The sequence below is a fragment of the Micromys minutus genome (genome assembly GCF_963924665.1).
Source record: "Micromys minutus genome assembly, chromosome: X".
NCBI lineage: Eukaryota > Metazoa > Chordata > Mammalia > Rodentia > Muridae > Micromys > Micromys minutus.
Window position 1 is genome coordinate 86,888,429 of NC_137970.1, and position 67,569 is coordinate 86,955,997.

At 43.2% G+C, this 67,569-nt stretch overlaps 2 pseudogenes across 2 annotated transcripts; both read left to right on the plus strand.

Moving 5' to 3' along the window:
* The first annotated feature begins 18,757 nt into the window (after positions 1 to 18,757).
* On the plus strand, positions 18,758 to 29,015 carry LOC308415085 (testis-specific Y-encoded-like protein 1; annotated as a pseudogene). The gene is made up of 4 exons: positions 18,758 to 18,955; positions 27,406 to 27,440; positions 28,107 to 28,316; positions 28,392 to 29,015. The product of its transcript is annotated as a testis-specific Y-encoded-like protein 1 (transcript).
* A 12,719-nt stretch (positions 29,016 to 41,734) lies between these two features.
* LOC308415086 (testis-specific Y-encoded-like protein 1) lies at positions 41,735 to 42,925 on the plus strand (annotated as a pseudogene). Its single transcript has one exon. The product of its transcript is annotated as a testis-specific Y-encoded-like protein 1 (transcript).
* The last annotated feature ends 24,644 nt before the right edge of the window (positions 42,926 to 67,569 follow it).

The following is a 67,569-nucleotide window of genomic DNA, read 5'->3' on the forward strand; positions in this document are numbered from 1 at the left end:
ATACATGCTGAGACAAGGACGAAAAACAGCACCCTGTCCCAGAGGAGGGGCCAAGGCCACCCTTTCCGAAGAACTTGAGGCTTGTCCCCAGTTCACCCTGGTTTCATTTAAACTAACCAATTAAAACCCTGTTGCTATGCTTCTGCTTCTGTACCTTGCTTCTGCCCCCTAAGCCCTATAAAAAGGGGACTGCCCCTTTGTCCGGTGCACAAGTCCTCTGAGAGACTGTGTGCCCACAGGTACCTGTGTAAATAAACCTCTTGCTACTTGCATCCGAAGTGAGTGGTCTCGCTGCTCCTTGGGAGGGGTCTCTTCAGACGGAAGATACCCTCTGGGGTCTTTCATTTGGTGCATTGGCCGGGAAACTGAGACCCCCTACCCAGGGACCACCGACCCACTATCGGGAGGTAAGCTGGCCAGCCCTTGTTTGTGTTTGTGTCTGATTGTTTGTCTAACTGTCTGCCGCGCAGGGAACTCTGTATTTTCGGTACTTGGCGCCAAGTAATCAGGTAATCAGTATTAGTATCTGAATCAGTATCTGTATCTGGCGGACTTGGAAGGAGCTGACGAGCTTGGACTTCCCCTCAGCAGCCCTGGAAGACGTTCCATGGGCATCTGTCTGGTTCCACTGTACGTGGAACTTCTGGGAGAGGAGGGATCCAGATCTGGACCCTCATCTGTATGGTCTCCGTCTGATGCTGTGCGCTCTGTGTTGATCTGTCTTTGTCTCTTATTCGTTTGTTCTGTGTTTGCCGTTGCCTTGTTTAAAGCCATAGGACAACTCGCCCTTGCCTTACCCTCCCAGTCCTCCCTTTATCCCGCTGTAACCCGAGGTCCCCAAACAGGAACAAAAGAGAAGCCACCCAGAGATAATTTATTGATTGACCTCCTGACAGAAAAACCCCCGCCCTATCCAGAGGAGGGGGCACCCGGGGAGGCTGACCCAGCACCTGTGGCACTTCCGCTGGCGGCCCCGGCCGAACTGGCTCCATCCCCAGTGGCCGGACGCCTCTGTGGAAGAATAGAGCCAGCCCTAGACCCTACGTCTCAGGCTTTCCCCTTACGACCGGGGCCAAACGGTCGCCTGCAATACTGGCCCTTCTCGGCTTCTGATCTGTACAACTAAAAAAAAAACAACAACCCCCCCTTTCTCTAAAGACTTCTGTATGCTAACCTCTTTGATTGAGTCTATTCTAGTTACCCATCAGCCCACCTGGGAAGATTGCCAACAGCTGCTGCAGGCACTCCTAACCTCTGATGAGAGCCTACCTAGAAGCCCGGAAAAACGTTCCTAGAGAAGATGGGTGCCCCACTCAGCTACCCAATAAAATTGATGCTGCCTTTCCCCTTACCAGACCAGACTGGGACTTCACCACGGTTAGAGGGCAGTAAAGGCCTTTGTCTTACAGGAAGGACCTGGATCGCACCCTGGAGGAGTTCAGCGGGAGGAGGCTTGCATGCAGAGCAGAGGCTGCACGGGGAGGGAATGAGTGCAGGGAGCGGTAAGACCGGCCTGGGGCAGAGACAGAGCCCGAAAAGGTTGGTGGCTGTAGCAAAAAAAAAAAAAAAAAAAAAAAAAAAAAAAAAAAAAAAATTGCACAGTGAGACGGTGGGGAGTCTGCCGGCAGTTGCTAAGCTGCAGTGACCATATATGTAGTGATGGTGTAGCTGAGACAGCAGGCGGGAAAAGAGGCCAGCATGGCCCATGCCTCCGGAGCAGCTAGGTGCTATGGCTCACTGAGGGGCGTCACCACTGGCCCCCAACACCCCGAGAGGCCACTCCCACCAGGGCGGCCTGAGTAGTGCTAAATGAGTTCAGGGCACCCGCCAAAAAGGTGGCGCTGCTAGAGCAGAGCCGCGGGTACATTGAGGAGCTGGAGCTGAAGGCAAAAGAGCGACTGCCCGTTAAGCCAGAGACTCCTCGGATTGCAGGCTGGGGTGCACGGAGGTGGCAATGGTAGTGGGGGAGGGCTACGTGGCTGGCAGGCTTGGGGCTGGTCCAATTGAGTCCGCTTGGAGGCAGGAGGAAGGGAGTGACTGACAGTCTGTTGCTGGGCTCTCTGGCAGCAGGTCTTAAAGGGACCGAGATTTGGCTTAAATAAGAAAAACTGGGAGAGAGAGAAAAAAAAATACGTGTCTGGTCATAGAGATAAAAAAAAAAAGACTTAGTGTACAAAGAAAAATAGACAAATAAGAGGGGCAGAGAAAGTGATTAGACAGCAGCAGTCAGGTAGGGAGAGGGACTGAGAAAAGTGACATAAGCAAAGGAGAGAGAGATAGACAGAGACAAAGAGAAAAAAAAGCGAGAAGCAGAGAAAAGAAAAGATAGAGAGATCATAGACAAGAGAGAAATTTGACTGAGATTCTGGGCACAGTGATAAAAATTAAGTCTGGCACTAAGAGGGAGCCTCTTGACAAAGATCATTCTGCTTACTGTAAATTGTCCCAACAAGAAGAAAAGGGGACACCAGCAACAGGAGCCCTGGACATGTGGCTCCAAAGTTTTAAATATTTATAGACTACCCGAAGATCTGTGGATCTCGGAGTGGGCTGGGTATCCCACTTATTCATAGTAATGCCAGACTGTCCCTGCCCCCTGTTGAGGAGAGACCTCCTGACTAAGATGGGGCACAGATTCACTTCCACTCTGATAGACCACAGGTTAGAAGACCAGAAGGGGAGCCTGTGCAGGTTCTAACCATCCAGTTAAAAGACGAGTACCACCTCTAAACAGCCTGCCTCAGATCAGACTGACTGGTGGCTGCAGGCATATCCACAGGCCGGGTCAGAGACTGCAGAAATGAGAGAGGCTAAGAACCAGCCCCCACCCAAATGGAGCTGAAAGTCCAGGCCAGCAGTGCGTTAGTACCCCATGTCAAAAAAGGCACGAGACGGGATCAAGACACTCATCATTCGGTTACTCCAACAACTTCGTAAGTGTCCATCAGCTTAAAGTGTGCCTCTCCTACTGGTGCGGAAACATGGAACCAATGACTGCTAGACAGTTCAAGATCTCTGAGAGGTAAACAAATTGGTGGCAGAACTCCACCTCACAGTACTTAACCCTATAACCTGTTGAGCTCATTGCCCTATCCAGGACCTGGTGTACAGTACTGGACTTAAAAAAATGCATCAATGGACTCATCTAGAGGTAGACAAACTTGTAAAGACTGTCTTGAGGTCAAATTCTTTTGTGCCAGATTTAAATAGATAACTGTGTGCCATGCCAGAAAGCAAATATATGTAAAAGGCCGAGAAGAAAAAAAAAAGATAAAACTGAGGTTTACTAGAAAGTAGATTTTACAGAAACTGAGCCAAGAAAATATAGATATAAATATCAGTCTTTTTAGATACCTTTTCTGGGCGGGTAAATCCTCCCCACAAAGAGAAACAGCAGTGTTCATAGCTAAGAAGATTCCAGCAAAAATTTTCCTTAGGTTTGGCACCCCTAAGATAATTAGATCAGATGATGGGCCATCTGTGTTGCCCAGGTAAGTTAGATATTAGCTTATTTATTAGAGACCAATTAAAAATTACATTGTGCTTACCCTAAAAGAGACCAAAATTGGCCTTAGAGACCAGCAAGAGTAACTGGACAGCCCTCTTTATCCTCCACTGCCTTCAATCATAAAAAGGTTCAAAAAAAAAAACTGGTTTCTTTAACTCTAGCCCTACTTCTTAGAGAGATAACTATGAGAGGCATTGCTGCCGGGGTAGGCACAGGAACCACTGACCTAATCAATCTAAATCATATAGGGCAACTACAGGCAGCCATACATAATGATATTAAAGCTCTTAAAAAAAAAAAATCAGTGACAGCACTAGAACAGAGTCTTACTTCCTTGTCAGAGGTAGTCTTGCAGAATAAAAAAAGACTAGAGATATTTTGTTCCTCCAAGAGAGAGGTTTGTGTGCCGCTCTAAAAAAATGTTGTTTTTATGCAGACAAGACAGGATTGGTCCTAGATAACATGGCCAAACTCAGGGAACGACTAGCCCAGAGGCAAAAACTGTTTAAGAGCAATCAGGGGTGGTTCAAAAGTTGGTTTTCTAAGTCTCCCTGGTTGACCACCCTGCTCTCCTCCCCGATGAGACCCATAGAGATCTTACTCATGATTCTGACATTTGGGCCCTGCATCATCAACAGACTCCTGCAATTTGTCAGAGAAAAAATTTCTGTTGTCCAGGCACTGGCCCTGACTGAATAGCACTACCAAAGATTACAACAGCAGGATACAGAGGTACCCTGATGCAAATAAGTGAAAGATTTCCCTTAATGCAGAAGAGAAAATGGGGGAATGAAAGACCCCCGCTTAGCAACAGTAAATGCCATTTCTGTAAGGCTGTGCACACACGGGGCAGGCTAGGTCAGGGTCCCAGGTGGCCAAGCAAGATACCGGTGGGCAGCCAGCTTGCAATAGACAAAGAAAGGGAGACACTCAGACAAGCCCAGCTTTCAGATAAGCTGCAGCCCCCGACTGGTACCAAGAGTTGTGTCCTTGGAGCCATATTTCTGCCACAGTCCCTGCCAAACAAGATGTCTGTAGTTGACCACCTGGACCTGGGTAAAGACACAATATTTTGTCATACATGCTGAGACAAGGACGAAAAACAGCACCCTGTCCCAGAGGAGGGGCCAAGGCCACCCTTTCCGAAGAACTTGAGGCTTGTCCCCAGTTCACCCTGGTTTCATTTAAACTAACCAATTAAAACCCTGTTGCTATGCTTCTGCTTCTGTACCTTGCTTCTGCCCCCTAAGCCCTATAAAAAGGGGACTGCCCCTTTGTCCGGTGCACAAGTCCTCTGAGAGACTGTGTGCCCACAGGTACCTGTGTAAATAAACCTCTTGCTACTTGCATCCGAAGTGAGTGGTCTCGCTGCTCCTTGGGAGGGGTCTCTTCAGACGGAAGATACCCTCTGGGGTCTTTCAAGCCAAACCACAAGTGGTCAAACATCAGAATTACAACAGAGAAATAGTCCTGATTAATATAGGGTTTGGCATACCTCCATTCGTTAATTCTTAAATTCCTTGAAAAGTGTTTTCCTAATTTGTTTTCCTTCCTGATTTCTGATTTCAAAATATCTTTTGAAACCAGATGCACCATAGAAAATAAAAGAGTAAATGAACTTAAATACCAGAGCCTCAGACAAGCCTAGAGGTGAACTATTTATCTATTGAATCAGGAGTCTTTGAAATTCAGGTCCCAAGACCTCTCATAAAATCTCCATTGCATTCCTGCAGAAGAACCCTAGAGGGAGATCAAAAGGCTAGGGCCATAGTTACATCTCTTTGCAGGTGGGAAGATTAAGGAAGTGTCACAAATGAAATTTGTTCAGGAAGACTGCTGGGCTGGGATTTCAGCTCTTCCTAGCACTTTGGAAGCCCTTTCCCTATTCCTCTTTGTTTTTCTGCTCTTTCACTGTAGGGTGTAATGGGCATTCAAAAGTCCAAAGTCTATTTTCTTTTGGGTGGTTGGTTTGGGAGAGGTTGTAAGAAGCCTTCAATGTTCTCAGCATTATTCAACACCTCCAGACACCTTAGAGAGACTGACATAAACTGAATGATTTTGTCAAAGTGAATGTTTAAAACGCATCCACTGTGGTATTAGTGTGGCCCTGCCTCAGCAATTTAAAAATCAAAACATTGAAAACAAAACTAAACTAAACTATAAAGTTAAGTTATTCTCTACCAGTGCATCCAACCAGGTGGAAGAATTCCCTCTGAAGGCTGCCAAATTCTGTATAACCCTAAGTCTCAAAATGTGGAAAAGGCAAAACCACTGAAGCAGCTGCCTGGCATCAGTGCGAAGCAATCGCAGAGAGCTCAGGGGATTTCACAACACTGACCCTACTCTCTCCTACTTAATAATACTGAGAATTTCATGAGGTGTTTGTCTAAACCTATAGACTGTACTTCTATAGAGTGAGGCCTGAGGGTGGTGCTCAGTGGTAAAGCTTTGACCTGCATGCCTGTGGGGGCGGGGTGGGTCTGACATCCTTCTCAGGAATAGCAAAAAGGCAAAACAAAATAAACCAACGCTAATGTAATCTATAGGAATTGAAAATGGAAATAGAAAGATTAAAGAAATCACAAAAAAGAGACAACCCTGGAAGTCACAATTATGCTCATACCTAAACCACACAGACTCTACAAATAAAGAAAACTTCAGTCCAATCTCTTTCATGAACGTCGATGCAAGAATACTCAATAAAAGTTTTGCAAACTGAATGCAAGAACACATCAAAACAAACATTCATCATGATCAAGTAGGCTTCATCCCAGGGCTGTGGGATTGGTTCAATATACAGAAATCCATTAATGTAATCCACCATATAAACAAAGTCAAAGAGAAAAACCACATGGTCATCTCACTAGATGCTGAGAAAGCAGTTGACAAAATTCAACATGCCTTTATGTTAAAAGTCTTGGAAAGAACAGGAATCCAGGCCCTATACATAAACATAATAAAAGAATATACAGCAAACCAATAGCCACCATCAAACTTGAAGGTAAGAAACTTGAAACAATCCCACTAAAATCAGGGACTGGACAAGGCTGCACACTCTCCAGCTACCTATTCAATATAGTCCTAGAAGTCCTGGCGAGAGCAATTACACAACAAAAGGAGATCAAAGGGATACAAATCAGAAAGAAAGGTGTCAAAATATTACTATTTGCTAATGACATAATAGTATATCTAAGTAACCACAAAGTTCCCACCAGACATCCTACAGTTGATAATTTCAGCAAAGTGGCTGGTTATAAAGTTAATTATTTCAAACAAATCATAAACCTTCCTGTATTCAAAAGATAAACATGCTGAGAAAGAAATTAGGTCAAATAGAGAAGCAGAAAAGATCATTCAGCAACTGCTCACCTGAGGATCCAATCCGTATGCAGCCACCAAACCCAAGCACTATTGCTAATGCCAAGAAGTTCTTAATGGCAGGAACCAGATAGAGATGCCTCATCAGGGGCTCTGCCAGAGTCATACAGATACAGTGAGTATGCTTACAACTAATTATCGGACTGAATATGGGGACCCAACTGAAGATAGTAAAGAAAGGACTGAAGGAGCTGAAAGTGTTTGCAACCTCATGGGAAGAACAAGATTATCAACCAACATAACCCACCACAACTCCCAGGGACTGAAAACTTACCCTTTGAGGACACATTGAGACAACAACTCATGGCTCCAGTTGCATATGCAGCAGAAGATAGCAGTGTCTGGCATCAGTGTCAGAAGAGGCCTTTGGTCCAGGGAGGGCATGTTTTCCCAATGTAGGGGAATGCCAGGCTAATGAGGTGGAGAGGGTGATTAGGAGGGAGTGCACCTTTGTGAAGACAAGTGGAGGTAGTGGGGGATGGAAGCAATGTGGGGGAAGGGGGTTGCATTTCAAATGTAAATACAGAGAGTATCTAAAAAAAACATTAATAATAAAACAGATTGGTCACCCCACATGGTCCATCCTTCGATAAGATATTTTTCCATCCTAATGGTTATCTCTAGGCTGATCTTTGGATGGGGGTTTTTATCGTCTAATTTCATGGAACTACTGGCTTAGGAGGGGCAGGATGTTTTGGTCAGTTCCTGGAATGAATAATTTTTCTTCAGGTCAGGCCTGGTCCTGAAATGGAGTGTATGTTGTCCTCTCTGTAGTGTGTAGCTTTTCTACCCTGTTTAAGCTCTGCATAGACTGCACTTCCAGCCCCTGCCCAGAGAATATTGAATCCACAGATGAAAGACACACAATCACTGACACACACTGACACACACTTATTTTTATATTGCTTTAGCTCAATGGTTGGGCTCATGTAGGCCTTCCTCAACTAGTGTGTCCTTCATTTCACCCCCAACTTTCTCTATGGAAGATGGAGATATCTTTCTTCTCCCCTCTGTCTACTCACCTACTTAGGGCATACTAGAAGTCCCACATTTCTTTCCAGTTCATTGGCTACTATCATCTTTACTGATAGATCAAGAACCAGAGAACAGGATCTTTGGGGTTCATATGCTGATTTCCAATCTAAACATCAGAAGCAACCTAATACACTGTGCAATATTGATAAGAGGAGGGTTGTATGTGTGGTGTCAGAAATATATGGAAAATTTTGTCTTACTTATATTTCCTTTGCTGTGATAAATATCGAGACTAAAGTCATCCTGAAGAGAAAGGTGTTTACTTGAGTTTATATTTCTATGATTATAGTTTATCACTGAAAAAAGTCAGGGTGGGAATTCAAGGCTTGAACCTGGTTGAGCAAAGCCAGCAGGAGCTGATGCTGAGGCCATGGAGGAGTGCTGCTTGCTCTCTTCCTCCTCCAGGCTTGCTCAGTGGGACTTCTTACAGCACTCAGGACCACCTAGGGTTCATTTTGTATCCTATGGGACAAGAGGCCATGGCTGTACATCCTTTTGTTGAATACAATGAGAGGCATGAGCTTCACATCCAGCAGACAGAGGCTACATGGTGCTTCTGTATCCCCAACGTGCTCACAGAGAAATATCCAGTCCCAATTGACAACTGTTAAGAGGTTAAGCATTTCTCATCACTGACCAGTTGGACTTTCCCATATCAGGGTCTGCACATTAAATAGAACTAAAGAAAAATTAAAGATGAAGAAAAAAAGAAAGAAAAAGAGGAGGCAGTGGATAATATGCTTTTTGGAGGAAACACCTTTTGAACATTATGTTCTACTTACTGAGCTACATACTCTCATTCAAGGAGATCTGGTGAACTAGAGTGAATAATTACACTTAACATTTATTTGTACTTGAGTTTGTGAGTTAGTCCCACACTCCAATTCAGCCCTCAAAGTTCAAACCCAGTACAAATGATTTTATATGCTATTAGAGAAAATGTAGGAAATGCAGGTCACTGTTGGAAGCTGTTTGCACTGCACCCAAAGATGGCGCCGGCTTCCCAGCAATAACTGAGCAAACAGAGCCATTGCCCAGCCCGAGAGACATACTGTGCATGTACCACAGATGTCACAGCCCACTCTGGGGGCATACTATGGAGACTCTGGTAGGCACACCAATCAGGTAGTAACACGAGTGTCCTGGGCATATATAAGCAGTGCATTTTTCTTCCATGTGGTCCCCTGCTCAGAATACTGTACAATAAAGGTTGTTTGCAGAAGAATCCTGTTGTTGCATATTGTTCCTGCTGGCAGGATTTGGGGCTCGGGACAGGTCACCATTGGCTTATCAGTCTGTGTAAGAAGCACAAAGGAGACTCAGGGCAGGCACGGGGAAACCGAAGTGGAGACAGTTAAGTTTAAGACCATTCCTGAGCTACAGAGAGAGATCCATCTCAAAAGCAAAACAATGTGCTGGAGAGATGTTCAGCCATTAAGACTATTTTCAAGGGCTGGAGAGATGGCTCAGAGGTTAAGAGCACTGACTGAGCTTCTAGATGTCCTGAATTAAATTCCCAGCAACCACATGGTGGCTCATACCATCTGTCATGACATCTGGTGCCTTTGTGTGTATTACTCACATGAAGACCCCCTTATAAAAGTAGCAAATCAGCAGACATGTTGGATGTAATCAAAATATTCTTAAATGTACAAAAAATAATCATGTAGAAAGAAAACTGTAAAAAGATACTGATTTTAAGAATACAAGAATGGGAAAAGCTTCTAGTACATTCTGCACAGCCAGTTACTTGAGCAGATTTTCAGCACTACAATGTAAGCAAAGAACACTCTTTTCCCTAAGCATCAGAGTACAATTCTTCAGAAAGAACTGCTAGAACTTGGAAAGCAAAATGACGAGCTGATAGTATTTCTATCTATACATCTAAGCAAGTCTCAAGAGGTGGATATCTCAGGAGGGAAAAGATACATACATAATGCAAAGCAAGCCGACATGTTTAGGGCAGCATTCTGGGGGGAGAGAGCAAAAGGTAGGCTGTGAGCATGTTCCGGGGTGCTGAAGAGATCCAGAGCTAGGGGAAAGAGGAGATGCTTGTTTACTAAAATGCTTTCTCCAGAGGCTGTCATGAATAATTAGTGTCAATAATCAAAACTTAAAGTGCTTTGAATGACCAAGACTTCTGAAACCATGTGCACTTCACCTGGGACTAGCTGACTTGCTAATCATGCAACTCTGAGGAAGGTTGGTTCTATTCACATGGGTTATTTTACACCCTCTTCATGCCTCTGCCCATCAACCAGGAAAACATGGTCATGACCATTTTGGGTTTGACTTCCACGAGGTTTTCAGGGAGAGCATATACTCTGGCTCCAATTCTTCTATCCATTGACACTGCATATCTAGTTTTAGAGAAAACAAAAATACAGATGAGTTTTTTTTCCCCATGAAAACATCTTTGCACTCTTTTATTTTATCTTATGTGCTCTAGTGTTGTGTCTTCATTTATGTCTGTGTGAGTGTATTGGATACTCTATAATTGAAGCTATGGTTGCTGGGATTTGAACTCAGGACCTATGGAAGAACAGGAAATGCTCTTAACCACGGAGCCATCTCCCCAGCTCAAGAACACATTTAAGAGATGTACATCCACTTCTATAATCTGATGGTTGGGAAGCAAAATTTCTGTATTGAATGTAGATCTCAGAGCTGGACATGGTGACGTATGCTCCTAACCCTATAATCACAGCACTCTTGGGTAGAAGGTGAGAACAAAGAATCCCTGTAAATTTGAAAGCAGTCAGGAGTACACAGTGACACTTTGTCTCAGAAAACCTAAAGTACAAATGAATAAATCTCACTGATTTTTAACTTATACTGAATCAAAGCATGAGATTTATCTTATGTGAATGAGTGTTTGGCTTCCGTGTATATTTCTGCACATTGTGCTTTCCTGATGGCAGAAGATGTCAGAAGAGGACATCAGCTTTCTTGGATGTTGAGGTGCCACCACGCAGATGCTGGGAATGGACCCCACATTGTCTGTAAGAACTACAAGTGCTCTTAACAGTTGAGGCCCTGTCTCTCCAGCATCAAGTTATACTAAATTTCTATACTTTATTATTTTGGATTTTATATGCTTATTTCTTCTACATAAGAAATGAAAAGGAAAGCACTGAGTTCATAGAAAAATGAAATTTTTGGCTAGACAAGATTGCATATGCTTTTTAATTCCAGCACTCGGAAAGGAGAGGCGGGGTCCTCTCTGAGTCTGAGGGCAGCGTGGTCTACAGAGAGATCAAAACAACCAGGAATAAACAGAGAAACTTTGTCCTGAAAAGCAAAGAGATATTCATCCTATCTCCACAACCAAAATATGTGCAAGTGTGAGTGTGTGTGTGTGTTTAATTAGCCAGGTTGAATATACAATCAATTATAAAATTTTCTGTGCAGTGTAAAGAGAAAACAAGATCTTAAAATATGTGTAAACATTTGAACCTTTTAAGGTAAAAATTAGGTTTTTGTAGGATATGACGAACTTTTGGTTTAAAGACCTTTGCCTGATGGACTGGCCAGATGGCTGCTCTTCCAGAGGACTCAAGTTCAATTCCATGTACCTACATGGTAGCTTACAACAATTTGTTACATCAGTTTCAGAGGGTATGACTCACTTTTATGGCCACTCAGGCCCAAGGCACACACAAAAGTTGTGCACCATCATTCCTGCAGACAAAATACACGCACACACAATAAAAGTAACTTCACGCAAAGAGCTGTGTGTGTGTGGATATATATGTGTGTGTGTGTTAGAGATAGAGGAATTGGGGAAATAGCTCAATCTGTAAAGTATCCAAGAAGACGTGGATAGCTCAGTGTGTAAAGTGCTTGTGTTACAAACAGAAACATGAAGACATGTGGAGACAGCAGATTCGCAAAGATCACTGGCCAACCAACCTAGCCAAAAGCAATGCCCAAGTCCCTCTAAACAGCTCTATCTTTATCTCCGGGGGAGTGGACAGATCTCATAGCAGGTGGATGGTGTTCCTCAGCATTACACCTGAGGTCATCCTCAGTTTTCTGTTTTCCCTCTCCATCTCCCTGTCTGTCTCCCTCTCTGTCCCCCCACCTCTCTGCAAGTCTTTTGTCAACTTGATATACAAAATACAGTTATCTGAAATAAAGGAGACTTAATTGAGAAAAATGCCTCCATGAGCCTGTGTGTGAAAAAGTTTCTTAATTAGGTATTGAGGGAGAAAGGTACAGTCACTTGTGGGTGGCTTTAGTCCTGAGCTGGTAATGCTAGGTTTCAAAGAATGAGGGCTGAGCAAGCAAACAATGAGGAGCAAGCCAGTAAACAGCAAACCAAGCTGCCTGCACCTCCTCCTACCCTCCCTACCCACGGCCTCAGCACCAGCTCCTGCCTCCTGATTCATGACAGGTCTTTTTTCCCGTGTGAATTCACAGTGGCTGTCATTGCCTGTAGAATACCCACACCAGATCAAGACAGCATTACAGGAAGGATAGAGAGAAGACCCATGATGCCTGACTCTTAGAGGTGGCTGGCAGTCAATGCGACTGGGTGACAGTGTAAGTTTTTATCATGGAATGTGACTTCTAATGTGTTGCCATGTTCCACATGTAAGATCCCACACAAATCGGATCAAGGAGGTTATAACAAAATAGAAAAGAGAAATAGGGGAATCCAGCAGGGTTGGAGGGACTGGAAGTGGGAAAGTAGTTTGCATATTAGAGCTCACTGCATGAAATTCTCAAAGAATTATTAAAACTAGATCAAGACCTATGCCTCTAGCTCCAGGACAGTTAGGGCTACACAGTGAGTTATTGTCTTCTCTTAAAAAAACAAGGGCCAGGCAGCAGTGACACATGCCTTTAATTCCAGCCTTTGGGAAGCAGAGCCAAGCAGATCTCTGTGAGTTAAAGACCAGCCTGGTCAACAGAGTAAGTTCCAGACAGCCAAGAATACACAGAAAAATCCTGTCTCATAAAACCAAAATGATGAAGAAGATGTAAGACGTACAATAATTTTAAGCAAAAAGTGTTTTAAAGGCTGAAAATCAGGATGAAAACAAAGGGCCGGACTTGAGAGTCAAAAAGATGTATAATAAACAGTCATGTAGATAAACAAATAATAATTTTGGCAATGAATACATAGCTTTTATAGGTAGGAAATGGTAGATAATAGGAAAATGGTGATGAGAGAAAATATTGTTAGGATACAAACCACTGTATGTAAGCAAATAACAGTCTGGTCGAGAAGCCAAGGGCTGGAGGGAAGCAGGAGTGCTCCGTTATGTGTATTCCTGGACTATTTAAGAAGCTTAAATTAGGGCTGGAGAGATGGTTCAATGGTTAGGATCACTGGCTGCTCTTCCAGAGGTCCTGAGTTCAAATCCCAGCAATCACATTGTGGCTCACAACCATCTGTGACCAGAACATATCCGATCTTCTGGTGAGTCTGAAGACAGCTACAGTGTACTCATATACATAAAAGAGTAAACAAATCTTCAAAAAAGAAACTGAAGTATCTATTCGCTAGGGTAACCCGAAGATACTTACAATACTGACCTCAAGGAAACAAGAACTGCTATACTCTGATTCCTTGCTGGACCTATTTATAGGGCCACAGAGCCTAGTTTCCTAACCCTGTGGGAGACACAAATTACCCGGGAAACACAGGTCGGTATCTCAGGTAGCCCTAAATATGACATCTGTCAAAAGATGTCCCACAATGTCATCTAGTCATCCTTTGGCTTCTGATGCCACAGAGGGTCCAGGCTGCACAAATGCACAATCTCCATGGTAGGCTGCCTGCTACCCTGAGCTGAAGAGAAGGGCACGTCCAAAGAAGAATGGAACATTCCACCCCAACATGCCCCCTTGACTAGCAGGCCCTCGTCTTGGGGCCCCAATTCTAAGAACCTACTAAACATCCCTAGGCAGTGTGCAGCCAGGCAACCCTTAGGAGCTAATTCCAGCTTCCTCACAATCTCTCTGCTCTCACTAAACCACCATCCGACCCCAACCTCATCCCATACCATCAGTAACCACAAGGCCACACACTGGGGACACATTGCTCTCTGTCCCTCTCCCAAAATCCGGAAGTGACCATCACAGGTGGATCCTTCTTCTGTGTACCCCCACAATCTCTCTCCAAACACACACACACACACACACACACACACACACACACACACACACACACACACAAATACACACACACACCTAACTATGCTTCTCCTCTTTCTGCCTATAGCTCACTATTATATACAACAGCCACAGTTTCCAGGGCAGATGGCAATCTCTGGGTACCAGATGATGTAAACCACATTCCTTTGGAAACTGTCACTATCTAGGAGAAGCCTTCATTCAGGGGAACTGAGAGTCTGCAGAGGTCCACCACCTCCCATACCCCATGCACTGCCTAGGTCTTAAGTCACAGCTGGTGGAGGGAGAGTCCTCTAAGAGCCTCCAAGACACAAGCCTGCCAGTGCTTTTCAATTATCTTTCCTGACCAAGCTGCCTGGAGGCTTCTGCTCTGATGCAACCAAGAGAGCTCTATCCAGTCAGGCCTGCTCTGAGTTCTCAGAGGTGCAAAGCCCCGAACCCCAAAACAGGACCTGTCCTGTTACCCTAGATATTGTTTTTAAGCAATTGTTCTGTCCACCAAGATAAAGGCAGAGCAGGAATGATTCCCCTGTAAGCCACCTGGGACCTTTTTACACCCTTACTCAGCCTAGCTACTCCCTGGGGATATAGCCTGAAGGGTTGCCTCTAGATCCATACCTGTCCTTCCCAGACAACACTGACCTCAAGGAAACAGGAACTGCTACACTCTGAGTCCATGCTGTATCTGCTTCTAAGCCCTCAGGGCCTAGGTTCCTAACCCTGGGACAGACTCTAATTAAAGAGACTAACAGACACACAAAGTGGGAGGAGGGAGAGACAAGGCAAGGGATAGACAGAGAGATACAATGGTCTTCTGGTCCTCTAAGATCCTAGACTGTGTACCTGTTAATTCAAGAAGCATCTCTGTTCCTCCAGCAAATCCCTGGACATTGCCGAGGCCAGACAGCCAGGTGTCTTTTGACCCTTCACCCTGGCTGATCTCCCAGGACCTTTGGGAATGTGAGCTAGTCAGGAGAAGCCAGGAGGAGTATGCTGCCTGCTTGGGTGTCAGGAATCACAGCCAGGAGGCCATGAAGGCACCAGTCCTGGGTGGTAGCCTGCCAGCCCAATCTGTTTTGAACCCCTTTGGGACTATGGAAGACTCAACCTGTGTCTAGTCAGGTTTCAGCAGCCACATCTCGGCTTAGGCTCCCTGCTCACTTGGTACACACAGTGAGGTGACTTGAATCTGATGATGGTGTACCACCACCTCCCATCCTCCCACAGACCATGTTGGGGTTCCGGAGACTTGGGAGTGTTCCTCACAGGTCTGGGTCCAAACTCTTCGGCTAGAGATAACCCTGAACATAGAAAGGGGTTGAGGTGGGATTTATAGGTCGGCAGGGCCATATCTGTCCAGGAGAGCTAGCTGCCTGGCCCTGAGACATTAAGACAGTCCAGAAGCTGGGTAGCCTGTCCCCATCCCTGTCTTTCTGTGTTTAAGACTGGGAGGTGGGGGTTGGGAGGGCTGTCTGGAATGGTGAATGCTCCGGAGCCTCAAAGGAAAACACAGGGGCCCGAGAACGGTCTGGTGTACAGGGACAGGCTGGACAAGTTCCCCAAGAGCACCCAGAGGCAGGCCGGGGTCCAGATCGCTGTGTAGTGAAATCTCAGTGGTGACCCTGTCCAACCTAAGATGTCTGCCAGCCAGTGTTCCCGCACTCAGGACCTGGGAGGCCGGGCTCCCGAGTACAGGGGGCCAAAGCCTGTGTCCCCTTTACTGTCCTCTTGTTAGCTGGATGCTGCTGGCTCACCAGCCTCTCCCAGGGCCAAGAAGCTTTCGGGAGCCCTGAATCCTTTCTATGCATCTAGGAAAAGAACTGCTCCGGTGCAGGAAAGCAGGCCTGCCGCCATGTTCAGAGATGCGCAGGGACCTGTGCGCGGAATCCTCAGAAAGATTCTGTGTGATGTCATTACTACATCACCAATGCCAACTGCTGGTCAGCATGGGAGCTCTCCCTCCGCCCTTCGTTTGGCAAAAAACTCCAATGGGCTGCAAAAAGCCAACAACATGGCTGACTAGCACTAGGTCTTCTTCGGCAGAGATGGGGTTTTTGCAGGTCACTGGGGATCCCTTAGGAATGATTCTGTGCCTTCTTGTGTGTGTGTGCACCCACGAGTGCGCGCCTCAGTCTGTGGGTGCACAGGGACATTCTAGAACAAGCTGGGTGCGGACTGTCTAACAGATTCAGGAGAATCCAGGGTGCTGAAGCGTCCTGGGACAGTGGGGGTGCACTGCAGACAGAGAGAAAGTCTGGATAACAGGTATACCATAAGCTCAGGACACCAGCCAATACTTGATGTGTCCCCCAGGGGCCTGAGCAGCTGCTTGCAGGAGAGCCTAGGAGAGCCTTATGGAACCCCCAGACCAATCTGGACCACAGGGGCAGAGGCTCAAGAAGAAAAAAAAAAACCTCTGAACTTGAGGACCAATACCTGAACCCCCACCACACTCAGTTTGCAGCCAGGCCAGCACAACTGGGACCCGCCCAGTGATCCAGCCTTTGCCTGCTTGAACCTGCCCCCAAGGGTACCCACTAAAGCTCACAGCCCCTTCTCTTCTTGAGGGTGCTGACTCTCAGTCTCTGAGCACACTCTAGGTTCTAGTTCAAACCTGACTGCCAAGAAGGCCCTCTCAGAATGATCCTGGACTGGTAAGGCATCAGGGAGGTGAAATCAGTCATGGCAGAACTCAGGCCAGAGGCGAAGTCGGAACACTGATTGTGGATAGGAAAAAACTTCCTCAGTCAGTTTGAACTAGGCCCAACTCTGGCTTCCTCACTGGCAGTGGGAGAATCTGCAGGGGACCCAGGGCAATGGGTGGGCTGCTTGCTGTGTGTGCCTGTGAGGTCCCAGGTTTCCCTGGCCTGAGCCCCAACTCCCACTGGAGAGGACAAGAAAGGTCCTGAAAACCTTCATCTTCTTACCCGGGAAACACAGGTACGTATCTCAGATAGCCCTCAATATGACTTCTGTCAGAAGATGTCCCACAATATCATCTGGTCATCCTTTGGCCTCTGGTGCCACAGAGGGTCCAGGCTGCACAAAGGAACAATCTCCATGGCAGGCTGCCTGCTACCCAGAGCTGAAGGGAAGGGCACGACCAGAGAAGAATTGAATATTCCACCCCAACATGCCCCCTTGACAACCAGGCCCTGGCCTTGTGGCCCCAGTTCTAAGAACCTACTAAGCATCCCCAGGCAGTGGGCAGCCAGGCAACCATTAGGAGCTAATTCCAGCTCACTCACAATCTCTCTCCTCTCACTAACCCTCCATCCCACACCCACCTCATCCCATACCTCAGTAACCACCAGGCCACACGCTGGGGATACTTTGCTCTCTGTCCCTCTCCCAAAATACCGAAGTCACCATCACAGGTGGTTCCTTTTTTCTGTGTAACCCCACAATCTCTCTCCAAACACACACACACACACACACACACACACACACACACACACACACACACACATACACACACACAGACACACACAACACACACACACACACACACACACACACAGACACACACACACACAACCTATGTTCTTAAGCAATTGTTTCATTTCATCCACCAAGGTAAAGGCAGAGCAGGAATGATTCCCCTGCAAGCCACCTGGGATCTTTGTACACCCTTACTCAACCTAGCTACTCCCTGGGGATATAGCCTTAAGGGTTGCCTCTATATCCAAGCATGTCCTTCACAGGAAACACTGACCTCAAGGAAACAGGAACTGCTACACTCTGAGTCCTTGCTGTATCTGCTTCTAGGCCCTTGGGGCCAGGTTTCTTACCCTGGGACAGTCACAAATTAAAGAGACTCACAGAAACAAAAAGGAGGAAGAGGGAGAGATAAGGCAAGGGATAGACAGAGAGATACAATGGTCGTCTGGTCCTCTAAGTTCCTAGACAGTACATCTGATAATTCGATAAGCATCTCTGTTTCTCCAGCAAATCCCTGGACAGGGCCGAGACAAGACAGCTAGGTATCTTTTGACCCTTCACCCTGGCTGATCTCCCGGGATGTTAGGGAATGTGAGCTAGTCAGGAGAAGCCAGGAGGAGTATGCTGCCTGCTTGGGTGTTGGGAATGACAGCCAGGAGGCCATCAAGGCAGCAGTCCTGGGTGGTAGCCTGCCAGCCCAACCTGTTTTGAACCCCTTTGGGATTATGGAAGACTCAGCCTGTGTCTACTCAGATTCCAGAAGCCACATCTTGGCTTAGGCTCCCTGCTCACTTGGTACACACAATGAGGTGACTTGAATCTGATGATGGTGTACCACCACCCCCCATCCACCCACAGACCACTTTGGGGTTTCGGAGACTTGGTAGTATTCCTCACATGTCTGTGTCCAAACTCTTCTGCTAGAGATAACCCTGAACATAGAAAGGAGGTGAGGTGGGATTTAGGTTGGCAGGGCCATATCTGTCCAGGAGAGCTAGCTGCCTTTCTCTGAGCCATTGAGACAGCCAAATAGCTGGGTAGCCTGTCCCCAACCCTGTCTTTCTGTGTTTAACATTGGGAGGTGGGGTTGGGAGGACTGTCTGGAATGGTGAATGCTCCAGAGCATAGGGGACCTAGAAGAGTCTAGTGTACAGGGACAGGCTGGACAAGTTCCCCAAGAGCACCTAGAGGCAGGCCTGGGTCCATATTGCTGTGTAGCGAAATCTCAGTGGTGACCCTGTCCAACCTAAGATGTCTGCCAGCCATCCTTCCCGCACTGAGGACCTGGGAGGCCAGGCTCCTGAGTCCAGCGAGCCAAAGCCTGTGTCCCTGGCCCAGTTTTCTGGTCAGCTTGATGTTGCTGGCTCACCAGCCTCTTCCGGGGCCAAGAAGCCCCCAGGAGCCCTGAATCCTTTCTGTACAGCCAGGAAAAAAACTGCTCCAGAGAAGGTGAGCTGGCCTGCCGCCATGTTCAGAGATGCACATGGACCTGCGCAAGGAATCCTCAGAAAGATTCTGTGTGATGTCATTACTACACCCCTAATGCCAACTGATGGTCAGCATGGGAGCTTTCCCGCTGCCCTTCTTTTGGAAAAAAATGAAAATGGGCTATAAAAAGCCAACAACATGGCTGACTAGCAATAGGTCTTCTTCTGCAGAGATGGGGCTTTATGTAGGTCACTGGGGATCCCTTGGGAATGATTCTGTTTTTTCCTGTGTGTGTTTGCACCCACGAGTGCGTGTCTCTGCCTGTCGCGGACTCAAAGAGATGAGGCATATTTTGAAGAACTTTAAGTGACAAGAAGACAGACCAAATTCTAGAGCCAGGAGAGAAATCGTGGATGGAATTTTGGGGCGAATTCAAAGCGATACTAGAAAAACATCAAACAGAAAGAATTTGGTGTTTTCTTGAAGGTCAACTCAGTATGATTTCATATGAACTTGGAAACACACCTCTGAGCATGTCTGTAATTAATATGATTGCACGAGAGACAAGTTACCACAGTTCCCTTAATGCATGGAGAGTCCCTAAAGGGGTAAACAGGGTAAACCCCCTACCTTGGGGAAGAAGGCAGGGGAAATGCCTCTTTCCCCACACACTTCGAATGCCTGTCATTCATAAAATCCAGTACCATCAAAATCATGAGACTCAAGAGTTATCAAAATAATTCAGGATACTTTCTCTCTTGTGAGTTATATCCTTATAAATATTAAAAGTGTTAACACTACTACATGACGTTACATAAAAATTTTGTTAGAGTTTTACACAAAATAATTTGGGGATGGCTGCACACATCTTTAGACACAATGCATAGAAAGCAGAGGAAGGCAGACCTCTGAGGCTAACACAAGCCTGTAGTATGTACCAGATTATGGCACCAAGGAACAAGAGTTTGTCTCAACACAACTGATGGAGGAAAAAAGGGAAACAAAAAATGGTAAAAGCTAGAACTGGTAGAGTACCTACACTTACATTGAAACCTGACATGTTAATGTCTATCCGTGGTTCCCATTCATTATGTCCTTTAGGTGCGATCTGATTGAGCAGGTAGAAATAGGCTTTGGAGTCCTAGGAAACAATTGAACAGACCACAGTTATCACGTTTATAGACAGTAACTGCATCTTATTGACCTTGTCAACAAGGACAGACTTTTGGATCTGCTTTTAAGATAATATATGGCATTCTTCAGTCTTCTTGAGAGTTTTTTTTTCCTTCAGGAAAGTCCTACTGTCTGGACATATACCTCTCTTTGAAATGATTCTGTTATGACTTTACAATGTATGGATCCCATCAACCCAATAAAGCTGTTATTAAGTGTTTTTGTACCTTCACGGAATTAATGAAGTCCAGGAGCTTGACAGATAAGCAAGCATGAAATAGAAGAGCAGAAATCCAGGAGGCATAAGAAAAGAGAAAATGAGCACATTATAGCATTACAAAGCATGGTGGAATCATCCTTTGGAAACATCTGCCATGTTAATTATTTAATTAAAGGTGAGATACAGAAAAGCTTAAGTGAGAAACAGGAAGAGTTGGCAAGATCACATTTGAACCTTTTGGATCAGGATACAATTTACAAAACAAGCTCATCTCTCCCTATCCCACAGTGATAGGGACTGAGGTTAAGGCTTCACAAAATTCTAGAATGCATTCCTTTTCAGAAATATTCAAAGCTGGGTTCATAGTAAGATATTTCCACTGACTAGGCACCTCGGCATATGCCTGTGTATAGTTTTTAGTCAGAGACAGGAAGATGGCAGTTTTTTGTCCAGCCTGGCTAATAAAATGAGTTGTAGGCCAACGTGGGCTACAAAGCCAAATCATATCTGAAAAAAAAATGGCATCAGTTAAGAGTGTGCTAGTCTTGAATGGAGGAATCCAAGGATTTAAACCTGAACACCCCACAAAATCTGAATATGGATACTCACATCATGATTAACTAACTATATAGCAGATCTCAAGATATCCTGAACCATAGGAGACCAAACTTCAGTAAACAAAACAAAATGCAAAAAACAACATCAATGGAAAAAGAAACATCCAGCTATGGTGGTATCTCTCTGTATACTGGTGTTCAAGAGGGAGAGGAAGAATCACAGAAAGGTTGAGGCTAGCTTTGTCGACAACAGTGATGCACAATACAGCCTGGGCTACATAGCTAGACCTTATCTCAAAACATGAGAGACAACAGGACCTGGTGACAGCCTACAATTTTTGTCTCCGTTAAAATGGGATAAAAATCTCTGAAGCCATCCCATTTCCCCGAATGCAGTTACCTTGATGTCAGCACTGAAGTTATTGTTCTTTTCCCAGCCTGAGTTTTCCATATGGATGTTGGCCGGTTTCTGGAAGAACAGACAGCACGGTTAATGACTGAGGCATCTCTCCAGCACCAAAAATTGAACAGGTTAGAAGAAGGTAACCTTTCTATTCTGGTTTAATATTGTGTACGAATGTGAATCCTTAAAATCTGTCTTTATCCTGATGTTCACAATTTGTTTTCTTCCAAATTCTCCCGACTTCACTGTGCAGGCTTTAGGTTTTCACTGTCCACTAGGAACAAGTTTAGAAACTTGCTAAACATTCTTTAAAACACACAGAATGTGCTATGGTTATGAGAGGGGCACACAAGTGGAGGTTAGAGAACAGCATTGAGGAGTTGCTTCTCTTCCACTTTTCCATGTGCACTGGAGATCAAGTTTAGTTCAGCAGCTTTGGTAAGCAATGCTTTTCCCACTGAGACTCCCTTCAGGGTCATGAATCTTTTGCTAAATGCCTTCAGATCTTCCCTTTAAGTATAAACCAAAGAACTGCTGAACAGAACCTAACCCAAGACCAAGGGTTTTAGTGCTGCTGACTCATAGACACTGTCATTGTCCTTCCTGGTTGTCACCATCAGCTGAAGTTCACCAAGTAGAGCAGTGTGACCTAGGTCCATCTAGCCCATGGACTACCAAGCAAGCTTCAGCAAAGCTCTTTTGTTGTAAAGCCATTAAGACAAAGGGACTTTTTGTTGTTGGTTTGTTAGATATAACAACCTCTGTCTTCTCAATTGCTGGGATTTCATAGGTGCCCCAAGCACAGCCAAAAATGTATTTTCTGTAACGAATGTTATCCATTATCACAGACAGATCATCTCATTGCTGTCCTCAAATCCCAACTTGATGATCATACCTTAGCATTTTAAAAATCAAATTTCCTCTAGTTCTTTTTTTTTTTGCAGGTGTGTACTTGTAGTTTTGTGTGTTTGTGTGTGTGTGGTGTATTTGTGTGCTTCTCTGTACCTATGACTGTTCGCTAGGCCAGGCTGGCCTTGAACCCAGATCTCCTGTCTCTGCCTCATAAGAGCTGGGCCTAAATGTGTGTGCCAACTTGCACAGCTGTTTCCTCTAGTTTTAATGCTGTATCCTTAAATGTTGATATTTTTTGCTAGAACCAAAATGAGCTCCTGTCTCAAAAACAAATCAAAATAGTCAGGCTTGGTGGTCCACACTCATAATCCCCGCACTTAGATTAATGCAGGGGGGGTTGCCGTTCAAAGCCTGGTTGGTTTACAGACTGAGATCCTTGCTCAAATAAAACCAATATGAAGAAGATAATTAGAGTATGGGCTCAGTGGAAAGCTAGTCTATATAATTGTGAACTATACTCCAGTTACTTAGAAAAATGGTGGAATTAGACAGGTTTGCATTTCCTCATAACAAGCACACCAGTCACCACTGCCACACCCAAGTTGATACAGCTTCAGAGGAAGACAGAAAGAGCTGGTTTTCTGGTTCTCGTGCATCAGTGAGACACACACACAAACACACACACACACACACACACACACACACATACACACACAGTGAAATAATGCAATAAGACTATCTTTGCAGTAAAATAGTCTACCTCTTTCATAATTATGGGAAACAGCACTTTGTCAATGCTGTGGAAAGTCTAATTCAATGTGTTAAATGTCTTTCTCTGTGGTGCTGATGACTGAGACTGAGTCCATACTTATCACTGAGCTCTATTCCCAACTCTGCCTTCCAAATATTTCTAAACACATTTCAGCCAAACTCAAATTGTTCCATAACATTTTGTCCTGCTCCCTAGTTTAAAACTTTGTTTTCTTTTCTTTTTAAAACAAGCTTTATTTATTAAGTATAGTGTTCTGCCTGCATGTATCCTGCACATCAGAAGAAGGCAGCATATCTCGTTAGAACAATTTTCTTTATTATTATTATTTTTAATTGAAGAACTTTATTTTATAAAAACAAAGATAAATGTACAAATTTTAAGCATTTTTGCATAAAAGTATATGAATGTATTTTTGTCACTGCTTGGCTTTTTTTTAAAGGTATGATAGTGTGCATTAAGGTCTTACAGTTACTAAGAGCAAAAAGTACCTGTAAAACAGGATGTAACCCAGAATTAGTCAAAGTTTTCTTGGTGTGTAAGGATTGAGCATAATTTTTTTTTTTTCCTTCAACTTCACACAGGCTTTGAGTTGTTTCTGGGGTGTTCAGAGTTTTATGGAGTTAGTATTACATTATCAGTGACTGCATCTTATGTCAGTTATTTTGTGACTGGGTTATCTCACTCAGGATGATATTTTCTAGATGCAAACATTTTCTTAATAATTTCATAAGGTCTTTGTTTCTGATACCTGAGTAGTAATCCATTGTGTAAATGTACCACAATATTTGGATACATTCATCTACTGAAGGACATCTGGGTTCTTTTCAGATTCTGGCTATTATAAATAGAGCTGCTATGAACATTGTGGTGCATGTGTCTTTGTTGTATATTGGAGTGTCCCTGGGGAATATGCCCAGAAGTGGAAAAGCTGGATCTTCAGGTAGTACTATGTCCAATTTCCTGAGAAATCACCAGACTGACTTCCAGAGTGATTGTATCAGTTTACAATCCCACCAACAGTGTAGAAGTGTTCCTCTTTCTCCACAACCTCATCAGCACCTGAAGTCATCTGAGTTTTAGATCTTAATCAATCTGACTGGTGTGAGGTGGAATCTCAGGGTTGCTATGATTTGCATTCTCCTGATGGCTAATGATGTCGATCACTTCCTTAGATGGTTCTCAGCCATTTGTTATTCCTCAATTGAGAACCTCGATTTCCTTCTATAGAGGTTTAAAGTTCTTGTCATACAGATCCTTCACTTCCTTAGTTATAGTCACACCAATGTATTTCATATTTTTTGTGACTATTGTGAAGGGTATCTTTTCCCTAATTTCTTTCTGTACATGAGTGTCTTTTGAATATATGAAGGCTACTGATTTGTTTGACTTAATTTTATATCCAGGCACTTTGCTGAACTTGTTTATCAGCTGCAGGAGTTCTCTGGTCACATTTGTGGGGTCGCTTAAGTACACTATCATGTCATCTTTAAATAATGATATTTTATGTCTTCCTGTCCAATTTTTATCCCTTTGATCTCCTTTTGCTGTCTAATTGCTTCAACTGAGACTTCCAGTAGTATGTTGAATAGGTAAGGGGAGATTGGGCAGCATTGTTGAGTCCCTGATTTTAGTGGGATTGCTTCAAGTTTCCCACCGTTAAGTTTGATGTTGGGTGTTGGTTTGCTGTATGTTGCTTTTATTATTTCTAGGTATGGACCTTGGATTCCTGTTCTTTCCAAGACTTTTAACATGAAGGGGTGTTGAATTTTGTCAAATGCTTGCTCAGCATCTAGCGAGATGACCATGTGGTTATTTTCTTTGAGTTTGTTTATGTGGTGGATTACATTGATGGATTTCCATATATTAAACCATTCCTGCATCCCAGGGATGAAGCCTCCTTGATCATAGTGAATGATCGTTTTGATTTGTTCTTGGATTCGGTTTGCAAGGATTTTATTGATTATTTTTGCATCAATGTTCATAAGTGAGATTGGTCTGAAGTTCTCTTTCCTTGTAGCGTCTTCATGTGGTTTAGGAACGGGAGTTCATTGTAGCCTCAAAAAATGAGTTAGGTAGAGTTCCATCTGATTCTATTTTGTGGAATAGTTTGAACAGTATTGGTGTTAGGTCATTAATGAATGTTTAACAAAATTCTGCAATAAACCCATCCGGACCTGGGCTCTCTTTGGTTGGGAGGCTTTTGATGACTGATTCTATTTTTTTAGGTGTTATGGGATTATTTTGATGGTTTACCTGGTCCTGATTTAACTTTAGTACCTTGTATCTGTCTATGAATTCATCCATTTCCTCCAGATTTTCCAGGCTTATTGAATATAGGCTTTTTTAGTAGGATCTGATGATTTCTTGAATTTCCTCAGTTTCAGTAATTATTTTTCCACATTCATTTCTGATTTTGTTAATTTGGATACTCTCTCTTTGCCCTCCAGTTAGTCTGGCTAAGGGTTTTTCTCAAAGAACCAGCTCTTGGTTTTGTTGATTCTTTGAATGGTTCTTTTTGTTTCTATTTGGTCTATATCTACCCTAAGTTTTATTATTTCTTGCTGTCTATGCCTCTTGGGTGTATCTGCTTCCTTTTGTTCTAGAGTTTCTGCTGTGCTGTCAAGTTGCTGCTGTATGCTATCTCTGGTTTCTTTTTGGAAGCACTCAGACTTGTGAGTTTTCATCTCAGTACTGCTTTCATTGCATCCCATAGGTTTGGGTATGTTGTTTTTTCATTTTCAATAAATTCTAGAAAATCCTTAATTTCTTTCTTAATTTCTTCTTTGACCCTGCTATTGTTTAATACAGCATTGTTTAGTTTCCATGTGTATATGAGCCTTTTGTAGTCTTTGTTGTTATTAAAGACCAGCCTTAGACCATGGTGATCTGAAAGGATGCATGGAAGTATTTTAATCTTCCAATATCTATTGAGGCTTTTTCTGTGACCAATTATGTGGTCAATTTTCTTGAAGTTCCTGTGAGTCGCTGAAATAAAGTGTTTCTTTGTTTTATGATATGATGTGTAGGTATCTATTCATTCCAGTTCGTTTAGAACCTCTGTTAGTTTTAGAGTGTCCTTTTTCAGTTTTCGTTTCCAAAATCTGTCCATTGGTGAAAGTGGGGTATTGAGGTCTCCCACTATTATTGTGTGGAGCACAATGTATTTTTTTAGCTTCAGTAGGGTTTCTTCTATGAATATCAGTGCTTTTGCATTTAGAGCATATATGTTAAGGATTGAGAGTTCCTCCTGACAAATTCCCCTTTAAGGAGTAAAAAGTGTCCTTCCTTATCATTTTTGATAACTTTTGGATGAAAATAAACTTTATTCGATATTAGAATGGTCACTGCAGCTTGCTTCTTGGGGCCATTTGGATAAAAGCTTTTTCCCCAACCATTTACTCTGAGATAGTGTCTGTCTTTGTCTCTGAGATAACTTTCCAGTATGCAGAAAAATGCTGGGTTTTGTTTATGTATCCAGTTTGATAGCATATATGTTTTTTTTTTTTTTTTTTTTTTTTTTTTTTTGTGGAATTGAGTCCATTTATGTTAAAAGATATCAAGGATTAGTGGTTACTGTTTCTTGCTACTTTTGCTTTTGGAGGTTGAATTGTGTCTGTGTCTCTTTCTCCTTTTGGTTTTATTGCTTAGGAGTTTTCCTATATTTATTAGGATGTAGTTCCCCTCATTGTATTGGGATTTTCACATATAATTTGTTGTAGTGCTGGGTTTGTTGTCAGATATTGTTTAAATTTAGTTTTGGCTTGGAATATCTTAGTCTCTCCATCTATGCTGAATGGAAGTTTTGCTGGGTATAGAAGCTTGGGGTGGCATCTGTGCTCTCTTAGGGTCTGCATAATGTCTGTCCAGGCTCTACTAGCTTTCATAGTTTTTGTTGAGAAATCGGGTTTGATTCGGCCATTATATGATACATGACCTTTTTCTCTTACTGCTTTTAGTATTTTTGCTTTGGGCATTTGGCATTTTGACAATAATGTGTTTGAAGGAATTTCTATCTGGTCCAACATATTTGGATTTCTGTAGGTTAGTTTCATGCTCAAATTCATATCATTTTTAAGGGTATAATAGTTTTCTTCTACAATTTTGTTGAAGATATTTACTGTACCTGTTAGTTGATATTCTACGCACACTGGAAGCTACCTGGGACCTTTGTACACCCTTACTCAGCCTAGCTACTCCCTAGGGATATAGCCTTAAGGGTTGCCTCAACATCCAAACTTGTCTTTCCCAAACAACCCTGACCTCAAGGAAACAAGAACTGCTAAACCCTGAGCCCTTGCTGGACCTGCTTCTAGGCAGTCGGGGCCTAGGTTCCTTACCAGGGGACAGACACACAGCAAAGAGGCTAAAAGACACACAAAGTAGCAGGCGGAAGAAATAATGCAATGTATAGACAGAGAGATACAATGCTCTTCCCGTCCTCTATGACCATAGAGTGTGCATCTGTTAATACAATAAGAATCTCTGTTCCTCCAGCAAGTCTCTGATCAAGGCCAAGAAGAGATGACCAGGTAACTTTTGACCCTTCACACTGGCTGGTCTCCAAAGATGTTAGGGAATGTGAGCGAGTAAGGAGAAGCCAGTAGATGTATGTTGCCTTCTTGGGTGTCAGGAATCACAGCCAGGAGGCCATCAAGGCATCTGTCCTGGGGGGGGTACCCTGCCATCCAACCTGTTTAGAAACCCTTTGGGATTATGGAAGACTCAGACTGTGTCTACTCAGATTCAGAAGCAGCCACATCACAGCTTAGGATTCTGCTCCCTTGGTACACACAATGAGGTTTCTTGAATCTGATGATGGTGGACCACCACCTCCCATCCACCCACAGAAAGGAGACTTAGGAGTGTTCCTCACAGGTCTGGGTTCCTACTCTCCAGTTAGAGATGACTCTGAACATATAAAGGTGTCAAGGTTGAGTAAACTGACATCTTTGCCACTGGACCTTTCATGACAGGCCCAGAACGGAATGAGGGGAACTCTGTCCCTGACAACCACGCCCTCTGTGATGCAAACACTGCCCTGGCAACCTCAGGCCAGCATTTTCAGCTAGGCAAGAAGGTGGAAACATGTGAGGGCCTCGCAGGGATCATGGGGAGCCCAGAGCCCTGGAGTGTCTTGGACCTTGACCCCCAGATTCTTGTGGCCGCAGCTAGGCAGGGAGATACTCTGTCTGCAGTCGAGAGGGCTTCGTGCCAGTGACGTTTGTGATACCTAAAGATGTGGAGAAGGGCCTAGAAACTTGGGGAGCGGAAAACCAGGCCCACGATGTGAGAATTGAACGGGGCACCATCACGGTAGCATCAGAAGAGAAGTCAGAAGTGGCAATGCACAGGAGTGAGGAGGTGATGAAGGTGGAGCTGAAGCCTGCGGGTGAAGAAATGAAGATGTAGGAGGCTAGTGGAGGAGTGAGGGAGTCGCAGGAGAAAGCAGGGCCTTGGCAACTAAGCATAGATCTTCACAGGAACACGCTGGAGGACTTCCAGGTAGAACTGGACCTGTTTATGCTCAGGCTGACACGGACTTCAAACATCTGGAGCAGAAGTTTGGGCGGATGCGGCAACACTCGGAATGAAGGAACTACAACATTCAGAATATCCCAGACTTCTGAATGACTGCCTTCAGGAACCACCCTCAGTTATCCGCCATGATTAGGGGTCAGGATGCAGAGATGTTAAGGTCCATAACCAATCTGGGGGTGAATGAACTGAGACATCCTAAGACAGGCTGCAAATTCAAGTTCTTTTTTCAAAGAAACCCCTACTTCGGGAACAAGCTGATTGTCAAGGAATATGAAGTGAGATCATCTGGTCGAGTGGTGTCTCTTTCCACTCCAATCATATGGCAGAGGGGGTATGAGCCCCAGTTCTTTATTCGCAGAAACCAAGACCTTCACTGCAGCTTCTTCACCTGGTTCTCAGAATACAGCCTTCCAGAATCTGACAGAATCCCTGAAATTATCAAAGAGTACCTGTGGCTAAACCAATTGCAAAATTACTGGTCTATTGAAGGAATCCATAGACCCTGACGTCGCCCAATAAGGGAACCAGTGGAATTTCCCAGGATTTTTGGCTTCCAGTCAGGTTAACGTTTACCTTTGAAAATGCATCTGAACGGGTCCCTAATCACCTGTGCTTGAGCAGATGCAGGAAATACGCAGTGTTTTGATTTCTTTGCTCCTGACTCTTCTGCATCTTCTGTCTGAATAGTTTCTCTACCTCGACATTAAGAGTGTGGACCTGCTTCTGCTTTCACATGGCCCCCATGATGTACTGAATTTATATCTGCAGGTTCATGGACAGGGCTTGTACCCTTTCTAAGAGTAACAATGGAACTGTACATTAAACTGTGAATCCTGTTTTCAGTGTTACCCACTTACTGCCACCTAGATGTCTTTATCTGTTTACCTGTTCAGCATGGAGCAGTGTGGGCACAAAGATTTGGGACAGTTGGCTTGGACTAAGGTTGTTGCAGGAGTGCGTCAAATTCTGTGTGATTATGTGACTTTTTCTAGGCTATATCACATTTTCTTTGCCAGTACTCCTCACCCTCATTCTCCCACCTTTCTCCTGTTATTAGAGAAAAGTAGCTCAGAAACATCTGTAACATTAGGAGTTGTAGTTCATTGAGCATTTCCGGAGAGGATGCTCTGTAAGACGCCACAGAACTCTGCCTTGTCTCTCTCTTACCCACTCCTCAACCTGGTTAGCAAGCCCTAGAAAGCTTATAGGGCGACAGAATTAGACACACACTTCCTAATGGTTTATGAAAGAAGGAAAGAGATTGTGATGGGTACTTTAAGTAGGGAAAGTGAGCTGAAAAGGTGTATAACCAAAATAAGTCAAATAAGATTGGTCTGTGGATGAAGACAGGATGTGTGCTTTCACAGTTTGGTTAAAGGCGATGGGAAGAGAATTTCTCAGGAAAATGCTTTTTCTAAATGTTGAACATCTCCTAGACAATTCTTTTAAAGAAATAGTCTCAGTTTTTGGTTTTTATTGTCTCTGTGTGTGATCTGATGTCAGTGAAAGTGTAATATTTTGCTCATATTTTACCAATATTCAGTAAAATGTGACTTGTTTCTACTTATGGAGAAATTTAAACACTTCTGTTTGCATTCATTAAATCATTTTGAAGAATAGTCTTTACAATACTGAAACCTAAGTGAATATTCGTAACAGTTTTCAATATTAATCCAAATCCTTAGAAAGTTTGGATAATTTGGTCTTTAGTAAATGTGTCTATCAAATTATTGTCCTCATGGGAAAATAAATATGTGACTTGACTGCGTTGATAGTCTCTTCTTAAACTGCACGTAGTTGTAAAATTTCTTTGTCAGATTAGCACTGCATTATGAATATATTTGTTGCTATTTTTATGCATGATGGTAAATAAAAGCACGGGACCCTGTTGGATAGCTGTTTTCCACACCTTGGCCAAAAACCTGTCTCAATGGGTTTGTATAATTAACAAGAATGTTGAATTATCAGATTTTGTAAGTGAACACAATAAACATTATCCCAGACATATCAAGAGAAAACAGTAATGTTTCTACTGCTTAAAGTGTGATTGTTACTCATAGAGTTCTGTTGCTTTAGAAGGTTCACAGTTTCAACTGTTTACTAAGATTTGAGACCTTTCCACAGAACTTTTGCAGTACTCCCATATCTTCACTCTTCAGTCTCACAATTTGTCTCCACAGATATTTTCATGTGTTATTGAAATGTGCATTTCATAAGCAGACACGAATAAAGTACTTACCAGTTAATATACCATTTCAGACCCTTACATATGTAAATTTATTAACTTAATTATTTTCTTCCATTTGTCAGATACTTCAAACCTTTTATCATAATTTCTCTGCCTTGTATTATTTCTGTTCCCCAGTGTGAGATAACTTTCTAGGGAGTCCTGTTTTTGGAAAATATAGTAATTACTCACTTTGCTGAATAACACACTTTTTTTTAAAGGCCTTCTGCTAGGCCTTGAGAAGGAAAATGGATAAATTCCATTCCTTTTCATACCTGATATGCAAATAATTTCATGATACAGTAGGTAAAGAATGATACTATTTCACATTTTTACTTTTATTTTCCTCAGAATTCCGAACCCTTACGAAATAGATCTAAGTGTATTTAGTTTTTCTTGCAGCTACTAAGCATTGCACATAGTTGCCAGCAATTTATAGATTGACAAAATGAATCACACAGATGGCAGAGGTAAGTGCCCAGAAAGACTTAATATAATAAGAAGAAGTTTCTTGCTTTCTTTGTTGTAAAAAACCACATCCTGGGTTCTAGCATAAGTGTTAGGAAAAGGATGAAGAGTGTGTGGGGAATGGTATGGCCTTTGGAGGTGTAGTGAGGCCTGGAGGTGTGGAGGGTGCCTCTGGAGGACCCATGTTGGGTATCCCTTCCACCTAAGAGACCGGCCACACCAGGGTAGACTACAGAATACAGTTTATTCAGGTCATAGGGTAGTTAAGAGCGTAGTAGAGGCAGAGAGAAGAGAGGAATTGAGGCTTGCCATGAGCACGTGGAGAGAGAGAGGTGGTAAGAGTACAAGAGCAAGAGAAGGAGGAGGGGGCAAGCAGCCCCTTTTAGAATGTCAGGTCATTGGGGCAGAGAATACCTGTCTGTTGCCAGGTAACTGAGGGGTGGGGTTTACCGAATCCCAACAATCTTGCCTTAAAAACCATGATGATAGTTTTCAATCCATTTGTAAAATTGATGTCAGAAAAATTTGCAAAGCAACTTGATAAATAGCAAAATGTTCTTTTAATGATTAGACAAGGTTTAGACTTTTTAATGTATTATTTTTCATCTGCCACAATAACACCACTTTATGTTGAATACTCTTGTATAATTTATTTGCTTTTGAACATTGTAATGTAGATCTTACACTGATAATAAGATATTCTACTCGAGGCATATGTTGTCTAATACACTGGCACTCTGAATCATGGGTTAGTGCTTGGGTATATTTATCTGCTCGACACAGACTTGCTATAAATAACATGAACTAATTTACAGAGTGTGAATAACAAGATATTTCAGGCTTTCACATTACATTTTGAGAATATTGTCAGAACTGGGGTAAATATATATTCCATATATAAATTTATATTTATGTGGCATATAAATATAAATCAGTTTTCCATTAATGTGGCCAGTCATAATTATATAGGACATTACTTAATGGATCTCTAAGTACATACATTTTTAAAAGTTAACCAGTATGACTTTCTTCCCATGAGCTGCATATGCTTTTGTGTAAAGCAAGGTTTATTTAGATAAAATGCAGCGTAAATAAAAAATAGAGGGTTAAAAGGGATGAAATATGTTTATTAACTTGAATGCCTAAAATACAATGAGTTGTTTGTAAAATGTACTGTTCAACTTAGTCTACTTCTGTTATATGCAGAGTAGTTTGAGTCTAAATTTACACTCTATGGTTTATAATTCTCTAAATTCTAGCAAATTCCGAAGATTAGTGTAGATTCATATTTTTTAGAATAAAATGGTTTTCTATCATTTAATGTAGGGATATGCACTGTATTCAGAAATTACTTACTGAAGATGTTATAATAACTGAATATTAACCTTAAATAGGTTATTTTACTCTAGGCATGTGTTGTATAATACTGTGGTCATGTATTTGTGATATTGGATTTGTATTTAACACTTGTTTAGCAGCATCAAATCTGGACTTGGCATTGTATCAGGTCACTTTCACGAGTGTTTAACACTTGAAGGAGAATTCTTAGCTTTTGAATAGTAATGTGGTCTTAAATGTTAGCAGGCTTAGACATTGTTGAATGTGATTAGATGAGATAGATCTGCCTTTGCTATTGAGGAACTCATTCAATAAAGGGAGAATCACTTGTTTGGTGTTTTCTCCCTTAAAACTCAATATTGTTCATCCCTAAAAAAAATTCACAAACAAATTAAGGGGAAAACAAACTGGGAAAGAGGAAGCATCAAAGACATTGGCCACTTCTCACTTTTCTTTACTATTGAGTCCTTGACTAAAGGAGTTGTGTGAGAATCTATTTGTTTATTTGCATTTCTAGAGCTGAGGAGCCAACCCATGACCTTCTGCTTGCTAGGCAAGCACTGTACATCTGAACTAAGTCCCTGTGTGAGCATTTTAGGAAAGAGTGAGTAACTTGGAAGCTGTGCTTTACTCACAACTAATATCTGCTCTGATCCACTGGACTGCCTTCATCCATTTCTCTTGACTTCTCTCCTCTTCTCATTAAAATCCACCCCCCCCCCCCATCTCACAATGTCTGCAACCACCAGAAAGCTCAGTCACTCTCCAAAATCCTCAAGTCACCATCACAGGTGGACCTTTGATTTTGTGTTTTCTCTACATGCGAGCACACACACACACACACACACACACACACACACACACACACACACAGAGCTACCTACCTACCTATCTACCTACCTTCCTACCTACCTACCTAAGTTACTCCGCTTTCTGCCTCTAGCTCACCAATATACACAGCAAGAGCCACCTTTTCCTGGTCAGTTGGCAATCTCTGGTTACAAGATGATGTAAACCACATTCATTTGGAAACTGTCACTATCAAGGAGAAGTCTTCATTCAAGGGCACTGAGAGTCTGCAGAGGTCTACCACCTCCCTTACCCCATGCACTGCCTAGGTCTTAAGTCACAGCTGGTGGAGGGAGAGTCCTCTAAGAGGCTCCAAGACACAAGCCTGCCAGTGCTTTCCAATTATCCATCCCAACCAAGCTGCCTGGAGGCATCTGTTCTGATGCAACCAAAGGAGCTCTATTCAGGCAGGCCTGCTCTGAGGTCTCAGAGGTGCAAGGCCCGGAACACCAAAACAATACCTTTAGTGCCACACTGCAAGCCACCTAGGACCTTTGTACACACTTACTCAGGCTAGCTACTCCCTGGGGATATAGCCTTAAGGGTTGCCTGTATATCCAAACCTGTCCTTCCCAGACGACACTGACCTCAAGGAAACAAGAACTGCTACACTCTGAACTCTTGCTGGATCTGCTTCAAGGCCCTCAGGGCCTAAGTTCCTAACCTTGGGACAGATAAAAATTAAAGAGACTAAGAGACACACAAAGTTGGAGGAAGGAGAGATAAGGCAAAGGAAAGACTGAGAGATACAATGGTCTTCTGGTCCTCTAAGATCCAAGACTGCACATCTGTTAATTGGATAAGCATCTGTGTTCCTCCAGCAAATCCCTGGACAGGGCAGAGACAGGAAGGCCAGGTGTCTTTTGACCCTTCACCCTGGCTGATATCCCAGGATGTTAGGGAATGTGTACTAGGCAGAAGCCAGGAGGAGTATGCTGCCTGCTTGGGTGTCGGGAATCACAGCCAGGAGGCCATCAAGGCACCAGTCCTGGGTGGTACCCTGGCAGCCCAACCTGTTTTGAACCCCTTTGAGATTATGGAAGACTCAGTCTGTATCTACTCAGATTCCAGCAGCCACATCACGGCTTAGGCTCCCTGCTCACTTGGTACACACAGTGAGGTGACTTGAATCTGATGATGGTGTACCACCACCTCCCATCCACTCACAGACCACTTTGGGGTTCCGAAGACTTGGGAGTATTCCTCACAGGTCTGGGTCCAAACTCTTCGGCTAGAGATAACCCTGAACATAGAAAGGGGGTGAGGTGGGATTTATGTCGGCAGGGACATATCTGTCCAGGAGAGCTAAGCTGCCTTGTCCTGAGATATTGAGACAGCACAGAAGCTGGGTAGCCTGTCCCCAACCCTGTCTTTCTGTGTTTAACACTGGGAGGTGGGGGTTGGGAGGGCTGTCTGGAATGGTGAATGCTCCGGAGCCTCAAGGACAACATAGGGGACCGAGAAATGTCTGGTATACAGGTCCAGGCTGAACAAGTTCCCCAAGAGCACCCAGAGGCAGGCCTTGGTACAGATCGCTGTGTAGGGTGATCTCAGTGTTGACCCTGTCCAACCTAAGATGTCTGCCAGCTCTGGTGGTATCTCTCTGTACACCAGTATTCAAGAAGCAGAAGAAGAATCACAATAATGTTGAGGCTAGCCTTGTCTACAAGAGTGAAGTACAATACAGCCTGGGCTACATAGGGAGACCTTATCTCAAAACATGAGAGACAACAGGACCTGGTGACATCTTGCAATTTTTGTCTCAATTAAAAGGCGATAAAAATCTCTGAAGCAATCCCATCTCCCTGAATGTAGTTACCTTGAGGTCAGCACTGAAGTGGTTGATCTTTTGTCAGCCGGACTTTTCCAGATGGAAGTTGGCCCGTCTCCAGAAGAACAGAAGCACCATTAACCAGCGAGGCATCCATCCAGCACCAAAAGTTAAACAGGGTAGAAGAAGGTAAGTTTTCTATTCTGGTTTAATAATGTGAACGAAGGAGAATCATTAAATACTGTCTATCCTGATGTTCACAATTTGCGTTCTTCCAAATTCTTCCGACTTCACTCTGCAGTCTTAAGTTTTTACTATCCGCTAGGAGCAAGTCTGACAACTCGCTAAATATTCTTTAAAACACACAGAATGTGCTATTGTTATGAGAGGAGCACACAAGTGGAGGTTAGAGAACAGATTTGAGAGGTTGGTTCTCTTCCACCTTTCCATGTGCTCTGGAGATCAAATTCAGTTCAGCAGCCTTGGTAAGCAATGCTTTTCCCACTGTGATCCCTTTCAGGGTCATGAATCTTTTGCTAAATGCCTTCAGAACTTCCCTTTAAGCATAAACCAAAGAATTACTGAACAGAACCTAACCCACCACAAAGGCTTTTAGTGCTGCTGACTCATAGACACTGTCATTGTCCTCTCTGGAGGTCACATTCAGCTAAATTCACAAGTAGAGCAGTGCAGTCTGGGACCATCTAGCCCATGCAATACAAAGCAAGCTTCAGCAAAGCTCTTTTGTCATGAAGCTACTAAGACAAAGGGACATTTTTGTTGTTGGTTTGTTAGATCTAACAGCCTCTGCCTTCTGAACTGCTGGGATTTCATAGGTGCCCTAAGCACAGCCAAAAATGGACTTTCTGTAAGGAATATTGTTATCCATTATCACAGTCAGATCATCCCATTGCCATTGTCAAATCCCATCTTTATAAACATATCTTAGCTTTTTAAAAATCAAATTTCCTCTAGTTTGTTTCTCTTGTTTTGCAGGTGTGTGCTTGTGGCTTTGTGTGTTGTTTTGTGGTTTATGAGACCAGGTTTCTCTGTACCTCTGGCTGTTCTCTAGGCCAGGCTGGCCTTGAACCCAGAACTCCTGTCTCTGCCTCTTATGAGCTGGGCCTAAATGTGTTTGCCACCTTGCACAGCTGTTTACTCAAGTTTTAAGGCTGTGTCATCAAAAGTTGAAATTTTTTGCTAGACCCAAAATGAGCTCCTGTCCCAAAAACAATTCAAAATAGTCAGGCTTGGGGGTACACACTAATAATCCCTGCACTTAGATTTATGCAAGAGTATTGCCTTTCAAAGCCTGCTTGCATTACAGACTGAGACCCTTGCTCAAACAAATCCAAAATGAAGAATAAAAATAGAATATGGATTCAGTGGAAAGCTAGCCTATCTAACTGTGAACTACTCTCCAGTTTCTTACAAAAATGGTGGAATTAGACAGGTGTGCATTTCCTCATAGCAAGCACACCAGTCACCACTGCCACACCCTAGCTGGTAAAGCTTCAGAGGAAGACAGAAAGAGCTGGTTTTCTTGTTCTGTGTGCATCTGTGACACACACACACACACACACACACACACACACACACACACACAGTGGAATAATACAATAAGACTATCTTTGCAGTAAAATAGTCTACCTCTTTCATAATTATGGGAAACAGCACTTTGTCAATGATGTGAAAAGTCTAATTCAATGTGTTAAACGTATTTCTCTGTGTTGCTGATGACTGAGACTGAGTCCATATTTATCACTGAGCTCTATTCCCAACTCTGCCTTCCAAATATTTCTAAACAGATTTCAGCCAAACTCCAATTGTTTCATAACATTTTGTCCTGTTACCTAGTTTAAAACTTTATTTTTCTTTTTTATTTTAAAACAAGATTCATTCATTAAGTATAGTGTTCTGCCTGCATGTATGCCTGCACACCAGAAGAGGGCAGCATATCTCGTTAGAACAATTTTTTTTTATAATTTTTTTAATTGAAGAACTTTATTTTTCAAAAACAAAGATAAATGTACAAATTGTAAGCATTTTTGCATAAAAATACGAATACATTTTTGTTATTGCTTTGTTTTTTTTTTAAGGTTTGATAGTGTGCATTAATATCTTACCAGTTACAATGAACATAAAGTACATGTAAAACAGGATGTAGCCTGGAATTAGTCCAAGTTTTCTTGGTGTGTAAGGAGTAAACCTAATGATATTTTGTTATCTTTCTTTCTTTTTTTTTTTTTTTTTTTTTTTTTTTTGAACTTCACATAGTCTGAGAGTTGTTCCAGGGGCAGCCTGAGACTCTGTGGTTAGCATCCCACTGTCAGTGACTGCATATTATGTCTGCTCTTTTGTGATTAAGTTATCTCACTCAGGATGATATTCTCTAGATGCATCTATTTTTCTTATGAATTTCATAAGGTTATTATTTCTGATAGCTAAGTAGTAATCCATTGTGCAAATGTACCACAGTTTTTGTATCCATACATCTACTGAAGGACATCTGGGTTCTTTCCAGCTTCTGGCTATTATAAATAGAGCCGCTATGAACATTGTAGTACATGTGTCTTTGTTGTATATTGGAGTGTCTCTGGGGTAAATGCCCAGAAGTGGAATAACTGGGTCTTCAGGTAGTACTATGTCCAATTTCCTGAGGAATCGCCAGACTGATTTCCAGAGTGATTGTACCAGTTTACAACCCCACCAATAGTGGAGAAGTGTTCCTCTATCTCTACATCCTCACCAACATCTGCTGTCATCTGAGTTTTTGATCTTGTTCAATCTGACTGGTGTGAGTAGAATCTCAGGGTTTTTTTGATTTGCATTTCCCTGATGGCTAATGATGTTGAGCACTTCCTTAGATGTTTATCAGCCATTCGAAATTCCACAATTGAGAATGATTTGTTTACCTCTGTACCCCATGTTTTAATAAGGTTGTTTGATTTTCTGGTGTCTAGCTTCTTGAGTTCTTTGTATACTTTGGATATTAGGCCTCTATCTGATATGGTGTTGGTAAAGATCTTCCCCCACTCTTTTGGCTGCCGTTTTGTTTTCTTGACAGTGTCCTTAGCCTTACAGAAACTTTGCAATCTCATTAAGTCCATTTGTCAATCTTTGACCTTAGAGCACCAGCCTTTGGTGTTCTGTTCAGGAAATTGACTCCTGTGCCTGTGTTCAAAGGTTTTCCCCACGTTCTCATCTAATAGTTTCAGGGTACCTGGTTTAATGTGGAAATCTTTGATCCACTTGCACTTGAGCTTTGTACAAGGAGATAAGAAAGGGTCTATTTTCATTCTTCTGCATGCTGAGTGTCAATTGGTCCAACACCATTTGTTGAATAGGCAGTCCTTTTGCCTTTGAATGATTACAGATTCTTTGTCAAAAATCAGTTGACCAAATATGTGAGGGATCATTTCTGGATCTTCTATTCTATTCCTTTGATCTACCTGCCTATGTCTGCACCAGTACCTTGCAATTTTTAGAACAATCAACTTGTGAGATTATTGAGATTTTTGTTGTTATTAAAGACCAGCCTTAGACCATGTTGATCTGAAAGGATGCATGGGAGTATTTCAATCTTCCTTTATCTATTGAGACTCATTTTGTTACCAATTATGTAGTCAATTTTCGAGAAGGTGCTGTGAGGAGCTCAGAAGAAAGTGTTCTTTTGTTTTACTATGATATGTTGTGTAGATATCTATTAATTCCAGTTCGTTCATAACCTCTGTTACTTTTAGTGTGTCCTTGTTCAGTTTTTGTTACCAGGATCTGTCCATTGGTGGGAGTGGGGTATTTAGGTATCCCACTATTATTGTGTGGGGCACAATGTATTTTTTTGAGCTTTAGTAGGGTTTCTTCTATGAATATCAGTGCTTTTGCATTTGGAGCATATTTGTTAAGGATTGAGAATTCCTCCTGACAAATTCCCCTTTAATGGGTAAAAATGTCCTTGCTTATCTTTTTTGATAACTTTTGGTTGAAAATCGAATTTTATCGATATTAGAATGGCCACTCCAGCTTGCTTCTTGGGGGCATTTACTTAGAAGTTTTATCCCCAACGATTTACTCTGAGATAGTGCCTGTCTTTGTCTCTGAGATGAGTTTCCAGTATGCAGAAAAATGCTGGGTTTTGTTTATGTATCCAGTCTGATAGCCTATATCTTTTTATTGGATAATTGAGTCCATTTATGTTAACAGATATCAAGGATTACTGGTTGCAGTTTCTTGCTACTTTTGCTGTTGGAGGTGGAATTGTGCCTGTGTCTCTTTCTCATTTTGGTTTTATTGCTTAGGAGTTTTCCTGTATTTATCAGGATGTAGTTCCCCTCGATGTATTGGGTTTTCCACATATAATTTATTGTAGTGCTGCGTTTGTGGTCAGATATTGTTTAAATTTATTTTTGTTTTGGATTTTCTTATTCTCTCCCTCTCTGGTGATTGAGAGTTTTTCTGGGTATAGCAGCTTGGGGTGGCATCTGTGTTCTCTTAGTGTAAGCATGTCTGTCCAGGCTCTCCTAGCTTTCATAATTTCTGTTGAGAAATCTGTTGTGATTCTGATTGGTTTGCCATTACATGTTACATAACCTTTTTCTCTTACTGCTTTAAGTAATTTTTCATTGTTTTGGGCAATTGGCATTTTGACTATAATGTGTCTGGAGGAATTTCTTTCTGGTCCAACCTATTTGAAGTTCAGTAGGTTTGTTTTATGCTCATGGTCATCTCATTCTTAAGGGTAGGGAAGTTTTCTTCTACGCTTTTGTTTTAGATATTTACTGTACCTATTAGTTGATAAACATCGCCCTCTGCAAGCCACCTGGCAGCTTTGTACACCCTTACTCAGGCTAGCTACTCCCTGGGGATATAGCCTTAAGGGTTGCCTCTACATCCAAACCTGTCTTTCCCAGACAACACTGACATCAAGGAAATAAGAACTGCTACACTCTGAGACATTGCTAAACCTGCTTCTAGGCCCTCGGGGCCTAGGTTTTTATCCCTGGGACAGACACAAATTAAAGAGACTAACAGACACACAAAGTGGGAGGAGAGAGAGATAAGGTAAGGGATAGAGTGAGAGATACAAGTTTCTTCTGGTCCTCTAAGATCCTAGAATGTATGTATGTTAATTGATAAGCATCTCTGTTGCTCCAGCAAATCCCTGGACAGGGCCAGGTATTTTTGACCCTTCTCCCTGGCTGATCTCCCAGGATATTAGGGAATGTGAGCTACTCAGAAGAAGCCAGGAGGTGTATGCTGCCTGCTTGTGTGTCAGGAATCACAGCCAGGAGGCCATCAAGCACCAGTCCTGAGTGGCACCCTGCCAGCCCAAACTGTTTTGGGCTCCTTTGGGATTATGGCAGACTCGGGCTGTGTCTACTCAGATACATTCTGAGCCCTTGGTGGACCTGCAATATCCATGAGTTTTATATTACCTTGCTCTACAAAATGTGTTCCTGGACAGCCAGAACTACACACAGAGACCATGAATCTGAAGAATAAACAAAAACAGAAAACAAAATAAGAGAAAGAAAGGCCTGAAATTTTGTGAGAACTTGCCAACGCACACTCAAAAATGCAGCAGTTTTGGGGCTTTCGGTTATCTGAGAGTAACATTTGTAATAATAAAAGTTCTTACTCGTTACGTTTGGTTTGAGCCCAACAAACCATCCACAGGGAAGGTCATGCTTTACCAGCACAAATCATCACACACCTGCACCTCCTTAGCCTAGGGTAAGTGAGCCCTAAATCAGTTAAATTCCCTGAATATTCTCAAAATTCTCAGAGCCCTGTTCCAGGGAAGTGCTTCTGAGTCCCCCAAGAGTCTCTTCCACCAAGGATCTCCTGGTACTGACCAGAACAGAACCTCCCAGGCCAACCCAAGTGGTGTTCCCTTCTCTGACCAGAGGGGTCCCTGAGTGCGCCAAAGCCCAAGGCTCCTAGGTCAGAGTTACAGTCTGCAGAGAAGAGCTCTCACACAAAGACCTCTCTAGCCACCAACTCCTCCAGCATCTTAGAAGGAGTCAGAGGGTGGGTGGGGGTAAACTTAATTGGTCCAGTCCTGGCTGCCCAGGGGTCCAATCTCAGACCTCTGGAGGGTTGGGATGGAAGGCAGAATTCCATCAGGGCCATTCCCCTGACTCTGCATTCTCAGTTGGGAGCAAAGTAGAAAAGGAAGAGCAATCCTTTCCCACTGAGTGCTGGCTCAGCCCTTCGGATATAAGACAACTGGGATCTGCCCCAGTGTCTCCAAGACTCAGGGAGTGATGGGCCTGTGAAAGCCACATGGTGTATAGAAGACCTCACTTTGCTGGTCTCTGAGAGTCTGTTTTTTGCCATTAAGTTATTGTAGGTACAGAATAACAAGAAAATAGCCATCCAAGATTCTACTCAGATTCAACAGGAGCCACAACTCGGCCTAGGCTCCCCGCCCACTTGGTATGCACAGTGAAGTGGCTTGAATCTGATGATGGTGGACCACCACCCCCATCCACCCACAGACCACTGTCGGGTTCTGGAGATCTGGGAGTGTTCCTTACAAGTCTGGGTCCCTACTCTCCAATTAGAGATTACTCTGAACATATAAAGGTGGTGAGTGTGAGTAAACTGAACTCTTTGTGACCGGACGTGTCATGACAAGCCCGGAGCAGGACGAGGGGACCTCTGTCCATGTCAGCCGCGCCCTCTGTGATGCAAACACTACCATGGCAACCTCAGGTCAGAGTCTGCTGCTAGGCGAGGAGGTGGTAACAGGTGAGGGTCTCTCAGGGATCGTGGGGAGCCCAGAGCCCTAGAGTGTCTCGGGCCTTGACCCACAGATTCCAGTGGCCTCAGCAAGGCAGGAACAGACTCCATCTGTTGTCGTGGGTCTCACAGTAGCGGCGTTTGTGATACTGAAAGATGCTGAGAAGGCCCTAGAAAATCAGGGAGCAGAAGCCCAGGCCCACGATGTGAGGATTGAACCGGGCACCATCGCGGTAGCATCAGAAGAGAAGTCAGAAGTGGCAATGCACAGGAGTGAGGAGGTGATGAAGGTGGAACTGAAGCCTGCGGGTGAAGAACTGGACATGTAGGAGGTTAGTGGAGGAGTGAGGGAGTCGCAGGAGAAGGCAGAGCCTTGGCACATAAGCAAAGATCTTCACACGAACCCGCTGGAAGACATCCAGGTAGAACTGGACACTGTGAATGCTCAGGATGACAGGGACTTCCAACACTGGAGCAGAAGTTTGGGTGGATGCGGCAACACTCTCTGGAATGAAATAACTACACATCATTCAGAATATCCCAGACTTCTGGATGACTGCCTTCAGGAACCACCCTCAGTTATCCGCCATGATTAGGGGTCTGGATGCAGAGATGTTAAGGTCCATAACCAATCTGGGGGTGAAGGAACTGAGACATCCTAAGACGAGCAGCAAATTCAAGTTCTTTTTTTCAAAGAAACCCCTACTTCGGGAACAAGCTGATTGTCAAGGAATATGAAGTGAGATCATCTGGTCGAGTGGTGTCTCTTTCCACTCCAATCCTATGGCGGAGGGGGTATGAGCCCAGTTCTTTATTCCCAGAAACCAAGACATTATCTGCAGCTTCTTTAACTTGTTCTCAGAACACAGCTTTCCAGAATCTGACAGAATCCCGGAGATTATCAAAGAAGTCCTGTGGGTAAACCCATTGCAATACTACCTGTCTCCTGAAGGAATCCATAGACCCCGGTGTCGACCAATAAGGGAGCCAGTGTTGATTCCCAGGCCTTTGGCTTCCAGTCAGGTTACCTTTTACCTTTGAAAATGCAACTGAAAGGGTCCCTTCTCACCTGTGCTTGAGCAGATGCAGCGGGTACACAGTGTTTTGATTTCTTTGCTCTTGACTTTTCTGCATCTTCTGTCTGAATAGTTTCTCCACTTAGACATTAAGACTATGGACCTGCTTCTGCTTTCACATGGCCCCCATGCTGTTCTGAATTCGTATCTGCTGATTCATGGACAGGGCTTGTACCCTTTTTAAGCGGAACATTGAAACTGTATATTAAACTGTGAATCCTGTTTTCACTGTTACCCATTACTGCCACCTAGATGTCTTTATTTGTTTACCCTTTCAGCATGTGGTTAGCATGCCCTATAAAGCTTATAGGGCGACAAAACTAGACACACTCTTTCTAATGGTTTATGAAAGAAGAAAAGAGATTGTGATGGGTACTCTAAGTAGGGAAAGTGAGCTGAAAAGGCATAGAACCAAAATAAGTCAGATAAGATTATCTGAGGATGAAGACAGGATGTGTGCTTTCACAGTTTGGTCAAAGGCGATGGGAAGAGTATTTCTCAGAAAAATACTTTCTCTGAGTGTTGAATGTCGCCTAGACAAATGCTATTTAAAGACATAGTGCCAGTTTTGGTTATGTACCTCTCTGTGTGTGATCTGATGTCAGTGAAAATGTAATATTGTGCTCATATTTTACCAATATCCAGTAAAATGTGACTTGTTTGCTTATGGATAAATTTAAACACTTCTGTTTGCATTCATTTGAAACCCTTTGGGAGAACAATAGTCATTACAATACTGAAATCTATGTGAATATTAGTAACACTTTTCAATAGTATTTTAAATTCTTAGAAAGTTTGAATAATTTGGTCTTTAGTAAATGTGTCTATCAAATTATTGTCTTCATGGGAAAATAAATATGCGACTTGACTGCCTTGGTAGTCTCTTCTTAAACTGCAATTAGCTGTAAAATTTCTTTGTCAGATTAACACTGTATTATGAATATTTTTGTTGCCATTTTAATGCATGATGGTAAATAAAAGCACGGGACCCTGTTGTATAGTTTTTTTCCATACCTTGGCCAAAAACCTGCCTCAATGGGTTTGTATAATTAACAAGACTGTTGAATTATCAGATTTTGTAAATGAGCACAATAAACATTATCCAACACATATCAAGAGAACACAGTGATGTTTCTCTGCTTAAAGAGTGATTGTTACTGTTAGAGTTCTGTTGCTTTAGAAGGTTGACAGTTACAATTGTTTACTGAGATTTGAGACCTTTCCACACAACTTGTGCAGTACTCCCATATCTTCACTCAGTCTCACAATTTGTCTCCACAAATGATATTTTCATGTGTTATTGAAATGTGCATTTCATAAGCAGACACGAATAAAGTACTTACCAGTTAATATACCATTTCAGACCCTTTCATCTGTGAAAATATTAACTTTATTACTATCTTTCATTTGTCAGATACTTCAAACCTTTTGCCATAACTTCTCTGCCTTGTATTATTTCTGTTCCCCAGTGTAAGATAACCTTTCTAGGGACCTCTTTGCCTGGAAAATATAGTAATTATTCACTGCAGTGAATTACACACTTTTAAAAGGCATACAGCTAGGCCTTGAGAAGGAAAATGGATACATTCTACTGCTTTTCAGACCTGATATGCAAATAATCCCATGATACCGTATGTAGAGAACAACACTATTTCACATTTTTACTTTCATTTCCCTTAGAATTTAGAAACCTTACGAAATAGAGCTAAGTGTATTTAGTTTTTTATTGAAGCTACCATGCAATGCACATAGTTGTCAGCAATTTATAGATTGAAGAAATGAACCACACAGATTGCAGAGGTAAGTGCCCAGAAAGACTTAGTGTAAAGGGAAGAAGTTTCTTGCTATCTTTGTTGTTAAACAAAGACATCCTGGGTTTTGGCATAAGTGATAGGAAAAGGATGAAGGGTGTGTGTGGGGAATGGTATGGCCTGTGGAGGTGTAGTGATCCCTGGAGGTGTAAGGGTTGCCTCTGTAGGACCCATGTTGGTAATCCCATCCACATAAGAGACCGGCCACAGAAGGGTATAGTACAGAATGCATTTTATTTAGGTCATGGGGGAGTTAAGAGGGTAGTAGAGGCAGAGAGAAGAGAGGAGTCGAGGCTTGCCATGAGCCTGTGGAGAGAGGGATGTTAAAGGTACAAGAGCAAGAGGAGGAGGAGGGGGCAAGCAGCCCCTTTTAGAATGTCAGGTCATTGGGGCAGAGAATACCTGTCTGTTGCCAGGTAACTGAGGGGTGGGGTTTACCGAATCCCAACAATCTTGCCTTAAAAACCATGATGATAGTTTTCAATCCATTTGTAAAATTGATGTTCGAAAAATTTGCAAAGCAACTTGATAAATAGCAAAATGTTCTTTTAATGATTAGACAAGGTTTAGACTTTTTAAATGTATTATTTTTCATCTGCCACAATAACACCACTTCATGTTGAATACTCTTGTAAAATTTATTTGCTTTTGAACATTGTAATGTAGATCTTACACTGATAATAAGATAGTCTACTCGAGGCATATGTTGTCTAATACATTGGCACTCTGAATCATGGGTTAGTGCTTGGGTATATTCATCTGCTCAACACAGACTTGCTATAAATAACATGAACTAATTTACAGAGTGTGAATAACAAGATATTTCAGGCTTTCACATTACATTTTGAGAATATTGTCAAAACTGGGGTAAATATATATTCCATATATAAATTTATATTTATGTGGCATATAAATATAAATCAGTTTTCCAATAATTTGGCCAGGTATAATTATATAGGACATTATTTAATGAATCTCTAAGTAAATATATTTTGAAAAGTTAAATAGTTAGTACTTTCTTCCAATGAACTGCATATGCTTTTGTGTAAGTCAAGGTTTATCTAGCTAAAATGCAAGATCACTAAAGAATACTGGGTTAAAAGAGGTGAGATATGTTTATTAACTTGAATGCCTAAAATACAATAGTTGTTTGTAAAATGTACTCTGCAACTTATTCTACTTCTGTTATATGCAGAGTAGATTGAGGCTAAAATTACACTCTATGGTTAATAATTTTCTAAATTCTAGCAAATTCTAAAGATTAGTGTAGATTCATATTTTTTAGAATTAAATGGCTATCATCTAATGGAGAGATATGCACTGTATTCAGAAATTACTTACTGTAGATGTTATAATAACTGAAAATTAAGCCTGAAATAGGTTGTTCTACTCTAGGCATGTGCTGTATAATAGAGTGGCTGTGTATGAGTTACATAGGCTTTGTATTTAACAGTATTTTAGCAGCATCAAATCTGGGCTTGGCATTGTATCACTTTCATGAGTGCTTAACACTTGAAGGATCGTTCTTTGCTATTGAATAGTAATGTGGTCTTAAATGTTAGCTGCCTTAGTCATTTTTGAATGTGATTAGATGAGATCATTCTGTCTTTGCTGTTGAGGAACTCATTCAATAAAGGGAGAATCACTTGTTTGGTGTTTTGTCCCTTAAAACTCAAAATTGCTCATCCCTAAAAAATTTTTTCTCAAACAAATTTAGGAAAAAACAAACTGGGAAAGAGGAAACATCAAAGACGTTGGCAACTTCTCACTTTTCTTTACTATTGTGTCTTTGAGAAAAGGAGTTGTGTGAGCATCTATTTGATTTATTTGTATTTCTAGAGCTTAGGACCCAACCGACGACCTTGCTCTTGCTAGGCAAGGACTGTACCACTGAGCTATGTCCCTGTGAGAGCATTTTAGGAAAGACTGAGTAACTTGGGAGCAGTGCTTTATTCATGGCTAACTGTTGCTCCAGTCCATTGGACTGCCTTCATTAATTTCTCCTGAATTCAGAGATTCTGAAGACTTATAAGATGTTTCCACCTTGCCATGTTATAGGAAGCTACAGTTGTCAGTTTGACACAAACTTGGATTGAGCTAGAAAGGAGAAACCACACTTGAAAAATTGTTAAGATCAGATTGGCTTGTGGACATGGCTGTGTGTCATTTTCTGAATTGATAATTGTCATGACCCACTGTGGGTAATGCCACCCTAGACAGATGAGGCCTGGCCATGTAAGGAAGATAGCTGAGGAAGCTAGAGGTAACACACCAGTTCTGCTTTGGTTCCTGCCTTCAGGTTTCTGCCCTTGATGATGTACCTGTAAACTGATAGAAGACTTCTTTACTGTCTTAGGGTTTAATTGCTAAGAAGAGACTCCATGACTAATGTAACTCATATCAAAGAAAACTATTAGAGCTGGCTTAAAATTGTAGAGGTCCATCCATTATCACTATATCGGGAGAGTCCAGGGTGTTGAAGGTTGCAGGGGCAATGGGAACGCACTGCAGAGAGAAAGAGGACTGGATAACAGGCACAGCTTAAACTCAGGAAACAAGCCAGTTCCTGAAGGGCCCCCAGGGGCCTGAGCTGCTGCTTGAGGGGAGCCTAGCAGAGCCATATGGAATGCCCAGGCCAATCATGACCATAGTGGCGTAGCCTCAGAAAGAAACAAATTCCTGGACTTGAAGACCAAGGGCTGAGGCCCCACACACACACTCAATCTTAGTGCCCAGCAAGGCCAGCAGAACTGGACCTGCCCAGAGATCCAGCAGTTGCCTGCCTGAACCTGCCTACAAGGGTACCCACTAAAGCTGACAGTCCCTACTCTTCTTGAGGGTGTTGACTCTCAGTCTCTGAGCACAATCTAGGTTCTAGGTCCATGCTGACTGCCAAGAAGTCCCTCTCAGGATGATCCTGGACTGTTATGAAATCAGGGTTGTGAGATCAGTCATGGCACAGCTCAGGACAGAGGGGAAGTTGGAACACCGATTGTGGATAGGGAAAAACTCAATCAGTCAGTAAAAACTAGGCCCAACTATGGATTTCCCACTGGCAGCAGGAGGATCTTCAGGGGACCCAGGGTAATGGGTGGGCTGCTTGTTGTTTGTGCCTGTGAAACCCCATGTTTCCCTGGTATGAGCCCCAACTCCCATTGGAAAGAACAAGAAGGGTCCCGAAAACCTTTGTCTTCTTACCCGGGCACCACAGGTCCATATCTCAGGTAGCCGGCAATATGACTTGTGTCAGAAGATGTCCCACAATGTCATCTGGTCATCCTTTGGCCTCTGATGCCACAGAGGGTCCAGGCTGCACAATTGCACAATCTCCATGGCAGGCCGCCTGCTACCATGAGCTGAAGAGAAGGGCACGTACAAAGAAGAATGGAACATTCCACCCCAACATGCCCCCTTGACTACCAGGCCCTGGCCTTGGGGCCTCAATTCTAAGAACTTACTAAGCATCCCCAGGCAGTGAGCAGCCAGGCAACCATTAGGAGCTAATTCCAGCTCCATCACAATCTCTCTCCTCTCACTAACCTTCCATCCCACCCCCACCTCACCCCATACCATCAGTAACCACCAGGCCACACTCTGAGGACACTTTGCTTTCTGTCCCTCTCCCAAAATCCCGAAGTCATCATCACAGGGGGATCCTTCTTTCTGTCTCCCCCCCAATCTCTCTCCAAACACACACACACACACACACACACACACACACACACACACACACCTACCTATGCTCCTCCTCTTTCTGCTTCTACCTCACCATTATATACAACAACAGCCACAGTTTCCAGGGCAGATGGCAATCTCTGGGTACCAGATAGTGTAAACCATGTTCCTTTGGAAACTGTCACTATCTAGGAGAAGCCTTCATACAGGGGCACTGAGAGTCTGTAGAGGTCCACCACCTCCCCTACCCCATGCACTGCCTAGGTCTTAAGTCACAGCTGGTGGAGGGAGAGTCCTCTAAGAGCCTCCAAGACACAAGCCTGCCAGTGCTCTCCAATTATCCATCCCGACCAAGCTGCCTGGAGGCATCTGCTCTGATGCAACCAAGAGAGCTCTATCCAGGCAGGCCTGCTCTGGAGTCTCAGAAGTGCAAGACCTGGAACACCAAAATATAACCTGTAATGCCACCTTGCATATTGTTGTTAAGCAATTATCCCATCCACCAAGACACAAGGATGATTGGGAATGATTCCTCTGCAAGCCACCTGGGACCTTTTACAGCCTTACTCAGCCTAGCTACTCCCTGGGGATATAGCCTTAAGGGTTGCCTCTACATCCAAACCTGTCCTTCCCAGACAACACTGACCTCAAGGAAATAAGAACTGCTTCACTCTGAGCCATTGCTGGACCTGCTTCTAGGCAATAGGGGCCTAGGATCCTAAACAGGGGTCAGACTCAGAGCAAAGAGACTAACAGACAAACAAATCAAGGCACCAGTCCTGAGTGGTTCTTTGCCTGCCCGACCTGTTTTGGACCCCTTTGGGATTATGACAGACTCAGGCTGTGTCTACTCAGATACACTCTGAGCCCTTGGTGGACCTGCAATCTCCATGAGTTTTATATTAACTTGGTCTACAAAGTGTGTTCCAGGACAGCCAGATCTTCACACAGAGACCATGCCTTGGAAGAATAAACCAAAACAGAAAAAGAAAACAAAATAAGAGAAAGAAAGGCCTGAAATTTTGTGAGGACTTGCCAATGAACACTCAAAAATGCAGCAGATTTGGGGCATTCGCTTGTCTGACAGAAACAATTTTAACAGTAAAAGTTCTTATTTATTATGTTTGGGGAGCCCAACAAGCCATCCGCAGGGCAGGCCATGCTTTACCAGCTCAAACCAGCACAGCACCTGCACCTCCTTAGCCTAGGGTAGGTGAGCCCTGCTTAGGGTGAATTCCCTGAATCCTCTCAGAATTCTCAGAGCCCTTTCCAAGGGAAGTGCTTCTGAGTCCCCCAAGAGGCTCTTCCACCAAGGCTCTCCTGGTACTGGCCAGAGCAGAAACCCCCAGGCCAAACCAAGTGGTGTTCCCTTCTTCGAACATAGGGGTCCCTGAACACCCCAAAGCCCAAGGCTCCTAGGTCAGAGTTACAGTCAGCAAAAAATATCTCCCACAGAAAGACCTCTCTAGCCACCAACTCCTCCATCATCTTAGAAGGAGTGGGGAGGGGGATAAACTTATTTGATCCAGGCCAGCCTACCCAGGGATAGAATCTCACACATCTGCAGGGTTGGGATGGCCAGCAACATTCCCTAAGGGCCATTCCCCTGACTCTGCATTCTCAGTAGGGAACAAAGTATAAAAAGAACAATCCTTTCCCACTGAGTGCAGGTTCTGCCCTGGGGATCTGAGACAACTGTGATCTGCCCCACTGTCTCAAAAGTACAGGGAGTGATAGGCCTGGGAATGCCACATGGGGTTTAAAAGAACTCAATTTACTGGTCTCTGAGAGGCTGATTTTTTGTCATTAAGTTACTAAAGTAACCTTATAACAAGAAAATAGCCATCCAAGATTTTCAAAAGTATATAATAGAAAAAAAAAAAAACAGCTTAAATAATGTTTAATAAGGATTAGATTCTCTGCCAGCACACTGTTCTGGTTGTTTTACCTGCATGTCTGTGTACCACATGTATTTATATGCCCACAATGTCCATTATAGGGAAGTGGATATAGTGGAGCCCTCAAAACTGGAGTTATAGAATCTGACAGGTGTGAACTATTATGTAAGTGCTGAGCATTGTAAATGGTTCCTCTGGAAGATCAGAGGGTCTCTTAACTGTTGAATCCTTTCTCCTACTCAGTACTAGGATTATATCCTCAAGTTCTGGAAGGCAACACTGGCAATGACAATATCCTGAATTGTTTGGGGGAATCTCTTTGAACCCACAAACCCCATGAAACCACTAATTCAGGAAGAAGTTTTATACCCTAATCACCCGATTTTTTTTTCTGATTTCATTGGATATATTTAATTTAAATTTCAAATGTTATCCCCTATCCTGGATTCCCTTCCATATCCCCTTATTCCATCGCCCCTCCCACTGCTCCTATGAGGGTGTTCACCTACACTCCACCTCCTGCCTCCCCGCCCTGACATTCACCTACACTGGGGCATGGAGCCTTGTCAGGACCAAAGGCTTCTCTTCCCACTGAAGCCCCACAAGGCCATTCTCTGCTATGTGAGCAGCTGGAGCCATGGGTCCATCCATGTGTACTCTTTGGATAGTGCTTTAGTCCCTAGGAGCTCTGGTTGATTGAGATTGTTGTGCTCATGGGGCTATAAGTCCCTTCAGTCCTTTCTCTAACTCCTCCATTAAGGACCCAGTTCTCAGTTCTATGGTTGGCTGTGAGCATCTGCCTCTGTATTTGTCAGGCTCTGGCAGAGCCTATCAGGATTCAGCTATATCAGGTTCCTATCAGTGTGTACTTCTTGGTATCAGAAATATTGTCTGGTTTTGGTGGCTGAATATGGCCTAGATCTTCAAGTGGGACAGTCTCTGGATGGCCTTTCATTCAGTCTCTGCTCTAAGATTTGTCTGCATATTTTCTTCTGGGAATATTTTTGTTCCCCCTTCTATGAAGGACTGGAGCATCCACATTTTGTCATTATTCTTCTTGAGGTTCATGTTGTCTGAATTGTATCTTGGGTATTCTGAGCTTTTGGGCTAGGATCCACTTATCAGTCAGTCCATACCATGGTAATTATTTTGTGATTGGGTTACCTCACTCAGGTTATTTTTTAGATAAACCCATTTGCTAAAGAATTTCATGAGCTCATGGTTTTTTTTTTTTTTTTACCAAATCCCCAAATTGTCACTACAGGTTAGTATTTATTTAGTTTTTTCTCTGGTTACATATAACTATATCATACATATAGATTATAACACAGTTTTGTAAGGAATGTTGAACTCTTTATATTCTATAATTTGTGTATGTGTGTGTGTGTGTTGAGGTTAGGCGTTAACTTTGTGGAGTCAGTTCTCTCTTTTCATCTTCAGGTGAGTTTGGGGGATTGAGCTCAAAGGTCACCAGACTTTCTTGGCAGACCCCTTTATCTGTTGAGCCTTGTAATGACCGTTCTTCATACTTTGCAGAAGAACTTCAGATGTACAGACTTTATATAATATTCATATCATGGGACATTCACCTCTAACTACTATGTGGATGCATTTCAGTTCTTTAGAACTTAAAAACTCACTGGCAAACATCAGGGGAACGGAAGAGTACACAAGTTTGTTTTACATAACTGCTTCAAAAATTAATTCAAGAAGATAAAGAGGCCAGCATATTTTCATAATCCCTGAGGATGGCAGTACCCAGTTTGGAGAGGTGATCCCTGAGTCCAAACACTTAGGTGGATTCAGGGTCGTGAAATCCTCAGTTTCTTTCTTTCAGACATGGTGTTGCCTATCTCCTTAGCACTATAGCCTGTGTCATTGATAACCCATGAAAGCAATTACAGATTTGAGCTATACTTTCCCTCTACTGTCCTGGAGCTTTTTGTTGTAGCTACTTGTTTCTTGAGATGGTGTCATAGTTAGGGTTTCCATTGCTGTGAACAGACATTAAGACCAAGGCAACTCTTATGAAGAACAACATTTAATTGGGGCTGGCTTTCAGTTTCAGAGGTTCAGTCCATATCATCAAGGTGAAGCATGGCAGCATCTAGACAGGCATGGCATTGTGCTGGAGGAGCTGAGAGTTCATCTTGTTCAGAAGGCAAACAGGAGAAGACTGGCTTCCAGGCAGCTAGGATGAAGGTCTTAAAGCCCACACCCACAATAACATACTTCCTCCAAAAGGGCCACACACTCCCTGGGCCAACCATACTCAAATCACCACAGATGGCATTTCCACTTGGCATGAAGACTAGACTGGTCTTGAACTTGTGGTGATCCTCCTGTGTCTGATTTCCAAATTCTAGGATTATGGAGGAGACTACTACACATGTTTCTAAAACTGGGTAGACGACACTTTATTAAACCCGTGAGTTCTCCCAAGGCTGAATCCATCCAAGTGCAGGGCTGCACTCGGTCATGGGTACTTTTATTGGGAGAACTAGCCCATCTGGTGCTGGTAGCAGAGGTAAGCTTGTCTTCTCTCTTCTCTGCATTCTCTCTATATCCTCCAGAGTGATTCCTCTGTCATCTCTGCCTCTGACCTCCCAACCCTTGCTTTGATTATAGATTGAATTTTCTTTTTTTTTTTTCTTTTTTTTCCTTGAGACAGGGTAGCTTTTTTTTTTTTTTTTTTTGCCTCCTGAGAGTTGCAATTAAAGTCATGGCCAGCCCTGAATTTTCTTTTCTTTTCTTTTTTCTTTTTTCTTTTTTTTTTTTTTAGGAACACTATTTGCTGTAGTGTCTGCACCAATTTTCAATCCTGTAACTTTCATTTTTTTTTCAAACCTTATTTGTAATGATGGTTCTTAAACACTTTAACCTTTCTTTTTTGCTCACCACCCATCACAGGGAGTGGGGGAAAAAAGGACACGGAGGGTTGGAAGGAGGTGGACCTGTTTAGAACAGTTCTTTGGAGCAACTCTCGTCTGTGTTGTCTGGAAATGGGCCGTTCAGTTCACAAGTCAGCAGCGGCAGCTCCATCCGCTCACAAGCACCTCACACATACAGCAGCAGTCCGCTAGCTAGAGTCGGGTTAGCATAAAGAATCAGTCTCAGCCTAAGCTACGAGGCAGCAGGAGGGACACCCAGAGTTCTTTGCTGTAGCTCTCTCAGCGAAGTGAAGATCAGTGAAGACTGGAAGATGTGAGACTTAATGACCTCAGTATGGGTCATGCCTCAGCTGACATCACTCTGTCAATCAGTCCAAGTCCTTGGAAGTGGCAAGAAACTACAGCACAGCACCAGAAGTTTTTTTGGCGCATCTCTCTATAGAGTGCCAACAAATGCAGCTCAACTATGCAAAGTAAGATGAACCAATACATGTGTGTTGTTAGCAAAGAACCCTTCATCACGTGTCCTTTCACGTGCTTGCTTTAACAGAACATCATTTCACCTGTGTCTGCTTTGGCCAAATGTCCCTCACCAGCTGGCCCTAGCCTTTCACACCTGTGTCCACTTTAAATGTTCCTTTACGTGTTTGCCCCAGCAAAACACCATCCAAACCGACTTTCCAAAGAACCCTTACGTTTCCACTTCACAATCCCACTATCAACCGATTTTAGAGGATCCCTGTCATATGAAATGCTTAAAACAAAATGGGAGGAGAAAGATGGAGTGCAAATCTGTAATTCCAGTATTCAGGAGGCTGGGGCAGGACTATCAGAAGTTGAGAGTGAGTCTGTGCTACACAGTGAGTACCAGGCCATTCAGGGTTATATAGGAAGGAAGGCTTTATCATACACAAAACTGGGCATGGTAGTACACAGTGCAATCACAGTACTTGGGTGGGTGAGGGCGGGAAGAATCAGGAATTCAAAGTCAGTCTGGGTTACCTAGCAAATCTGAGGTTAGACTGGGCTACATAAGAACATATGCCACTAAGCTAAATGGTATCTAGAAGTTACGTTGAGGCTGAGATGTAACTCAGCAGTAGAGAAGGAGCTTAACATAACTGAGGCCCAGCCAGGCTTTACTCTGTAATCCCACAATCCCAAATGAAAAATGTACCAAGGACCACGGATGGCCCAGGAAGATGATTCAATAGGTGAAGCCCAAACTTGAGGACTAAAGTTCAGATTTTGAGAACCCCTGTAAGACCCAGGTGGGTATGTTGGCCCTGCTGTAATTCCAGTGACAGGAAGGTGCAAACAGGAAATCTCTGGGGCAAGATGGCTAGCCACACTAGCCAAGAAACTGAGTCCCAGGTTCAAGGAGAGACCCAGTCTCAATCTATAAAGCAGAGAGTGATTGAGGAGGACTCCCAACATCTGCCTTGAACTTTCATATGTCCATGCACCCAGGAGTCCATGCACACAGGTGTATATGACACTGCACACACATGCACCCACACATATGAGCATTCACCGATACACGAACTTACCACGCATATATACACATACACAGAAGGATTGAAAACACTGGCATATAAACTCAGATCATTCCTCTTCAGCCATGTCAAGCACAAAGCTTTACACTGACGACCATTATAAACATGGATCATACATGATCTTTTAACTGGAAATAAGCTGGGAGTGGTGGTACATGCACTTAGTCCCAGTACTCAGGAGGCAGAGTCAGGTCGTATTTATAGGAGTTTGAAGCCAGCCTGGTCTATATATTGAGTTCCAGGACAACCAAGGCTATACAGTGAGACTCTGCCTCAAAAAATAAAGAAAAACAAATTAAAAACAAAACAAAAGAAAACCTAAACTAGAAAAATTCAATTCAGAGGTCTTACAATCAGTTTTTAGTATAGTTAATTTTGTATTTTGATTTGTGCCTTGACTGTGTTTAGGAATATCTGTCTATAATAGTCTTCTTTTGTGCTAAATTTTGAGTGAATTAGTCCTAATCTGTAGAAAAATAGAAAACTGTATAGATATGTGAGTATTTGCAACCAAGCTTGAAGAAACCATATCAGCATTTTTGTATATTCATTAGGTTTGTCCTCAGAAATACTGTACTAAGGCAGGGGAAACAATACTCACAAAACGTTTCCACTGACTGTAATAAATATCAAAGAAAGGGGTACTGCAGAGTATGCCTGGATTCTCTCACACTGGGAAGCAAAGATGGAAAGACTTTTAGGACAGAGAGAGATAGCAAATCCTGTCTCAAAACAAAAACCAGAGAGGGAAGGGGGAAAAAGAGGAGGAGCAGGAGGAAGAGGAGGGTGAGGATGAAGAGGGCAAGAAGGGGGAAGTGGAGGGAGAGGAGGAGAAGGAGAGAAGCATGAAATCTCTGAGAAACTTGTATACAAACCTCGTCCATCCTTGCCTCTCCTGTTGCTCTTCCTGAAGTGGGAGAGACGCGTGACCCAGCAGTTTAAGATCCTGGGCTTTGAAGTCATCCTGACCTAGTTTAAGTCCCTTTGACTGTTTAGTTTTGTTCTTTTTATGTTATTACTAAGTTCAAGAATAACTTTTTTAGAGCTTAAGAGAAAAGCAACAGGGCAGGCAAGCTGTGAGTCTTGGCAGCTGCCAGGAGTAGAGACAGAGCAGAAAGTGCCTTTTGAGTTAGGTGCAGAGGTCAGCAATGATGAGAGCTGGGCCCTGGAAGGATGCTTCGGAGGAGGAGTGAGAAAGCAGAGTACCAGGGAAAACAGGCATGTGTCTGCAGGCCGGAAGAACAGTAGAGGCCAGTGTGCCTTCGATACTGGTCCTGAAGCCGGGACACACAAGTTTCTGACCTGGATCTTGGCATGGAGATCTTCAGGCAAAGTGGCTATGAATCCCAGGACATTTCAAAGATGAGAGCGGTGGCTGGGCCATGGAAATTCTGAGTTCGAGACCCGCCTGAGCTAAACTTTGTTTTGGAGACGGGAAAGGGCAAGGAAAGGAGGGCAGGAGTACTTTTCACGAAGGTGGCCTCAGTTTAGTAGTACCAGCATCCAGAGAGGCACTCAGAAAGGCGTCGAGTATGTAGGAGCCAGGAAACCAATCTCACGCCCCTGCCAGCGAGGTGGGCGGAACCTAGGCCTTGCCCCGCCCCGAGAAACCTGACGCTTACTGAGGGTTCGGGCGGAACGGGGTGTGGATTGTTAGGCGGCCCCGTACAGCTACTTCCGGTTCTTAGGCATGTGCATCCGGGTCACGCTAACGCCGCGGTTTCCGCCACTCTGTTGGTGCCAGAGTGGGTCCGAAGTGGTCCCATGTCGTGCTGTGGAGTGTCTGCAGCCGTCTGGTGAGTCTCCGCCGCCGCCGGGGTGTGAACGCGGCGGCTCGGGTGCAGCCGTCAGGGCCCCGGCTGAAGAGTTCCTCCCCAGCCGTACTGGGTAGGGGTCCCTTCGCCGTTCCCTGGTCCCTGCCGGTCTGCCCGCGAGCATTTTCCGTCGCTCTGGCCTCGCCCCTTTTCACCTCAGCGCCTCGTCTCTCCCTCCCTTTCTCTTAAGCACTTCTTCCGAACCCGTGTGTTGAGAACCCACTGTTTTTCCACCCGGAACGTTGGGGTTCAGCTCTGTCCCCTCCTCTCTTCACCTGTGACCTTTCTCCCCTCCAGGGAATAGTAGATGACAAGAGTGTTTCTCCTGCCTTTTCGGACCGAGTCGAGGGCTTCTTCAAAGTCCAGTTCCCGGCTGCACGGGGCAAGTTCTGCCTTGAGGCTCGAGGTTAGACTTGAGGTCGCTTCCCCAGTTAGAGAACAACAAAGGCGTTCCCCGTTCCTCACTCTGCCTCAGTTTGCTAGGCTCTCTGAACAGCAGCGAGAGCTCATGGTTTTTAATAGCTGAGTAGAACTACATTGTGTAAATGGACCACAATTTCTGTATCCTTTCCTATGTTGAAGGACATTTGGGTTCTTTCCAGCTTTTGGCTATACTATAAGTAAGGCTGCTGGAATATTTTTCCTTGTTATAAGTTGGAGTATCTTTGCGGTATGTGCCCAGGAATGGAATAGCTGTATCTTCAGGTAGTACAATGTCCAATTTTCTGAAGAACCACCAGACTGATTTCTAGAGAGTTTGTACCAGTTTACAACCCACTACTGGTTGGGGGGGGATATAGAGGAGTTCTTCTTTCTTGGCCTCCTTGCCAGCATCTGCTGTCACCTGAGTTTTTGATCTTAGCCATTTTGACTGGAGTGAGGTGAAAAATAAGGTTTGTTTTGATTTGCATTTCTTTGAGAACTAAAGATGATGAACATTTCTTTAAGGGCTTCTTAACCATTTGACATTCCTCAATTGAGAATTCGTATATTAGCATTGTCTGAGTTCTTTAATAAGTTTATTTACTTCTCTGCAGTCTAACTTCTTGAGCTTTTTACTCTCCCTCTAGCCAGAAGAGTGCTGTCTGTCTATGTTCTGAGCTCCTGACTGGGACTTTGTGTTGTTTGTAGTGGACTTTAGTACAGGTACTCCAGTAGTTTGACTCAGTTGTCCACATAGTCCTCTTTTGTTTATTTTTCAGATAAGTAACTGACTAGGTGTTGGAACCATTGATGTCCTTCTAGAGAATAGGATATGTTTTGCAATGTGGCAGCATGGAGATGTGGGAGGTGTCTTTGTGGGACCATGCTGAGGCAGCCTTTCCTCCCTGTCCACCCCTGGGCTCCAAGGTTCCAGGATAAATGAAATTTATTTGGAGCATTGGAAGGGGATGCGTACTGAGTGGAGGCAGAGTAAGAATAGGCAGAAAGAAACAGGAAAGAGAAAGAAGAGAAGAGGCTGTCTGGAAACATGTGGAGAGAGAGGTGGAAGAACACAGAGGAAGGGATAGAAGTGGGGGGATAGTCTATTTCTAACAACTGGACTAGGAAACTGTTGGGCAGAGCCTAGAAAAAATGCTATCAAACTCCATGTGCAGGGAGATTTGGAGATCCACATCATTGACCCTGCTCTCAGAAGGCAGAGGCAGCCAAAGCCTGCCAATGTGATATATCCGAATGTCATCTCAAAACCAAAGATAACAAACAAAAAATTCTCCAGGGCCACATAGGGTAATCTGTGTAGCCAGGGAATACAGGAGGCCGGGGATTCCATCTCAACATTGCCAATCAAAATAAATAAATGATACCAGGATTTCTATGCTAGGTCTGGGTAGATGATTTAAGGAATGAACATGATGTGAGAAACATTAATACTTCCCCCTGGACAATCTGACAGGTCAGAAGTGCAGAAGTATGCAGACTTAATACACGTCTTTAGTCTCAAGAGACTTTGATTAAATATAACCATCCACTATCCCCTTTTAAAGACATTTTTGTTTGTTTATTTGTGGTTTCCTCCCTGAGACATGGCCTCCTATAATTGAAGATGGCCTGGAACTCATCATCAAACCTAGATTGACTTCAAAACTTTCATCTTCCTGCGTCCACCTTTAAGTTATTGGAATTAGAGGCACACTTTCTGCCTTGAGGTAGTCTGTTCTTTTTGGGGTAAGACAAATATTTCAGGGTATGACAATTTTTTGAGAATAAAAGTTGTGCGTCCAAGGTCCTAAGATATAAGCTACCACACTAGGAAGTGCTGGGGTAGGGGGCTGGGTATAAAGAAAGAATAGGTTAGGGGGTTGTAGAAACAGGCTTGCTGTGATTTCCACAGGTAGGAAAGGGGCAAGGCCATGTATCCAGGCTGAAGAGTGGGTAATCTGAATGATTTACAGGAGTGAGTCCTGATTTATCTAGTAACTAGCCTTGGGGAGCTTAGGGCTAGAAAGTAGTAGCGAGAGGGTGGGGGAGAGATGGGGGAGTTGGATACTAGTTTTCATGTGAAAGAAAATATCCCAAGCAGTTGTTCACTATCTCTTGGCTTTAGGTAGGGCTTCCTCTCTAGGATCAACCAAACCACAAGAGGTCAAAGCATCAGAATTACAACAGAGAAATAGCCCTGATTGATATAGGCTTCAGTATTCCTCCATTCCTTAATTCTTAAATTCTTTGAAAAGTGTTTTCCTTATTTGTTTTCCTTCCTGATTTCTGATTTTGAAATATCTTTTGAAACCAGATGCACCATAGAGAATAAAAGAGTAAAGGAACTAAAATCCCAGAGACTCAGACATGCCTAGCTAGCATGAGGTGATCTATTTATCCAGGCCCATCAGGAGTCTTTGCATTGAGGTCTCCGGACCTCTCATAAAATCTCCAGTGCATTCTTTCAGAACAACTCAGAGGGAGAAAAAAGGCAAGGACCACAGTTACACCTCTTTGCAAGTAGGAAGATTAAGGAAGACTCACAAATGAAATATCTCCATGAAGACTGCTGGGCTGGGATTTCAGCTCATCCCAGATCTTTGGAAGCCCTTTCCTGATTCCTCTTCCTTTTTCTGCTCTTTCACTGTAGGGTGTAATGGGCATTCAAAAGTCTAAATTCTTTTTTCTTTTGGGGGGTTTGTTTTGGAGAGGTTTTAAGAAGCCTTCAATGTTCTCAGCAGTATGCAACACCTCCAGACAGCTTAGAGAGACTGACATAAATGATTTTGCCAAAGTGAATGTTTAAAATGCATCCACTGTGGTATTAGTCTGGCCCTGCCTCAGCAAAACTAAAAAACAAAACATTAAAATCAAAACTAAACTAAAAAGTTAAGTTTTTCTCTACCAATGCATCCATGCAGGTGGAAGAATTCCCTCTGAAGGTTGCCAAATTCTGTATAACTGTAAGTCTCAAAATGTGGAAAAGGCAAAACCACTGAAGCAGCTGCCTGGCATCAGTGGGAGGCAAATGCACAGAGCTCAGAGGACTTCACAATACTGACCCTATTCTGTCCTATGAAATAATACTGAGCATTTCATGATGTGTTTGTCTAAACCTGTAGACTGTACTTCTATAGAGTGAGGCCTGAGGGTTGTGCTCAGTGATAATGCTTTGACCAGAATGCCTGTGTGGGTGGGGTGGCTCTGGCATCTATCTCAGGAATAGCAAAAATGCAATACAAAATAAACCAACGCTAATGTAAACTACTAGAATTGAAAATGGAAATAGAAATAACGAAGAAATAACAAAAAAAGACAACTCTAGAAGCCACAATTATGCTCAAACCTAAACCACACAAAGATAGTGTCTATCTTTGACTCTGAGATAAGTTTCCAGTATGCATAAAAATGCTGGGTTTTGTTTATGTATCCAGTCTGATAGCCTATGTCTTTATATTGGGGAATTGAATCCATTTATGTTAACAAATATCAAGGATTAGTGGTTACTGTTTCCTGCTACTTTTGCTTTTGGGGATTGATTTGTGCCTGTGTCTCTTTCTCCTTTTGGTTTTATTGCTTAGGAGTTTTCCTGCATTTATCAGGATGTAGTTCCCCTCATTGTATTGGGTTTTCTACATATAATTTGTTGTAGTGCTGCGTTTGTGGTCAGATATTGTGTAAATTTAGTTTTGGCTTGGAATATCTTAGTCTCTCCATCTATGGTGATTCAGAGTTTCACTGGGTATAGCTGCTTGGGGTGGCATCTGTGCTTTCTTAGGGTCTGCATGATGTCTGTCCAGGCTCTCCTAGTTTTCATAGTCTCTGTTGAGAAGTCGATTGTGATTTTGATTGTTCGGCCATTATATGTTACATGACCGTTTTCTCTTACTGCTTTCAGTATTTTTTCTTTGCTTTGGGCATTTAGCATTTTGACTATAATGTGTCTGGAGGAATTTCATTCTGGTCCAACCGATTTGGAGTTCTGTAGCCTTGTTTTATGCTCATGGTCAATTCATTCTTGAGGGTAGGAAGGTTTTTTTCTACAATTTTGTTGAAGATATTTACTGTACTTTTTTTGATTTTCTTTACCTTCTGCAAGTCACCTGGGACCTTTGTACACCCTTACTCAGCCTAGCTACTCCCTGGGATATAGCCTTAAGTGTTCCCTCTACATCCAAACAGGTCTTTCCCAGACAACACTGACATCAAGGAAATAAGAAGTTCTATACTCTGAGACCTTGCTGGACATGCTTCTAGGCCCTCGGGGTCTAGGTTCCTAACCAGGGGTCAGACACAGAGCAAATAGACTAACAGACAAACAAAGTGGGAGGTGGGAGAGATAAGGCAAGGGATAGAAAGAGAGAAACACTTATCTTCTGGTCCTCTAAGATCCTAGACTGTGCATCTGTTAATTCGGTAAGCATCTCTGTTCCTCCAGCAAATCCCTGAACAGGGCTAAGAAGATTCGGCCACGTTATTTTTGACCCTTTACCCTGGCTGATCTCCCAGGTTGTTAGGGAATGTGAGCTACTCAGAAGAAGTTAGGAAACTATGCTGCTGGATTCAAAGCGATAATAGAAAAACATCAAACAGAAAGAATTTGTTGTTCATCTTGTCGGTCAACTCAGCATGATTTCATATGAACTTGGAGACACACCTCTGAGCATGTCTGTAATTAATATGATTGCACGAGAGACAAGTTACCACAGTTCCCTAATGCATGACGTGTTCCTAAAGGGGTAAACAGGGTAAACCCCCTACCTTGGGGAAGAAGGCAGGGAAATGCCTCTTTTCCCACACACTTCGAATGTCTGTCATTCATAAAATCCAGTACCATCAAAATCATGAGACTCCAGAGTTATCAAAATAATTGAGGATAGTTTCTCTCCTGTGAGTTATATCCTGTAAAAAACATTAAAAGTGTCAACACTACTTCATGACGTTACATAGAAATTTTGATAAAGTTTTACACAAAATTATTTGGGGATGGCTGCACACAGCTTTAGACACAATGCATAGAAAGCAGAGGCAGGCAGACCTCTGAGGCTAACACAAGCCTGTTGTATGTACCAGATTATGGCGCCAAGAAATAAGAGTTTGTCTCAACACAACTGATGGAGGGAAAAAAGAAACAAACAATGGTAAAAGCTAGAACTGGAAGGGTACCTACACTTACATTGAAACCTGACATGTTAATGTCTATCCGTGGTCCCCCTTCCTTCTGTCCTTTAGGTGCAATCTGATTGAGCAGGGGGAAATAGGTTTTGGAATCCTATGAAACAATTGAACAGACCAGAGTTATCACTTTTACAGACAGCAACTGCATCTTATTGTCCCTTGTCAACAAGAACAGGCCTTTGGATCTGCTTTTAAGATAATATATGGCATTCTTCAGTCTTCTTGTGTGATTTCTTTTCCTCCAGGAAAGTCCTTCTGTCTGGACATATACCTCTCTTTGAACATGATTCTGTTATGACTTTACAATGTATGGATCCCCTCAACCCAATAAAGCTGTTCTTAAGTGTTTTTGTACCCTCCCTGAATTACTGAAGTCAAGGAGATTGACAGATAAGCAAGCATGAAATAGAAGAGCACAAATCCAGGAGGCATAGAGAAAGAGAAAATGAACACATTATAGCATTACAAACCATGGTGGACATCAACTTATGGGAACATCTGCTATGTTAATTATTGAATTACAAGGAGAGACACAGAAAAGCTTAAGTGAGAAACAGGAAGAGTTGGCAAGATAACATTTAACCCTTACGATCAGAATACACTTAACAAAACAAGCTCATCTCTTTTTTCTCCCACAGTGATAGGGACTGAGGTTAAGTCTTCACAAAATTTTGGAATGCTGTTCTTTTCAAAAATATTCAAAGCTGGGTTCATAGTAAGATATTTCCACCAACTGGGTACTTCGGCATATGCCTGTGTATAGTTTTTAGGCAGAGGCAAGCAGATTGCAGTTTTGAATCCAGCCTGGCTGACACAGTGAGCTATAGGCCAACCTGGGCTACAAAGTCAAATCATATATTAAAAAAAACCAAAATGGTGAAAGTTAGTAGTGTGCTTGTCCTGAATGGAGGAAACCCTGGATTTAATCCTGAACACATCACAAAACATGAGAGTGGAAAGTCACATCATGTTTAACTATATAGCAGGTCTGAAGCCATCCGGAACCATAGGAGACCAATCTTCAATAAACAAAACCAAAAGCAAACAACAACCTCAATCGAAAAATATCATCCAGCTATGGTGGTATCTCTCTTTAAACCAGTGTTCAAGAGGGAGAGGAAGAATCACAGTAAATTTGAGGCTAGCCTTGTCTACAACAGTGATGTGCAATACAGCCTGGGCTACATAGCAAAACCTTATCTCAAAACATGAGAGACAACAGGATGTGGTGACAGCCTCCAATTTTTTCTCCATTATAATGGGATAAAAATCTCTGAAGCCATCCCATCTCTCCGAATGCAGTTACCTTGATGTCAGCACTGAAGTTGTTGATCCTTTTCCAGCCTGAGTTTTCCAGATGGAAGTTGGCCCGACTCTGGAAGAACAGACATCATTGTTATTCACTGAGCCATCTCTGCAGCAGCAAAAGTTAAACAGGGTAGAAGTAAGCTCCCTATTCTGGTTTAATAATGTAAACGAACGTGAATCCTCAAAATCTGTCTCTATCCCGATATTCTCAAATTGTGTTCTTCCAAATTATCCCGACCTCACTGTGCAGGGTTTAGGTTTTCACTGTCCACTAGGAACAAGTCTGGCAACTTGCTAAACATTCTTATAACACACAGAATGTGCTATTGTTATGAGAGGGATACAGAAGTGGATTTTTGAGAACAGTTTTGAGGAGTTGGTTCTCTGCCACCTTTCCATGTGCTCTGGAGATCAAATAAAGTTCAGCAGGCTTGGGACGAAATGCTTTACCCCCTGAGCCTCCCTTCAGGGTCATGAATCTTTTGCTAAATGACTTCAGAACTTCCCTTTAAGTATAAACCAAAGAATTGCTGAACAGAACCTAACCCACGTCAAAGGCTTTTAGTGCTGCTGACTCATAGACACTGTCATTGTCCTCCCTGGATGTCACCTTCAGCTGAAGTTCACCAAGTAGAGCAGTGCAGTCTGGGACAGTCTAGCCCATGCAGTACCAAGCAAGCTTCTGAAAAGCACTTTTGTCATGAAGCCACTAAGACAAAGGGAAGTTTTTGTTGTTGATTTCTTAAATCTAAAAGCCTCTGCCTTCTCAATTGCTGGGATTTCATAGGTGCCCCAAGCACAACCAAACATGGACTTTCTGTAAAGGATATTGTTATTTTTTATCACAGTCAGATCATCCCATTGTCATCCTCAAATCCCAACTTTATAAACAAACCTTGGCTTTTTAAAAATCAAATTTCCTCTAGTTTTTTTTCTTTTTTTGCAGGTGTGTGGTTGTGGATTTGTGTGTGTGTGTGTGTGTGTGTGTGTGTGTGTGTGTGTGTGTGTGTGTGTTGTTTATGAGAGGGGCACCCAGGTGGAGGTTAGAGAACAGTTTTGCATAGTTGGTTCTCTTCTGTTGATGACACCAGGTTTCTCTGTACCTCTGGCTGTTCTCTAGGCCAGGGTGGCCTTGAACCCAGATCTCCTGTCTCTGCCTCATAAGAGCTGGGCCTAAATGTGTGTGCCACCTTGCACAGCTGTTTACTCATGTTTTAAGGCTGTGTCATTAAAAGTTGAAATTTTTTGCTAGACCCAAAATGAGCTCCTGTCTCCAAAACAAAACAAAGTAGCCAGGTTTATTGGCCCACACTCCTAATCCCTGTGATTAGTTTAATGCAGGAGGATTGCCTTTCAAAGCCTGCTTGGTTTACAGACTGAGACCCTTGCTCAAACAAAACCAAAATGAAGAATAAAATAGAGTATGGACTCAGTGGATAGCTAGTCTATCTAATTGTGAACTATACTCCAGTTTCTTACAAAAATAGTGGAATTAGACAGGTGTGCATTTCCTGATAGCAAGCACACCAGTTACTTCTGCCACACCCAAGCAGGTACAGCTTCAAGGAAGACAGAATTATCTGGTGTTCTTGTTCTGTGTACATCTGTGTCATACATGCTAGTGCTTGCACACACACACATACACACACACACACACACACACACACACAGTGGAATAATTCAATAAGAATATCTTTGCGGTAAAATAGTCTACCTCTTTCATAATTATGGGAAACAGGGCTTTTTCAATGATGTGCAAAGTCAAATTCAATGTGTTAAATGTCTTTGTCTGTGGTGCTGATGACTGAGAATGAGTTCTTACTTATCACTGAGCTCTATTTCCAACTCTGCCTTTCAAATATTTCTAAACACATTTCAGCCAAACTCAAATTGCTCCATAACATTTTGGCCTGTTCCCTGGTTTAAAACTTATTTTTCTTTTTTATTTTAAAACAAGATTCATTTATTATGTATATTGTTCTGCCTGCATGTATGCCTTCACAACAGAAGAGGGCAGCAGATGCGGTTAGTTATATTTTCTTTAAAAGAATTAAGAGCATTGAAAATTCATACATCAGAGTGTGTGGGAAGCCACAACATTCGCCATTACAAGATGGCACCCAGCCCGAAGGGAAGGTGGCCAGTTTTGAGATAAACAACACAAGTGCACATGCACACCTGCCTGTTTTGCTGACTCATGCTGACAACAAGTATGCTAATTAGGGCACACAGAATGCACCAATCAGGAGTCGACAAAGTCCTCCTAAGCATATATAAGGAGGGCTGGTTCCTGGGCTCTGGGTCTTTCTCCACTGCAATCAAACCTGCAATAAATGCCTGTAGAAGTATTCTGTAGTGGCGCATCTTTCTTGCAGGCAATAAAGGCGATCGCCATAAGAGTCAACTAACCTGGACCCTTAAATGCTCTCTGAGTCTGAATCACCAACCAAAGAGCAAGCACAGGCTTGACTTGGCACCCTGCACACATGTAGCAGATCAGGTGTTAGGTCTTCATGGGGTTCCCTCAACAACTAAAACAAAGGCTCTCTATGAGCTTTTGGCATGCCTATCTATCTTTGGATCATGCACCCCTAAAATAAAAGTCTTGTCTGGTCTCAGTGGGAGTGGATGCCCCCAGGCCTGCCATGACCTGACCCCCGCACACACACACACACACACACACACACACACACACGCACGCACACACAAACACACTCACTGAAGACCCAGGCAGCAAAACAGGGTTCCAACTAGAGATCCAGCTGTTTTGGATACTTTTGGGATTATGGCAGACTCAGGCTGTGTCTACTCAGATTCACCAGGAGCCACATCTCGTCCTAGACTCCTCGCCCACTTGGTACACAGAGTGAGGTGGCTTGAATCTGATGATGTTGGATCACCACCCCCCACCATCCCCCAGACCACTGTCAGGTTCCAGAAACTTGGGAGTGTTCCTCACAGGTCTGGGTCCCTACTCTCCAGTTAGAGATGACTCTGAACATATAAAGGTGGTGAGAGTGAGTAAAATGATGTCTGAGCAACTGGACCTTTCATGAGAGGCCCGGAGCAGGACAAGGGACCTTTGTCCCTGACAGCCACGCCCTCTGTGATGCAGACACTGCCATGGCAACTTCAGGCCAGTGTCTTCTGCTAGGCGAGAAGGAGGTAACATGTGAGGGCCTCGCGGGGATCCTGGGGAGCCCAGAGCCTTGGAGTGTCTCAGGCCTTGACCCCCAGATGCGGGTGGTCACAGCTAGTCAGGGAAAGACTCTGTCTGTTGTCGAGAGTCTCGCGCCAGCGGCTTTAGTGATACCTAAAGATGCAGAGAAGGCTCTAGAAACTCGGGGAGTGGAAGCCAAGGCCCACCACTTGAGGATTGAACAGGACACCATCGCGGTAGCATCAGAAGAGAAGTCAGAAGTGGCAATGCACAGTAGTGAGGAGATAATGAAGGTGGAGCTGAAGCCTGCGGGTGAAGAACTGGAGATGTAGGAGGCTAGTGGAGGAGTGAGGGAGTCGCAGGAGAAGGCAGGGCCTTGGCACGTAAGCATAGATCTTCACACGAACCTGCTGGAGGCCATCTAGGTAGAACTGGACACTGTTTATGCTCAGGCAGACAGGGACTTCCAACATCTGCAGCAGTAGTTTGGGCAGATGCGGCAACACTCTCTGGAATGAAGGAACTACATCATTCAGAATATCCCAGACTTCTGGATGACATCCTTCAGGAACCAACCTCAGTTATCCGCCATGATTAGGGGTCAGGATGCAGAGATGTTAAGGTCCATAACCAATCTGGAGGTGAAGGAACTGAGGCATCCTAAGACAGGCTGCAAATTCAAAATTTTTTTTCAAAGAAACTCCTACTTCAGAAACAAGCTGATTGTCAAGGAATATGATGTGAGATCATCTGGTCGAGTGGTGTCTCTTTCCACTCCAATCATATGACAGAGAAGGTATGAGCCCGAGTCCTTTATTCACAGAAACCAAGACTTTCTCTGCAGATTCTTCACCTAGTTCTCAGACCACAGCCTTCCAGAATCTGACAGAATCCCTGAGATTATCAAAGAGGACCTGTGGCTAAACCCATTGC